This window comes from Scyliorhinus torazame, chromosome 29 (assembly GCF_047496885.1).
Source record: "Scyliorhinus torazame isolate Kashiwa2021f chromosome 29, sScyTor2.1, whole genome shotgun sequence".
In the NCBI taxonomy this organism is placed as follows: Eukaryota; Metazoa; Chordata; class Chondrichthyes; order Carcharhiniformes; family Scyliorhinidae; genus Scyliorhinus; species Scyliorhinus torazame.
In genome coordinates this window covers 32013730-32085053 of record NC_092735.1, presented here as the reverse complement: position 1 = coordinate 32085053, position 71324 = coordinate 32013730, and the positions used below count along the sequence as shown (strand labels likewise).

The following is a 71324-nucleotide window of genomic DNA, read 5'->3' as shown; positions in this document are numbered from 1 at the left end:
GACTCTCCCCCCCCAGACTACACCCCCCTAGACTCCCCCCCCCCCCCCCCCCGCAGACTCCACCCCGCCGACTCCCCCCCGACTCCTCTCCCCCCACGACTCCTCTCCCCCCACGACTCCTCTCCCCCCCACTCCTCTCCCCCCACTTGACTCCCCCCCTCGACTCCCCCCCTCACGACTCACCCCCCCGACTCCTCCCCCCCACGACACCCCCCCGACTCCCCCCCCCCACGACACCCCCCCGACTCCCCCCCCACGACTCCCCCCGCCGACTCCCCCCCCCACGACTCCCCCCCGCCGACTCCCCTCCCCCCCACAACTCCCCCCCCGACTCCTCCCCCCGTCACTCACCCCCCCCCCGACTCACCCCCCCGACTCACCGCCCCCCCGACTCACCGCCCACCCTCCCCCCCCCCGACTCCCGCCCGACTCTCCCCCCCCCAGACTACCCCCCCAGACTCCACTCCGCCGACTCCCCCCCCCAGACTCCACCCCGACGACTCCCCCCCCTCGACTCCCCCCCTCGACTCCCCCCCTCGACTCCCCCCCTCGACTCCCCCCCTCGACTCCCCCCCCCTCGACTCCCCCCCCCTCGACTCCCCCCCCTCGACTCCCCCCCCCTCGACTCCCCCCCCCTCGATTCCCCCCCCTCGACTCCCCCCCCCCCCTCGACTCCCCCCCCCCACGACGCTCCCCCCCCCTGACTCCCCTCCCACTGACTCCCCCCCCACAACTCCTCCCCCCCCTGTCCCTCACCCCCCCCCCCCCGGATCCTCCCCCCGACTCAACGCCCCCCCGACTCCACTCCCCCCGACTCCACTCCCCCCGACTCACCCCCCCCCCCCGACTCTCCCCCCCGACTCTCCCCCCCGACTCACCCCTCCCCGACTTAGCCCCCCGACTCACCCCTCCCCGACTCACCCCCCCGACTCACCCCCCCCCCCGGCTCACCCCCCCCCGACTCACCCCCCCCGACTCACCCCCCCGACTCACCCCCCCCGACTCTCCCCCCCCGACTTACCCCCCCCCAACTCACCCCCACGACTCACCCCCCCGTCTCACCCCCCCGTCTCACCCCCCCCCGACTCACCCCCCGACTCACCCGCCCCGACTCATCCCCACGACTCACCCCCCCGACTCACCCCCCCGACTCACCCCCCCCGACTCACCCCCCCGACTCACCCCCCGACTCACCCCCCCGACTCACCCCCCCGACTCACCCCCCCGACTCACCCCCCCCACTCACCCCCCCCGACTCTCACCCCCCCGACTCACCCCCCCGACTCACCCCCCCCGACTCACCCCCCCGACTCACCCCCCCGACTCACCCCCCAGACTCACCCCCCACCCGACTCACCCCCCCGACTCACCCCCCCGACTCACCCCCCGACTCACCCCCCCGACTCCCCCCTCCCCCGACTCCCCACCCCCCCGACTCCCCACCCCCCCGACTCTCCACCCCCCCGACTCACCCCCCCCGACTCACCCCCCCGACTCACCCCCCCCTGACTCACCCCCCCCCCCGACTCACCCCCCCCCGACTCACCCCCCCCGACTCACCCCCCCCGACTCACCCCCCCCGACTCACCCCCCCGACTCACCCCCCCGACACCCCCCCCCGACTCTCCCCCCGACTCTCCCCCCCCTCCCCCGACTCCCCCTCTCCCCGACTCCCCCTCCGCCCGACTCCCCCTCCGCCCGACTCCCCCTCCCCCCGACTCCCCCTCCCCCCCGACTCCCCTCCCCCCCGACTCCCCCTCCCCCCGACTCCCCCCTCCCCCCCCCGACTCCCCCTCCCCCCCGACTCCCCCTCCCCCCGACTCCCCCTCCCACCCGACTCCCCCTCCCCCCCGACTCCCAATACCCTCCCCCCCCAACTCCCCCACCCTCCCCCCCGACTCTCCCAACCCCCCGACTCCCCCCCGACTGTCCCCCCACCCCCGACTTCCCCCCGACTCGCCCCTCTCCGACTCGCCCCTCTCCGACTCGCCCCTCTCCGACTCGCCCCCCTCCGACTCTTTCCCCCCCCGACTCTCCCCCCCGACTCTTTTCCCCCCCGACTCTCCCCCCGACTGTCCCCCCACCCCCGACTTCCCCCCCCCCGACTTCCCCCCCCCGACTCTCCCCCCCCGACTCTCCCCCCCCGAACTCTTCCCCCCCGACTCTCCCCCCCGACCCCCCCCGAGACTCGACCCCCCCGAGACCCCCCCGAGACTCTCCCCCTCCCCCCGACCCTCCCCCCGACTCGCCCCCCCTTCCCTGCTCGCCCCCCCTTCCCCGCTCGCCCCCCCCTTCCCCGCTCGCCCCCCCTTCCCCGCTCGCCCCCCCTTCCCCGCTCGCCCCCCTTCCCCGCTCGCCCCCCCTTCCCCGCTCGCCCCCCCCTTCCCCGCTCGCCCCCCCTTCCCCGCTCGCCCCCCCTTCCCCGCTCGCCCCCCTCCCCACTCGCCCCCCCCTCCCCACTCGCTCCCCACTTGCCCCCCTCCCCACTTGCTCCCCACTCGCCCCCCCTCCCCACTCGCCCCCCCTCCCCACTCGCCCCCCCCCTCCTCACTCGCCCCCCTCCTCCTCCTCCCCACTCGCCCCCCCTCCTCCCCACTCGCCCCCCCTCCCCACTCGCCCCCCCTCCCCACTCGCCCCCCCTCCCCACTCGCCCCCCCCCTCCCCACTCGTTCCCCACTCGCCCCCCTCCCCACTCGCCCCCCTCCCCACTCGCCGCCCCTCCCCACTCGCCCCCCACTTGCCCCCCCTCCCCACTCGCCCCCCTCCCCACTTGCCCCCTCCCCTCCCCACTTGCCCCCTCTCCCCACTCGCCCCCCTCCCCACTTGCCCCCCCTCTCCCCACTCGCCCCCCTCCCCACTCGCTCCCCACTCGCCCCCCTCCCCTTTCGCTCCCCACTCGCCCCCCCTCTCCACTCGCCCCCCCTCTCCACTCGCCCCCCCTCTCCACTCGCCCCCCCTCTCCACTCGCCCCCCCCACTCGCCCCCCCCTCCCCACTCGCCCCCCCCTCCCCACTCGCTCCCCCCTCCCCACTCGCTCCCCACTCGCCCCCCTCCCCACTCGCTCCCCACTCGCCCCCCTCCCCACTCGCTCCCCTCCCCACTCGCTCCCCACTCGCCCCCCCTCCCCACTCGCTCCCCACTTGCCCCCCTTCCCCACTCGCTCCCCACTTGCCCCCCTCCCCACTCGCTCCCCACTCGCCCCCCCCTCCCCACTCGTCCCCCCTCCCCACTCGCCCCCCCCTCCCCGCTCGCCCGCCCCTCCCCACTCGCCCCCCCTCCCCACTCGCCACCCCCCTCCCCACTCGCCCCCCCCTCCCCACTCGCCCCCCCCTCTCCACTCGCCCCCACTCGCCCCCCCTCCCCACTTGCTCCCCTCCCCACTCGTCCCCTCCCCACTCGCCCCCCCTCCCCACTCGCCCCCCCCTCCCCACTCGTCCCCACTCGCCCCCCCTCCCCACTCGCCCCCCCTCCCCACTCGCCCCCCCCCTCCCCACTCGCCCCCCCCCTCCTCACTCGCCCCCCTCCTCCTCACTCGCCCCCCTCCTCCTCCTCCCCACTCGCCCCCCTCCTCCCCACTCACCCCCCTCCTCCCCACTCGCCCCCCCCTCCCCACTCGCCCCCCCTCCCCACTCGCCCCCCCTCCCCACTCGCCCCCCCTCCCCACTCGCCCCCCCTCCCCACTCGCCCCCCCTCCCCACTCGCCCCCCCTCCCCACTCGCTCCCCACTCGCTCCCCACTCGTTCCCCACTCGCCCCCTCCCCACTCGCTCCCCACTCGCCCCCCTCCCCACTCGCCCCCCTCCCCACTCGCCCCCCACTTGCCCCCCCTCCCCACTCGCTCCCCACTCGCCCCCCCTCCCCACTTGCCCCCCCTCCCCACTCGCTCCCCACTCGCCCCCCTCCCCACTCGCTCCCCACTCGCCCCCCTCCCCACTCGCTCCCCACTCGCCCCCCCCTCTCCACTCGCCCCCCCTCTCCACTCGCCCCCCCTCTCCACTCGCCCCCCCCCACTCGCCCCCACTCGCCCCCCCTCCCCACTCGCTCCCCACTCGCCCCCCTCCCCACTCGCTCCCCACTCGCCCCCCTCCCCACTCGCTCCCCACTCGCCCCCCTCCCCACTCGCTCCCCACTCGCCCCCCTCCCCACTCGCTCCCCACTTGCCCCCACTCGCTCCCCACTTGCCCCCCCTCCCCACTCGCTTCCCACTTGCCCCCCCTCCCCACTCGCTCCCCACTTGCCCCCCCCTCCCCACTCGTCCCCCCTCCCCACTCGTCCCCCCTCCCCACTCGCCCCCCCTCCCCACTCGCCCCCCTCCCCGCGCGCCCACCTCTCCCCGCTCGCCCCCCTTCCCCGCTCGCCCCCCTTCCCCGCTCGCCCCCCCTTCCCCGCTCGCCCCCCCTTCCCGCTCGCCCCCCTTCCCCGCTCGCCCCCCTTCCCCGCTCGCCCCCCCTTCCCCGCTCGCCCCCCCTTCCCCGCTCGCCCCCCCTTCCCCGCTCGCCCCCCCTTCCCGCTCGCCCCCCCTTCCCCGCTCGCCCCCCCTTCCCCGCTCGCCCCCCCTTCCCCGCTCGCCCTCGCCCCCCCTTCCCCGCTCGCCCCCCCTTCCCCGCTCGCCCCCCCTTCCCCGCTCGCCCCCCCTCCCCGCTCGCCCCCCCTTCCCCGCTCGCCCCCCCTTCCCCGCTCGCCCCCCCTTCCCCGCTCGCCCCCCCCTTCCCCGCTCGCCCCCCCTTCCCCGCTCGCCCCCCCTTCCCCGCTCGCCCCCCCTTCCCCGCTCGCCCCCCCTTCCCCGCTCGCCCCCCCTTCCCCGCTCGCCCCCCCTTCCCCGCTCGCCCCCCCCTTCCCCGCTCGCCCCCCCTTCCCCGCTCGCCCCCCGACTCACCCCCCCCACTCACCCCCCCCGACTCTCACCCCCCCGACTCACCCCCCCGACTCACCCCCCCCGACTCACCCCCCCCCGACTCACCCCCCCGACTCACCCCCCACCCGACTCACCCCCCCGACTCACCCCCCCGACTCACCCCCCGACTCACCCCCCGACTCCCCCTCCCCCGACTCCCCACCCCCCCGACTCCCCACCCCCCCGACTCCCCACCCCCCCGACTCACCCCCCCCCCGACTCACCCCCCCGACTCACCCCCCCCCTGACTCACCCCCCCCCCCCGACTCACCCCCCCCGACTCACCCCCCCCCGACTCACCCCCCCGACTCACCCCCCCCGACTCACCCCCCCGACTCACCCCCCCCGACACCCCCCCCCGACTCTCCCCCCGACTCTCCCCCCCCTCCCCCGACTCCCCCTCTCCCCGACTCCCCCCTCCGCCCGACTCCCCCTCCCCCCGACTCCCCCTCCCCCCCGACTCCCCCTCCCCCCCGACTCCCCCTCCCCCCCGACTCCCCCTCCCCCCGACTCCCCCTCCACCCGACTCCCCCTCCCCCCCGACTCCCAATACCCTCCCCCCCAACTCCCCCACCCTCCCCCCCGACTCCCCCAACCCCCCGACTCCCCCCCGACTGTCCCCCCACCCCCGACTTCCCCCCCGACTCGCCCCTCTCCGACTCGCCCCTCTCCGACTCGCCCCCCTCCGACTCTTTCCCCCCCGACTCTCCCCCCCGACTCTTTTCCCCCCCGACTCTCCCCCCGACTGTCCCCCCACCCCCGACTTCCCCCCCCCCGACTTCCCCCCCCCGACTCTCCCCCCCCGACTCTCCCCCCCCGAACTCTTCCCCCCCCGACTCTCCCCCCCGACCCCCCCCGAGACTCTCCCCCCCCCGAGACTCTCCCCCTCCCCCGACCCTCCCCCGACTCGCCCCCCCTTCCCTGCTCGCCCCCCCTTCCCCGCTCGCCCCCCCTTCCCCGCTCGCCCCCCCTTCCCCGCTCGCCCCCCCTTCCCCGCTCGCCCCCCTTCCCCGCTCGCCCCCCCTTCCCCGCTCGCGCCCCCTTCCCCGCTCGCCCCCCCTTCCCCGCTCGCCCCCCCTTCCCCGCTCGCCCCCCCTTCCCCGCTCGCCCCCCCTTCCCCGCTCGCCCCCCTCCCCACTCGCCCCCCCCTCCCCACTCGCTCCCCACTTGCCCCCCTCCCCACTTGCTCCCCACTCGCCCCCCCTCCCCACTCGCCCCCCCTCCCCACTCGCCCCCCCCTCCTCACTCGCCCCCCTCCTCCTCCTCCCCACTCGCCCCCCTCCTCCCCACTCGCCCCCCCTCCCCACTCGCCCCCCCTCCCCACTCGCCCCCCCTCCCCACTCGCCCCCCCCTCCCCACTCGTTCCCCACTCGCCCCCCTCCCCACTCGCCCCCCTCCCCACTCGCCGCCCTCCCCACTCGCCCCCCACTTGCCCCCCCTCCCCACTCACTCCCCACTCGCCCCCCCTCCCCACTTGCCCCCTCTCCCCACTCGCCCCCCTCCCCACTCGCTCCCCACTCGCCCCCCTCCCCTTTCGCTCCCCACTCGCCCCCCCTCTCCACTCGCCCCCCCTCTCCACTCGCCCCCCCTCTCCACTCGCCCCCCCCCTCTCCACTCGCCCCCCCTCTCCACTCGCCCCCCCTCTCCACTCGCCCCCCCCACTCGCCCCCCCTCCCCACTCGCCCCCCCCTCCCCACTCGCTCCCCCCTCCCCACTCGCTCCCCACTCGCCCCCCTCCCCACTCGCTCCCCACTCGCCCCCCTCCCCACTCGCTCCCCTCCCCACTCGCTCCCCACTCGCCCCCCCCTCCCCACTCGCTCCCCACTTGCCCCCCTTCCCCACTCGCTCCCCACTTGCCCCCCCTCCCCACTCGCTCCCCACTCGCCCCCCCCCTCCCCACTCGTCCCCCCTCGCCCCCCCCTCCCCACTCGTCCCCCCTCCCCACTCGCCCCCCCCTCCCCGCTCGCCCGCCCCTCCCCACTCGCCCCCCCTCCCCACTCGCCACCCCCCTCCCCACTCGCCCCCCCCCACTCGCCCCCCCTCCCCACTTGCTCCCCCCTCGCCCCACTCCCCACTCGCCCCCCTCCCCACTCGTCCCCTCCCCACTCGCCCCCCCTCCCCACTCGCCCCCCCTCCCCACTCGTCCCCACTCGCCCCCCCTCCCCACTCGCCCCCCCTCCCCACTCGCCCCCCCCCTCCCCACTCGCCCCCCCCTCCTCACTCGCCCCCCTCCTCCTCCTCCCCACTCGCCCCCCTCCTCCCCACTCACCCCCCTCCTCCCCACTCGCCCCCCCCTCCCCGCTCGCCCGCCCCTCCCCACTCGCCCCCCCTCCCCACTCGCCACCCCCTCCCCACTCGCCCCCCCCCACTCGCCCCCCCTCCCCACTTGCTCCCCCCTCGCCCCACTCCCCACTCGCCCCCCCCTCCCCACTCGTCCCCTCCCCACTCGCCCCCCCTCCCCACTCGCCCCCCCTCCCCACTCGTCCCCACTCGCCCCCCCTCCCCACTCGCCCCCCCTCCCCACTCGCCCCCCCCCTCCCCACTCGCCCCCCCCTCCTCACTCGCCCCCCTCCTCCTCCTCCCCACTCGCCCCCCTCCTCCCCACTCACCCCCCTCCTCCCCACTCGCCCCCCCCTCCCCACTCGCCCCCCCTCCCCACTCGCCCCCCCTCCCCACTCGCCCCCCCTCCCCACTCGCCCCCCCTCCCCACTCGCCCCCCCTCCCCACTCGCCCCCCCTCCCCACTCGCCCCCCCTCCCCACTCGCTCCCCACTCGCTCCCCACTCGTTCCCCACTCGCCCCCTCCCCACTCGCTCCCCACTCGCCCCCCTCCCCACTCGCCCCCCTCCCCACTCGCCCCCCACTTGCCCCCCCTCCCCACTCGCTCCCCACTCGCCCCCCCCTCCCCACTTGCCCCCCCTCCCCACTCGCTCCCCACTCGCCCCCCTCCCCACTCGCTCCCCACTCGCCCCCCTCCCCACTCGCTCCCCACTCGCCCCCCCCTCTCCACTCGCCCCCCTCTCCACTCGCCCCCCCTCTCCACTCGCCCCCCCTCTCCACTCGCCCCCCCCCACTCGCCCCCACTCGCCCCCCCTCCCCACTCGCCCCCTCCCCCACTCGCTCCCCACTCGCCCCCCTCCCCACTCGCTCCCCACTCGCCCCCCTCCCCACTCGCTCCCCACTCGCCCCCCTCCCCACTCGCTCCCCACTTGCCCCCACTCGCTCCCCACTTGCCCCCCCTCCCCACTCGCTTCCCACTTGCCCCCCCTCCCCACTCGCTCCCCACTTGCCCCCCCCTCCCCACTCGCTCCCCACTCGTCCCCCCTCCCCACTCGTCCCCCCTCCCCACTCGCCCCCCCTCCCCACTCGCCCCCCTCCCCGCGTGCCCACCTCTCCCCGCTCGCTCCCCTTCCCCGCTCGCCCCCCTTCCCCGCTCGCCCCCCCTTCCCCGCTCGCCCCCCTTCCCCGCTCGCCCCCCCTTCCCCGCTCGCCCCCCCTTCCCCGCTCGGCCCCCCTTCCCCGCTCGCCCCCCCTTCCCCGCTCGCCCCCCCTTCCCCGCTCGCCCCCCCTTCCCCGCTCGCCCCCCCTTCCCCGCTCGCCCCCCCTTCCCCGCTCGCCCCCCCTTCCCCGCTCGCCCCCCCTTCCCCGCTCGCCCCCCCTTCTCCGCTCGCCCCCCCTTCCCCGCTCGCCCCCCCTTCCCCGCTCGCCCCCCCTTCCCCGCTCGCCCCCCCTTCCCCGCTCGCCCCCCCTTCCCCGCTCGCCCCCCCCTTCCCCGCTCGCCCCCCCTTCCCCGCTCGCCCCCCCTTCCCCGCTCGCCCCCCCTTCCCCGCTCGCCCCCCCTTCCCCGCTCGCCCCCCCCTTCCCCGCTCGCCCCCCCTTCCCCGCTCGCCCCCCCTTCCCCGCTCGCCCCCCCTTCCCCGCTCGCCCCCCCTTCCCCGCTCGCCCCCCCTTCCCCGCTCGCCCCCCCTTCCCCGCTCGCCCCCCCTTCCCCGCTCGCCCCCCCTTCCCGCTCGCCCCCCCTTCCCCGCTCGCCCCCCCTTCCCCGCTCGCCCCCCCTTCCCCGCTCGCCCCCCCTTCCCCGCTCGCCCCCCCTTCCCCGCTCGCCCCCCCTTCCCGCTCGCCCCCCCTTCCCCGCTCGCCCCCCCTTCCCCGCTCGCCCCCCCTTCCCCGCTCGCCCCCCCTTCCCCGCCGCCCCCTCCGCCCCCCCCTTCCCCGCTCGCCCCCCCTTCCCCGCTCGCCCCCCCTTCCCCGCTCGCCCCCCCTTCCCCGCTCGCCCCCCCTTCCCCGCTCGCCCCCCTTCCCCGCTCGCCCCCCCTTCCCCGCTCGCCCCCCCTTCCCCGCTCGCCCCCCCCTTCCCCGCTCGCCCCCCCTTCCCCGCTCGCCCCCCCTTCCCCGCTCGCCCCCCCTTCCCCCGCTCGCCCCCCCTTCCCCGCTCGCCCCCCCTTCCCCGCTCGCCCCCCCTTCCCCGCTCGCCCCCCCTTCCCCGCTCGCCCCCCCTTCCCCGCTCGCCCCCCCCTTCCCCGCTCGCCCCCCCTTCCCCGCTCGCCCCCCCTTCCCCGCTCGCCCCCCCTTCCCCGCTCGCCCCCCCTTCCCAGCTCCCCGCTCCCCCCCCATGCCCGCTCCCCCCCTTCCCCGCTCCCCCCCCCCACTCGCTCCCCACTTGCCCCCCCTCCCCACTCGCTCCCCACTTGCCCCCCCTCCCCACTCGCTCCCCACTTGCCCCCCTCCCCACTCGCCCCCCCCTCCCCGCTCGCCCGCCCCTCCCCACTCGCCCCCCCTCCCCACTCGCCACCCCCTCCCCACTCGCCCCCCCCTCTCCACTCGCCCCCCACTCGCCCCCCCCCACTCGCCCCCCCTCCCCACTTGCTCCCCCCTCGCCCCCCTCCCCACTCGCCCCCCTCCCCACTCGTCCCCCTCCCCACTCGCCCCCCCCTCCCCACTCGCCCCCCCTCCCCACTCGTCCCCACTCGCCCCCCCTCCCCACTCGCCCCCCCTCCCCACTCGCCCCCCCCTCCCACTCGCCCCCCCCTCCTCACTCGCCCCCCTCCTCCTCCTCCCCACTCGCCCCCCTCCTCCCCACTCACCCCCCTCCTCCCCACTCGCCCCCCCCTCCCCACTCGCCCCCCCCTCCCCACTCGCCCCCCCCTCCCCACTCGCCCCCCCTCCCCACTCGCCCCCCCTCCCCACTCGCCCCCCCTCCCCACTCGCCCCCCCCTCCCCACTCGCCCCCCCTCCCCACTCGCTCCCCACTCGCTCCCCACTCGTTCCCCACTCGCCCCCTCCCCACTCGCTCCCCACTCGCCCCCCTCCCCACTCGCCCCCCTCCCCACTCGCCCCCCACTTGCCCCCCCTCCCCACTCGCTCCCCACTCGCCCCCCCTCCCCACTTGCCCCCCCTCCCCACTCGCTCCCCACTCGCCCCCCTCCCCACTCGCTCCCCACTCGCCCCCCTCCCCCACTCGCTCCCCACTCGCCCCCCCCCTCTCCACTCGCCCCCCTCTCCACTCGCCCCCCCTCTCCACTCGCCCCCCCTCTCCACTCGCCCCCCCCCACTCGCCCCCACTCGCCCCCCCCCCCCACTCGCCCCCACTCGCCCCCCCCTCCCCACTCGCCCCCCTCCCCACTCGCTCCCCACTCGCCCCCCTCCCCACTCGCTCCCCACTCGCCCCCCTCCCCACTCGCTCCCCACTCGCCCCCCTCCCCACTCGCTCCCCACTTGCCCCCACTCGCTCCCCACTTGCCCCCCCTCCCCACTCGCTTCCCACTTGCCCCCCCTCCCCACTCGCTCCCCACTTGCCCCCCCTCCCCACTCGCTCCCCACTCGTCCCCCCTCCCCACTCGTCCCCCCTCCCCACTCGCCCCCCCTCCCCACTCGCCCCCCTCCCCGCGTGCCCACCTCTCCCCGCTCGCCCCCCTTCCCCGCTCGCCCCCCCTTCCCCGCTCGCCCCCCCCTTCCCCGCTCGCCCCCCCTTCCCCGCTCGCCCCCCCTTCCCCGCTCGCCCCCCCTTCCCCGCTCGCCCCCCCTTCCCCGCTCGCCCCCCCTTCCCCGCTCGCCCCCCCTTCCCCGCTCGCCCCCCCTTCCCCGCTCGCCCCCCCTTCCCCGCTCGCCCCCCCTTCCCCGCTCGCCCCCCCTTCTCCGCTCGCCCCCCCTTCCCCGCTCGCCCCCCCTTCCCCGCTCGCCCCCCCTTCCCCGCTCGCCCCCCCCTTCCCCGCTCGCCCCCCCTTCCCCGCTCGCCCCCCCTTCCCCGCTCGCCCCCCCTTCCCCGCTCGCCCCCCCTTCCCCGCTCGCCCCCCCTTCCCCGCTCGCCCCCCTTCCCCGCTCGCCCCCCCTTCCCCGCTCGCCCCCCCTTCCCCGCTCGCCCCCCCTTCCCCGCTCGCCCCCCCTTCCCCGCTCGCCCCCCCTTCCCCGCTCGCCCCCCCTTCCCCGCTCGCCCCCCCTTCCCCGCTCGCCCCCCCTTCCCCGCTCGCCCCCCCTTCCCCGCTCGCCCCCCCTTCCCCGCTCGCCCCCCCTTCCCCGCTCGCCCCCCCCTTCCCCGCTCGCCCCCCCTCCCCGCTCGCCCCCCCTTCCCCGCTCGCCCCCCCTTCCCCGCTCGCCCCCCCTTCCCCGCTCGCCCCCCCTTCCCCGCTCTCGCCCCCCCTTCCCCGCTCGCCCCCCCTTCCCCGCTCGCCCCCCCCTTCCCCGCTCGCCCCCCCTTCCCCGCTCGCCCCCCTTCCCCGCTCGCCCCCCCTTCCCCGCTCGCCCCCCCTTCCCCGCTCGCCCCCCCTTCCCCGCTCGCCCCCCCTTCCCCGCTCGCCCCCCCCTTCCCCGCTCGCCCCCCCTTCCCCGCTCGCCCCCCCTTCCCCGCTCGCCCCCCCTTCCCCGCTCGCCCCCCCTTCCCCGCTCGCCCCCCCTTCCCCGCTCGCCCCCCCTTCCCCGCTCGCCCCCCCTTCCCCGCTCGCCCCCCCCTTCCCCGCTCGCCCCCCCCTTCCCCGCTCGCCCCCCCTTCCCCGCTCGCCCCCCCTTCCCCGCTCGCCCCCCCTTCCCAGCTCCCCGCTCCCCCCCCATGCCCGCTCCCCCCCTTCCCCGCTCCCCCCCCCACTCGCTCCCCACTTGCCCCCCCCTCCCCACTCGCTCCCCACTTGCCCCCCCTCCCCACTCGCTCCCCACTTGCCCCCCTTCCCACTTGCCCCCCACTCACCCCCCCTCCCCACTCGCCCCCCTCCCCACTCGCCCCCCTCCCCACTCGCCCCCCTCCCCACTCGCCCCCCTCCCCACTCGCCCCCCTCCCCACTCGCCCCCCTCCCCACTCGCCCCCCTCCCCACTCGCCCCCCTCCCCACTCTCCCCCCTCCCCACTCGCCCCCCTCCCCACTCGCCCCCCCTCCCCACTCGCCCCCCTCCCCACTCGCCCCCCTCCCCACTCGCCCCCCTCCTCACTCGCCCACCTCCCCACTCGCTCCCCCTCCCCACTCGCCCCCACTCGCCCCCCCTCCCCACTCGCCCCACTCGCCACCACCTCCCCACTCGCCACCCCCTCCCCACTCGCCCCCCTCTCCACTCGCCCCCCCCTCTCCACTCGCCCCCCTCCCCACTCGCCCCCCCTCCGCACTCGCCCCCCCTCCCCACTTGCTCCCCACCTCGCCCCCCTCCCCACTCGCCCCCCTCCCCCACTCGCCCCCCTCCCCACTCGCCCCCCTCCCCACTCGCCCCCCTCCCCACTCGCCCCCCTCCCCACTCGCCCCCCTCCCCACTCGCCCCCCTCCCCACTCACCCCCCCTCCCCACTCACCCCCCCCTCCCCACTCACCCCCCCTCCCCACTCGCCCCCCCTCCCCACTCGCCCCCCCTCCCCACTCGCCCCCCCTCCCCACTCGTCCCCCTCCCCACTCGTCCCCCTCCCCACTCGTCCCCCTCCCCACTCGTCCCCCTCCCCACTCGTCCCCCTCCCCACTCGCCCCCCCCCTCCCCACTCGCCCCCCCCCTCCCCACTCGCCCCCCCCCCTCCCCACTCGCCCCCCCTCCCCACTCGCCCCCCCCTCCCCACTCGCCCCCCTCCCCACTCGCCCCCCCCTCCCCACTCGCCCCCCCCTCCCCACTCGCCCCCCCCTCCCCACTCGCCCCCCCCCTCCCCACTCGCCCCCCCCTCCCCACTCGCCCCCCCCTCCTCACTCGCCCCCCTTCTTCCACCTCCCCACTCGCCCCCCTCCTCCCCACTCGCCCCCCCTCCCCACTCGCCCCCCCTCCCCACTCGCCCCCCCCTCCCCACTCGCCCCCCCTCCCCACTCGCCCCCCTCCCCACTCGCCCCCCCTCCCCACTCGCCCCCCCTCCCCACTCGCCCCCCCCCTCGCCCCCCCCTCCTCACTCGCCCCCCTCCTCCCCCTCCCCACTCGCCCCCCTCCTCCCCACTCGCCCCCCCTCCCCACTCGCCCCCCCCTCCCCACTCGCCCCCCCCCTCCCCACTCGGCCCCCCCTCCCCACTCGCTCCCCACTCGCCCCACTCGCTCCCCACTCGCCCCCCTCCCCACTCGCCCCCCACTTGCCCCCCCTCTCCACTCGCTCCCCACTCGCCCCCCCTCCCCACTTGCTCCCCACTCGCTCCCCACTCGCCCCCCTCCCCACTCGCCCCCCTCCCCACTCGCTCCCCACTCGCCCCCCTCTCCACTCGCCCCCCCTCCCCAATCGCCCCCCCTCCCCAATCGCCCCCCCTCCCCACTCGCTCCCCACTCGCCCCCCCTCCCCACTCGCTCCCCACTCGCCCCCCTCCCCGCTCGCCCCCCCTTCCCCGCTCGCCCCCCCTTCCCCGCTCGCCCCCCCTTCCCCGCTCGCCCCCCCTTCCCCGCTCGCCCCCCCTTCCCCGCTCGCCCCCCCTTCCCCGCTCGCCCCCCCTTCCCCGCTCGCCCCCCCCTCCCCACTCGGCCCCCCCTCCCCACTCGCTCCCCACTCGCCCCCCTCCCCACTCGCTCCCCACTCGCCCCCCTCCCCACTCGCTCCCCACTCGCCCCCCTCCCCACTCGCCCCCCACTTGCCCCCCCTCCCCACTCGCTCCCCACTCGCCCCCCCTCCCCACTTGCTCCCCACTCGCTCCCCACTCGCCCCCCTCCCCACTCGCTCCCCACTCGCCCCCCTCCCCACTCGCTACCCACTCGCCCCCCCTCTCCACTCGCCCCCCCTCCCCAATCGCCCCCCCTCCCCAATCGCCCCCCCTCCCCACTCGCCCCCCCCTCCCCACTCGCTCCCCACTCGCCCCCCTCCCCACTCGCTCCCCGCTCGCCCCCCCTTCCCCGCTCGCCCCCCCTTCCCCGCTCGCCCCCCCTTCCCCCGCTCGCCCCCCCTTCCCCGCTCGCCCCCCCCTTCCCCGCTCGCCCCCCTTCCCCGCTCGCCCCCCCCTTCCCCGCTCCGCCCCCCCTTCCCCCGCTCGCCCCCCTTCCCCGCTCGCCCCCCCTTCCCCGCTCGCCCCCCCTTCCCCGCTCGCCCCCCCTTCCCCGCTCGCCCCCCCCTTCCCCGCTCGCCCCCCTTCCCCGCTCGCCCCCCTTCCCCGCTCGCCCCCCCCTTCCCGCTCGCCCCCCCTTCCCCGCTCGCCCCCCCCTTCCCCGCTCGCCCCCCTTCCCCGCTCGCCCCCCCTTCCCCGCTCGCCCCCCCCTTCCCCGCTCGCCCCCCCTTCCCCGCTCGCCCCCCCCTTCCCCGCTCGCCCCCGCCCCCCTTCCCCGCTCGCCCCCCCTTCCCCGCTCGCCCCCCCTTCCCCGCTCGCCCCCCCTTCCCCGCTCGCCCCCCTTCCCCGCTCGCCCCCCCCTTCCCCGCTCGCCCCCCCTTCCCCGCTCGCCCCCCCTTCCCCGCTCGCCCCCCCTTCCCCGCTCGCCCCCCCCTTCCCCGCTCGCCCCCCCTTCCCCGCTCGCCCCCCCTTCCCCGCTCGCCCCCCTTCCCGCTCGCCCCCCCTTCCCGCTCGCCCCCCCTTCCCCGCTCGCCCCCCCTTCCCCGCTCGCCCCCCCTTCCCGCTCGCCCCCCCTTCCCCGCTCGCCCCCCTTCCCGCTCGCCCCCCCTTCCCGCTCGCCCCCCCTTCCCCGCTCGCCCCCCCTTCCCCGCTCGCCCCCCCTTCCCCGCTCGCCCCCCCTTCCCCGCTCGCCCCCCTTCCCGCTCGCCCCCCCTTCCCCGCTCGCCCCCCCCTTCCCAGCTCGCCCCCCCTTCCCCGCTCTCCCCCCCTTCCCCGCTCGCCCCCCCTTCCCCGCTCGCCCCCCTTCCCCGCTCGCCCCCCTTCCCGCTCGCCCCCTTCCCCGCTCGCCCCCCTTCCCCGCTCGCCCCCCCTTCCCCGCTCGCCCCCCCCTTCCCCGCTCGCCCCCCGTTCGCCCCCCTTCCCCGCTCGTTCCCCGTTCGTTCCCCTCTCCCCCCTTCCCCGCTCCCCCCTTCCCCGCTCGCCCCCCCTTCCCCGCTCGCCCCCCCTCCCCCGCTCGCCCCCCCTCCCCACTCGCCCCCCCTCCCCACTCGCCCCCCTCCCCACTCGCCCCCCTCCCCACTCGCCCCCCTCCCCACTCGCCCCCTCCCCACTCGCCCCCTCCCCACTCGCCCCCTCCCCACTCGCCCCCCTCCCCACTCGCCCCCCCTCCCCACTCGCCCCCCTCCCCACTCGCCCCCCCTCCCCACTCGCCCCCCTCCCCACTCGCCCCCCTCCCCACTCGCCCCCCTCCCCACTCGCCCCCCTCCCCACTCGCCCCCCTCCCCACTCGCCCCCCTCCCCACTCGCCCCCCTCCCCACTCGCCCCCCTCCCCACTCGCCCCCCTCCCCACTCGCCCCCCTCCCCACTCGCCCCCCTCCCCACTCGCCCCCCTCCCCACTCGCCCCCCTCCCCACTCGCCCCCCTCCCCACTCGCCCCCCTCCCCACTCGCCCCACTCGCCCCCCTCCCCACTCGCCCCCCTCCCCACTCGCCCCCCTCCCCACTCGCCCCCCTCCCCACTCGCCCCCCTCCCCACTCGCCCCCCTCCCCACTCGCCCCCCTCCCCACTCGCCCCCCTCCCCTCTCGCCCCCCTCCCCACTCGCCCCCCTCCCCACTCGCCCCACTCCCCACTCGCCCCACTCGCCCCCCTCCCCACTCGCCCCCCTCCCCACTCGCCCCCCTCCCCACTCGCCCCCCTCCCCACTCGCCCCCCTCCCCACTCGCCCCCCTCCCCACTCGCCCCACTCGCCCCCCTCCCCACTCGCCCCCCTCCCCACTCGCCCCCCTCCCCACTCGCCCCCCTCCCCACTCGCCCCCCTCCCCACTCGCCCCCCTCCCCACTCGCCCCCCTCCCCACTCGCCCCCCTCCCCACTCGCCCCCCTCCCCACTCGCCCTCCTCCCCACTCGCCCCCCTCCCCACTCGCCCCCCTCCCCACTCGCCCCCCTCCCCACTCGCCCCCCTCCCCACTCGCCCCCCTCCCCACTCGCCCCCCTCCCCACTCGCCCCCCTCCCCACTCGCCCCCCTCCCCACTCGCCCCCCTCCCCACTCGCCCCCCTCCCCACTCGCCCCCCTCCCCACTCGCCCCCCTCCCCACTCGCCCCCCTCCCCACTCGCCCCCCTCCCCACTCGCCCCCCTCCCCACTCGCCCCCCTCCCCACTCGCCCCCCTCCCCACTCGCCCCCCTCCCCACTCGCCCCCCTCCCCACTCGCCCCCCTCCCCACTCGCCCCCCCTCCCCACTCGCCCCCCTCCCCACTCGCCCCCCTCCCCACTCGCCCCCCTCCCCACTCGCCCCCCCTCCCCACTCGCCCCCCTCCCCCCCTCCCCACTCGCCCCCCTCCCCACTCGCCCCCCTCCCCACTCGCCCCCCTCCCCACTCGCCCCCCTCCCCACTCCACCCCCTCCCCCACACCACCCCCTCCCCACTCGCCCCCCCTCTCCACTCGCCCCCCTCCCACTCGCCCCCCTCCCCCCCTCCCCCTCCCCCCCCTCCCCCTCCCCCCCTCCCCACTCGCCCCCCCTCCCCACTCGCCCCCCCCTCCCCACTCGCCCCCCCCTCCCCACTCGCCCCCCTCCCCACTCGCCCCCCCTCCCCACTCGCCCCCCCTCCCCACTCGCCCCCCCCTCCCCACTCGCCCCCCTCCCCACTCCACCCCCTCCCCACTCGCCCCCCTCTCCACCCGCCCCCCCTCCCACTCGCCCCCCCTCCCCCCCTCCCCACTCGCCCCCCCTCCCCACTCGCCCCCCCTCCCCACTCGCCCCCCCTCCCCACTCGCCCCCCCTCCCCACTCGCCCCCCCCTCCACACTCGCCCCCCCCCTCCCCACTCGCCCCCCCCTCCCACTCGCCCCCCCCTCCCACTCGCCCCCCCCCTCCCCACTCGCCCCCCCCTCCCCACTCCCCCCACCCTCCCCACTCGCTCCCCACTCGCCCCCCCTCCCCACTTGCTCGCCCCCCCCTCACCCCTCGCCCCCCCCCACTCCCCACTCACCCCCCCCCTCCCCACTCGCCCCCCTCCCCACTCGCTCCCCACTCGCCCCCCTCCCCACTCGCCTCCCCCTCCCCACGCGCCTCCCCCTCCCCACGCGCCCCCCCTCCTCTCCCTCCCCACTCGTCCCCATTCGCCCCCCTCCCCACTTGACCCCCTTCTCCCCACTCGACCCCCTTCTCCCCACTCGACCCCCTTCTCCCCACTCGACCCCCTTCTCCCCACTCGACCCCCTTCTCCCCACTCGACCCCCTTCTCCCCACTCGACCCCCTTCTCCCCACTCGACCCCCTTCTCCCCACTCGACCCCCTTCTCCCCACTCGACCCCCTTCTCCCCACTCACCCCCCTTCCCCACTCGTCCCCCCCCCACCCCACTCGCTCCCCCCCACCCAACTCGCTCCCCACTCGCCCCCCTCCCCACTCACCCCCCCCCCCCAATTATGAAGGATGCAATGAAAAGCTTCCGTCATAACTGAGTCATGAGTATTTTTGCAATGTCAAGGGTCTCAGCATTGGAAGATTTGTCTTATCCACTGTTGGGAATTAACAAATCACTCAAACATCATGACAGCCGCAGAGAAGAGCGAGAAGCCACTGAGCAGTGTTCAGAGAGAAAGGGATGTTATTAACTAGGTGCAGGGGGGACCTGAGACAGCAAGAGATAAATGCAGGGGATGCAGTGGTCAGATATAGGGAAGGGAGAACACATCCTGTGCAAGGAGAACACTGGAAATGTTTCTGTATTTCATCAAAAATTGTTTTTCAGAATATTTTGTTGGTTTGGTGAAAGGTTTATAAAGCGAGTTATATGCGTCTATTGCTGATGTGCCATGGCTCAGAGAATCACTACAGTGTAGAAGGAGGCCATGCACGCCCCTCCGAAAGAGCACCCTACTTGGACCCATTTCCCCCACCGTAACTCCACCTAACCCTTTGGACACATAGGGGCAAGGACCAATCCCTGTGGGCGGCACAGTGGAGCAGCGGTTAGCACTGCGGTCTCACGGTGCCGAGGACCAGGGTTCAATCCAGGCTCTGGGTCACTGTCCGTGTGGAGTTTGCACATTCTCCCCATATCTGCGTGGGTCTCGCCCAACCCAAAGATGTGCGGGTAGGTGGATTGGTCGCGCTAATTGCCCCTTAGTTGGAAAAGAATGAATTGGTTACTCTAAATTTATTTGAAAAATGAAAGCATGGCCAATCCACCTAACCTGCACATCTTTGGACTGTGGGAGGAAAATTAAAAGTGGGTCATTGTACTCCAGTCTCGTTCCGCTTCCAAAAAATGGTCGACTCTCCCTCTCTGTCCGCCAGTCTGAGGATATCAGCCCTCCCAAAAGCAGATGTGTTGCTCATCGCTCCTCCCTGCCAACAGCTGCTCTGTGTTCCTGCCTTGTGCAGCTGTAAAGAACTGACAGTAAGGAATCTAATCGGAGCACGCTTGCTAACAGGATTGACGGTGTGTGTAGCGTGACCAGCTTGCCCAGAGCTGTACGAGTGCCCACCGTGATCGCGCCATGTCACCGTCACATGAGCGACCAGTGGCTGCCAGTGTCCAGCTCCGCTCCTGCCCCGGCCCCGGGTGTCGGCACCGGCTTGTTTTGCGCCCTGGAACCAATACGTTATTTCTCTGGTGCACTTGTTTCAACTCCTCAAATTCGCCTCCAGCAGACCCGTCGTAATTCGTCTCAGTGGTTTCAAACTCCTGAGTACCCATCCCAGAATCGAGAATCTAATTACCTCACCGATCAACTGGATGAAATGTGAAGCAGGTATGGAGATCCCGGTGACAAAAATCACCGGGTGAAGAGTTGACACTGGGTACAGTGACTCGGGCTGGTGGGCAAAACCAAAACGGCCTTTGGTTTGTGGCCAGTTCCATGTCTGTGACGAAGGTTAGCGGGCCAGTTGTGATTTTTCATGAAGCTTCGAGCCTGGGCCAGATTTTTCATATTCATTTTTTTGAACTGAATTCAAACTCTCAAAACACACTGTGGGATTTGAACTTGCGTTTCCTGGTTGCAGGCCTCTGGATTGATAGTCTCGTAACATAACCACTACACGGGAGAACCAACATTGCTATAGAAATGACGTGGTGGCACGTTGACAGGAAGTTGGCACAGTGCCCGCACATTAGTAAATTAAGTACTCTGTTAAATCAGGGGCTCTGCGGTGAGACAGCCCACCCCTCCCATTCTGAATTTCACTGTTTTTCTTTTTTAGGTGGGTGGGGGGGGGGGGGGCATGTAGATTGTTCTTGCTGCTGCACAATTATGAAATGAAATGAAAATCGCTTATTGTCACAAGTAGGTTTCAAATGAAGTTACTGTGAAAAGCCCCTAGTCGCCACGTTCCGGCGCCTGTTCGGGGTGGCTGGTACGGGAATCGAACCGTGCTGCTGGCCTGCCTTGGTACAGGCCTATCAGCCCTCGATGTTGCGCCGACCTGCGAAACCACTCTAAAGCCCTTATCGTCCATATATCTATCCAATGACCATTTGAATGCCCTTAGTGTTGGCGAGTCCACTACTGTTGCAGGCAGGGCATTCCACGCCCTTACTACTCTCTGAGTAAAGAACCTACCTCTGACATCTGTCTTATATCTATCTCCCCTCAATTTAAAGCTATGTCCCCTCGTGCTAGACATCACCATCCGAGGAAAAAGACTCTCACTGTCCACCCTATTCAATCCTCTGATCATCTTGTATGCCTCAATTAAGTCACCTCTGAACCTTCTCTCTAACGAAAACAGCCTCAAGTCCCTCAGCCTTTCCTCATAAGATCTCCCCTCCATACCAGGCACCATTCTGGTAAATCTCCTCTGCACCCTTTCCACATCCTTCCTATAATGCGGTGACCAGAATTGCATTCAATACTCCAAATGCGGCCGCACCAGAGTTTTGTACAGCTGCAACATGACCTCATGGCTCCGAAACTCAATCCCTCTACCAATTAAAGCTAACACACCGTACACCTTCTTAACAACCCTCTCAACCTAGGAGGCAACTTTCAGGGATCTTTGTACATGGACACCGAGATCTCTCTGCTCATCCACACTGCCAAGAATCTTACCATTAGCCCAAACTCTGTCCTCCTGTTATTCCTTCCAAAATGAATCACCTCACACTTTTCTGCATTAAACTCCATTTGCCACCTTTCAGCCCAGCGCTGCAGCTTATCAATGTCCCTCTGTAACTTGTAACATTCTTCCTCACTGTCCACAACTCCACCGACTTTAGTGTCATCTGCAAATTTACTCACCCATCCTTCTACGCCCTCCTCCAGGTCATTTATAAAAATGACAAACAGCAGTGGCCCCAAAACAGATCTTTGTGGTACACCACTAGTAACTGGACTCCAGTCTGAACATTTCCCATCAACCACCACCCTTTGTCTTCTTCCAGCTAGCCAATTTCTGATCCAAACTACTAAATCACCCTGAATCCCATGCCTCCGTATTTTCTGCAGTAGCCTACCGTGGGGAACCTTTTCAAACGCTTTACTGAAATCCATATACACCATGTCAACTTCTTTGCACTCATCCACCTGTTTGGTCACCTTCTCAAAGAACTCAATAAGGTTTGTGAGGCACAACCTACCCTTCACAAAACCATGTTGACTATCTCTAATCAAATTATTCCTTTCCAGGTGATTATACATCCTATCTCTTATAAAACTTTCCAAGATTTTGCCCACAACAGAAGTAAGGCTCACTGGTCTATAGTTACCGGGGTTATCTCTACTCCCCTTCTTCAACAAGGGGACAACATTTGCTATCCTCCAGTCGTCTGGCACTATTCCTGTAGACAAAGATGACTTAAAGATCAAAGCCAAAGGCTCAGCAATCTCCTCCCTAGCTTCCCAGAGAATCCTAGGATAAATCCCATCCGGCCCAGGGGACTTATCTATTTTCACACTTTCCAGAATTGCTAACACCTCCTCCTTATGAACCTCAAGCCCTTCTAGTCTAGTAGCCTGAATCTCAGTATTCTCCTCGACAACATTGTCTTTTTCCTGTGTGAATACTGACGAAAAATATTCATTTAGCATCTCTCCTATCTCCTCGGATTACAAGTGCAACTTCCCACTACTGTCCTTGACTGGCCCTACTCTTACCCTAGTCATTCGTTTATTCCTAACATATCTATAGAAAGCTTTAGGGTTATCCTTGATCCTACCTGCCAAAGACTTCTCATGTCCCCTCCTGGCTCTTCTTAGCTCTCTCTTTAGGTCCTTCCTAGCTAACTTGTAACTCTCGAGCGCCCTAACTGAATCTTCATGTCTCATCTTTACATAAGTCTCCTTCTTCCTCTTGACAAGTGTTTCGACTGCTTTAGTAAACCACGGTTCCCTCACTCAACCACTTCCTCCCTGCCTGACAGGTACATACTTCTCAAAGACATGCATAGCTGTTCCTTGAACAAGCTCCACATTTCCATTGTGCCCATCCCCTGCAGTTTACCTCTCCATCCGATGTATCCTAAGCCTCATCGCATCATAATTGCCTTTCCCCCAGATATAACTCTTGCCCTGCGGTATATACCTATCCCTTTCCATCACTAAAGTAAACGTAATCGAATTGTGGCCACTATCACCAAAGTGCTCACCTACCTCCAAATCTAACACCTGTCCTGGTTCATTACCCAGTACCAAATCCAATATGGCCTCGCCTCGCATTGGCCTATCTACATACTGTATCAGGAAACCCTCCTGCACACATTGGACAAAAACGGACCCATCTAAAGTACTCAAACTATCGAGTTTCCAGTCAATATTTGGAAAGTTAAAGTCCCCCATAACAACTACCCTGTTGCTTTCGCTCCTATCCAGAATCATCTTTGCAAACCTTTCCTCAACATCTCTGGAACTTTTCAGAGGCCTATAGAAAACCCCTAACAGGGTGACCTCTCCTTTCCTGTTTCTAACCTCAGCCCATACTCCCTCAGTAGACGGGTCCTCATCAAACGTCCTTTCTGCCACCGTCCTTGACTAACAATGCCACCCTCCCCCCTCTTCTACCATTTTCCCTGAGCTTACTGAAATATCTAAACCCCAGCACCTGCAACAACCATTCCTGTCCCTGCCCTATCCATGTCTCTGAAATGGCCACAACATCGAAGTCCCATGTCCCAACCCATGCCGCAAGTTCACCCACCTTCCGGATGCTCCTGGCATTGAAGAAGAGACACTTTAAACCACCTTCCTGCCTGCCGGTACACTCCTGCAACTTTGAAACCTTACTCATGTCCTCACTACTCTCAACCTCCTGTATACTGGAGCGACAATTCAGGTTCCCAAGCCCCTGCTGAACTAGTTTAAACCCTCCCGAAGAGCATTAGCAAATTTCCCCCCCAGGATATTGGTACCCCTCTGGTCCAGGTGTAGACCATCCCGTTTGTAGAGGTCTCACCGACCCCAGAATGAGCCCCAATTATCCAGAAATCCAGGGATCCTGCATCATCCCTGTAGCCACGTGTTCAACTTCTCTCTCCCTATTCCTTGTCTCGCTAGCACGTGGCACGGGTAACAACCCAGAGATAATAACTCTGTTTGTCCTAGCTCTAAGTTTCCACCCTAGCTCCCTGAATTCCTGCCTTACATCCCAATCCCTTTTCCTACCTATGTCGTTGGTACCTATGTGGACCACGACTTGGGGCTGCTCCCCCTCCCCCTTAAGGATCCCGAAAAAGTTCAGGTAGATCATCAGCAGTAGAGGAGGAAGCTGTACTGGTTTATGAGGGAGAAGGGAATTGAGGGTTACGGTGACAGATGGAGGAAAGATGGGAGGATGGGAGGTGGTTTGAGTGGAGCGTAAAGGCCAACGTGGGCTGGTTGGGCTTTCGCCGTTATGCAATCCTATGTAACTTTGGCTCAAAATTCCATCGCCAAGTACAAGGTTCTGAGGGTGCTTTGTGGCAAAATACTTGCTTGTAAAAGGTGGCCGTCATGACCATTTACCTGTGTAGGAGAATATTCCACAGGACTTGAAAGAACAACCAGTTTATTCCCATTCCTCTTCCTTTACACTCTAAAGACACCTATGTCAGACTCCTATTTATCGACTACAGCTCAGCCTTCAACACCACCATTCGTACGAAACTCATCTCCAAACTCCGTGGCCTTGGCCTCGGCTCCTCCCTCTGCGACTGGATCCTGAACTTTCTCACCCACAGGCCACAATCAGTAAAGATCGGCAACAACACCTCCTCCACGATCATCCTCAACACCGGTGCCCCACAAGGCTGTGTCCTCAGCCCCCTACAATACTCCTTATACACCTATGACTGTGGCCAAATTGCCCTCCAACTCGATTTTCAAATTTGCTGATGACACCACCGTAGTGGGTCGGATTTCGAATAATGACAAGACAGAGTACAGGAATGAGATAGAGAATCTGGTGAACTGGTGCGGTGACGATTTCTCCCTCAATGTCAACAAAACGAAGGAGATGGTCATCGACTTCAGGAAACGCAGTGGCGAACATGCCCCTGTCTACATCAATGGGAACGAAGTATGAAAGGGTCGAGAGCTTCAAGTTTTTAGGTGTACAGATCACCAACAGCCTGTCCTGGTCCCCCCATGTCAACACTATAGTTAAGAAAGCCCACCAATGACTACTTTCTCAGAAGACTAAGGAAATTTGGCATGTCAGCTGCGACCCTCACCAACTTCTACAGATGCACCATAGAAAGTCTTTCTGGTTGTATCACAACTTGGTACGGAGCCTGCTCTGCGCAAGACCGCAGGAAACTACAAAAGGTCGTGAATGTAGCCCAGTCCATCATGCAAACCAGCCTCCCATCCATTGACTCTATCTATAATCCCCGCTGCCTCAGAAAGGCAGCCAGCATAATTAAGGACCCCACGGTATGCATTGTTTGTACAGCATGAAAGAAACAATACTGTTCACTGTATACTAATGCATGTGATAATTCAAATCAAAAAATATTCCCCATGTCCCATCTGTGACACCACCTCACTGGCTCTGTGTTGGTGGGCAGGTGACGTTTTCACACAAGCTTCAGTTGTCTGATTTCACCTCTGGAGCATCTTCCACCACTAATCTCGACCATGATCAAAAATAAGAGAAAGGTACTTGCACACAGTATGGTATCACACCTTTGGGAGCACAGTCGATGACTAAAGTGCAGTGATGAAGGCAAATGCAGAATCCCGTAAATAGTAATCTGATTATAATCTTGTCACAAGTAGGCTTACATTGCAATGAAGTTACTCGGAAAAGCCCCTAGTCGCCACATTCCGTCGCCTGTTCGGATACACTGAGGGAGAATTCAGAATGTCCAATTCACCTAACAAGCACGTCTTTCGGGGCATAGAACATACAGTGCCGAAGGAGGCCATTCGGCCCATCGAGTCTGCACCGACCCACTTAAGCTCTCACTTCCACCCTATCCCCGTAACCCATTAACCCCTCCTAACCTTTTTGGTCACTAAGGGCAGTTTATCATGGCCAATCTAACCTGCACGTCTTTGGACTGGGAGGAAACCAGAGCCCCCGGAGGAAACCCACGCAGACACGGGGAGAACGTGCAGACTCCGCACAGTGACCCAAGCCGGGAACCGAACCTGGGACCCTGGCGCTGTGAAGCCACAGTGCTAACCACTGTGCTACCATGCTGCGGTATATGCCGGTATTTGAGCGGAGTGTTGGCTGAAATACTTGGAGGGCTCTCTGCTCCTTTTAAGTAACACAGTGGGATCTTTAGCATCATGTGAATCACAGTGGCAGGCAGGGCTTTGGTTTCAGAGAGAAGAATCTTCACTCTGGCTGTTCCTCCGAGGCCAAGTGGATGTGATGCAAGGTTCCACGCGCTCAGTTCTGGGCGTGAGTGTCAGGCTGTAAACTCAAATTCCCGAATGGGGATAAACCCACAATCCTCTGACTATTGAGATGCTAGAGGGCAGGAGCGCAGAGATCCCGGAGGGTGGTGGGGCTGGAGGAGATTAGAAGGGAGACGCCACTGAGGGGCTTGAATACGAGGGTGAGAATTTGTTTCACAGTTGTGGTGTCACTGGACTGGAAGCCACCGTCGCTCGGCGAATAGGATTTGGGTGACGCTGATGATAGTGTTTTGGATAAGCTCATGTTCACCGAGGTAACAAAGTCACAGATAAGAGTTTCACAAACGGGCTGAGATGGGCTGAAGTTGGGTGCAAAAATGAACAGAAATTCCCTTATATCCAGCGGGAGGCTGAAGAGCCCTGTTGACATGCTGTGTTGTTGCCCGAAATAAATAGAGATGCAATTTTAAAAGTAAAAGACCAGGTTAATGGGGCCTGTGCAGTGAAAGTTTAATTGGCGAGGTTTGATGTGCACCGGGAACGGAATTAACGTTTCAAGTTGATCATTCAACAGAAAAAATCTAAAGTTGTTTGTTTAATTATGCATTGAAGTCTCTGGCACTGCGCACTGGACTTGCAGAATGGGAGCAGGACTTTCTAACGGAATTCAGATAAAATGATGGGCTTTCTCTTGATGGCTTTATTAAATATGTTGCCGTGGCAGCAAACTTGCAACAGTGTGAGCTTCCTTTTTAAACCCAGGAACGCCGTGTGACTTTAGCGATTTCTATATGAGAAGTGTTGATCTCGTTATCCACACTACTTGGCCATTCACTTCAATCCGTGGTGAGATTTCAGTCGTAAAGCTACCTTGGGTTGTGTTGGTGTCATGGTTCCATTCGTAATAATTACTAATTACTGATCTAATAATCCAGGCAAAGCACAAATCATACCATTCGGCGAGTCGAGAATTCAAAGAACAAAGAAAAGTACAGCACAGGAACAGGCCCTTCGGCCCTCCAAGCCCGTGCCGACCATGCTGCCCGTCTAAACTAAAATCTTCTACACTTCCTGGGTCCGTATCCCTCTATTCCCATCCTATTCATGTATTTGTCAAGATGCCCCTTAAACATCACTATCGTCCCTACTTCCACCACCACCTCCTCGGCAGCGTGTTCCAGGCACCCACTACCCTCCCCTCGATTCAAATCAACTTTTAAAAAATTCAATGTTAAAAAAACTCCGTGGAAGTCACTGTGAAGCTGTCGGACTTTTGATTTTCTTTTCAAAAGATTTGTTTTTAAGAGTTGGTTCACTTGATGTTCTTTGTCGGAAGAAACCTGCCGTGAACATAGAACATTCAGTGCAGAAGGAGGCCATTCAGCCCAACGAGTCTGCTCCGGCCCTTTGAAAGAGCATCATACTTAAGCCCACACCTCCACCCTATCCCAGTACCCACACCTCCACCCTATCCCAGTAACCCCTCCTCACCTTTTTGGACACAAAGGGTAATTTAACACGGCCAATCCACCTAACCTGCACGTCTTTGGACCGTGGGAGGAAACCGGAGCACCCGGAGGAAACCCACGCAGACACGGGGAGAACGTGCAGACTCCGCACAGACAGTGACCCTGTCGGGAATCGAACCTGGGACCCTGGAGCTGTGAAGCCACAGTGCTAGTCACTGCTACCGTGCTGCCCTATATGCGCGACCGCAGTCCTACGATGACCTGGTTGGCTTTTGACTGTCCTCTGAAACGGCCCAGCTGATCAAAAACCGGCCATTAGGAATGGCCTTGCCCGCATCTTGAGAATTAGAGATTTATTTTTTAAGTGACATGTTTGTGATGTTTTGAAGAATGGAATATGTCTCACATCCTTCAGTCAGTCAAAGTGAAACGAGCTATTTGTTGCTTATGGCAACAACCTGCAGTTGAAAGCTTCTCTCGAATTGTCAATCCTTTCCCCCCTTCCCACCTCCCCCGCCCCAAAAGTTTCCTTTCCACTCTCCTAGTTCTCCTGAAGAGAGAGTTCTGAGAGAGCTGTTAGCCCGCTAATAACTCTCCAAAGTGGCGCACATCCCAGACGGTCCGTTCCACCAGACTATTTGACCGTCGCAGCTGAGCCCAGTCCTCTCCTCAACCTGACACCTGCACCCAGACAGGGTGACTGGACGACACCCGGCAGCGAGCGACCTGCTCTGCAGCACTGAGGCCACTCGCTCCCCCAGCCTGTCCTTGCTTCAACCTGGCCTGTTTCTGAGTTGCGTAAATTCTACATAAAACATTTCATTCCCTTTTCTCAGGGGGAGGGCAGGCCCTGAGCCCAGAAGTATGGGAGCTAGATAGCCACAAAGATGCTTGATAATATATTAAGGATTAAATTGCAAAATCATGTTGCCCCTGTGCTCCATTTGTGATGAGACTCTCCTGTGAAGTATCTTTGCGAGCGATTGATGGAAAATGTCTGTGTTGCCGCTAAATGTCTTGAGTCAGAATTAGCCATTTCTATCGTCTTAGAAAAGGCAAATTATTCTGGAGGCTGGAAAGCAGAAATAAGGACAGAAATACTCCGCGGATCAGGCAGGCTCTTCGGGAATCTGCCTGAATTGTTGTGTATTTCCATCTTGACTTGGAACTAAATCACCGTTTCTGCCCTGTCACTGTGTCAAAATCCTGCAATTCCGTCCCTAACAGCACCGTGGGTGTATCTACACGGGGGCATGCAGCTCGCCACCACCGTCACGAGGATAATTAGGGATGGGCAATGAATGCTGGTCTAGCCAGTGACATTTGCATCCTATGAACAAATTTTTAAATGAAAGTTGATATTCTGATTCTTTATTGTCTTCTCCTTTTTGATTTTTTTCTCCAGATATAAATGAGTTGAATTTACCTAAAACCTGTGAAATAGTTTTCCCAGACCCTGATGACCTCCTCAACTTCAAACTTATCATCTGTCCAGATGAAGTAAGTGATGAGTGGCTGTTTATTATCAGCCTGATTAAAAGTGTTGTGTCAGGATGTGAGTTCTGCATGTCTACACTCGGATGTATTGAATACTCTGTCAATTTTAAAAACTCTTCTCCACTGTTGGAAGCCAAGGTTCCCGGTTCTCGAGCTCGAGGGGTCAATCTCAATAGTCTCTTTCGCAGTGGAATCCTTTGTCAGGCAACCCTTCAGTGGGAGATCAGGTGAGGGAAGATCCGTGATTTGACGTATTGGTTTCCAAACCCCAGATCCTACTCCCAGCCCTATGATGAGGGGCTGGCGAGAGTATATTCTGTGGAGTTCAGAGAGATGAGAGGCGAACTTGTTGTAGCAAATCAATTCTGAAGGGGCTTTGGAAGGTAGATGCTGCAAGCTTGTTTAATAATAGTAATCTTTATCGTTACAAGTAGGCTTACGTTAACACTGCAATGAAGTTACTGTGAAAATCCCCTAGTCGCCACACACCAGTGCCTGTTCGGGTACACAGAGGGAGAATTTAGAATGTCCAATTCACCTAACAAGCACGTCTTTCGGGGCTTGTGGGGGGAAACCGGAGCAGCCGGAGGAAACCCACGCAGACACGGGGAGAATGTGCAGACTCCGCACAGACAGTGACCCAAGCCGGGAGTCGAATCTGGGACCCTGGAGCTGTGATGCAACAATGCTAACCACTGTGCTACTGTTTTTGCTGATTGGGGACAAAACATGGGCAGGGCTGGGGGCACAGTGGGTTGTAAATCTTTGGAATTCTTTATCCTGGAGGATTGTGGATGCTCCAGTTAATGCTGGGATGGACAGATGTTTGTGGCTGGGGAATAAAGGGATGTGGGGAAGAACATAGAACATTACAGCGCAGTACAGGCCCTTCGGCCCTCGATGTTGCGCCGACCTGTGAAACCACTCTAAAGCCCATTTACACTATTCCCTTATCGTCCATATGTCTATCCAATGACCATTTGAATACCCTTAGTGTTGGCGAGTCCACTACTGTTGCAGGCAGGGCATTCCACACCCTTACTACTCTCTGAGTAAAGAACCTACCTCTGACATCTGTCTTATATCTATCTCCCCTCAATTTAAAACTATGTCCCCTCATGCTAGACATCACCATCTGAGGAAAAAGGCTCTCACTGTCCACCCTATCCAATCCTCTGATCATCTTGTATGCCTCAATTAAGTCACCTCTTAACCTTCTCTCTAACGAAAACAGCCTCAAGTCCCTCAGCCTTTCCACATAAGATCTTCCCTCCATACCAGGCAACATTCTGGTAAATCTCCTCTGCACCCTTTCCAATGCTTCCACATCCTTCCTATAATGCGGTGACCAGAATTGCATGCAATACTCTAAATGCGGCCGCACCAGAGTTTTGTACAGCTGCAACATGACCTCATGGCTCCGAAACTCAATCCCTCTACCAATAAAAGCTAACACACCGTACGCCTTCTTAACAACCCTCTCAACCTGAGTGGCAACTTTCAGGGATCTATGTACATGGACACCGAGATCTCTCTGCTCATCCACACTGCCAAGAATCTCACCATTAGCCCAGTACTCTGTCTTCCTGTTATTCCTTCCAAAATGAATCACCTCACACTTTTCTGCATTAAACTCCATTTGCCACCTCTCAGCCCAGCGCTGCAACTTATCTATGTCCCTCTGTAACTTGTAACATCCTTCCGCACTGTCCACAACTCCACCGACTTTAGTGTCATCTACAAATTTACTCACCCATCCTTCTACGCCCTCCTCCAGGTCATTTATAAAAATGACAAACAGCAGTGGCCCCAAAACAGATCCTTGTGGTACACCACTAGTAACTGGACTCCAGTCTGAACATTTCCCATCAACCACCACCCTTTGTCTTCTTCCAGCTAGCCAATTTCTGATCCAAACTGCTAAATCACCCTGAATCCCATGCCTCCATATTTTCTGTCATGGCCTACCGTGGGGAACCTTATCAAACGCTTTACTGAAATCCATATACACCACATCAACTGCAGGAAAGTGGAGTTGAAGCCAAGATTGTCCGTGACCATGCAGGATCGATAGTGACATTGTCTACTCCTGCTCCTGTTTCTTGTGTTCCAAAAGAGACCAGCAAAGAGTCACAATTAGTGGGGATTTGGGGAGATGAGTCAAGGCTCCAGCTGAGTGCTCCAGTTACTCCCCCTGGGAAGTGTGGGCAAAGTGTAAGCTTGGGTGTGATCCCTTCCACTGTTGAATATCCGCGGAGAATGTTTATTTGGGTGCGGCACCAGAGGAGCCCACCGCCGCCTGTCCCTGTCAGGATGGCAGGGTTGGGTAGGGTGACCATTGGTGCAGACATCAATGAAGCAAGCTTCTGTCAACACCAGGAGGTTCACAGCGAGGCCATGGATAGACAGCAAGATTTCCCGTAGGTTCCACGTTCACCTTCTTGATTATTTGTCGAGAAAAGTTCCACATGGAATCCACCTTCCAAATGATGAACCGGCGCATCTGAAACCGGAAAATGCTTCATGCAAAGAGGCACCCCCACTGACGCACACACCCCTGTCGTCCTAACCTGAGGTAGTTGCTGAATGCACCTGGCAGTGTATTCTGAGAACTAGCTGAGAAGTTTGTGCTAATTGCTATTTGATGTGAGTGGGATTTGTCGGGATTCTACATATGGGGCGTGTGGGGCATTCTGAGCAGATAAAGCATTGGGAGACTGGAACGAGGGAATTGTGGCCTGAAAATTAGAATCCGGTGGACTCGGAAGTGAAATCGGGATACACGGAGGTGATAAAATTTGGACTCTCTTCCACAAGTTGCTGCTGGAGTCGATTAATTTCAACACTGGGATTGATAGATTTATTTTTTAAATATTAAGGGATATAGGACAGAAGCGCAGATGGATATGAAGTGAGGACACAGAACAACTTTGATCGTGCAGAGATTGTGGAGCAGACTTGTGGGACTAAGTGGCTGCCTCCTGTCCCGAGTGGAATGCCATATCCCGTAGCACTGAACCACTGAGAGTCTGCGTGTTATATATTATTATACATCACAGGAGGGAGGGCTCCTGGGCCCTTTGATCTGTGCCAGTTCTCTGAGCTGTCCAATTTGTACCACTTCCCCCTTCCTCAGAGCTCTGCATATTTGTCCTTTTTGTGCATGTATCTAATTTCCTTTTGAAGGGTATCGTCAAATCTGCTTCCACCAGCCTTTCAGTCAGTTCATTCCAGGTCGCAGCAACTCGGAGTGAATTCCTCATTTCCTCTCTCGCCTGAACCTCGAGCCCAGACTTTTCGGTCAATTGTTTCAAACCTGTGTCCTCTGGCACATTGGAAAAATTGAAGAATGTCTTTGGTCTGTTTGGCTTGCATCTCCTGAGAAGCTGTTTTGTTTCACTGGGATTCAGCACAATTGGAACACGTGTGAGTTGACATGCTGCAATAATATGAATGGGAAAAGGGTTTTGTATCTATTTTGGGTCTGATTAGATTTGGTCCGTTTACCTGACACGATACTCGCCAGAATGTTTTTTTCCCTTTAACTACAGTTGGAAAATGTTTCTTGTTCAAACCTTTTGTTCTTTCTGCTTTCAGGGGTTCTATAAAGGAGGGAAATTTGTGTTTAGCTTTAAGGTAAGTGAATGCTAACTGCGGACATATGAATTAGGAGAAGGCCACTCAGCCCCTCGAGCCTGCCCCCCCCCCCCATTCAATAAGATCATGGCTACTCTGATTTTAACCTCAGCATCACGCTCCCACCTACCCTCAGTAACCGTTCATCCCCTTATCAAGAATCGATCCAGCTCTGCCTTAAAAATATTCAAAGACTCTACTTCCACTGCCTTTTGAGGAAGAGAGTTCCAAAGACTAACGGCCCCCGGAGAGAAAGAAATTCTCCTCCTCTCTGTCCTAAATGAGTGACCTCTTATTTTTAAACAGGGACGCCCTATTTCTAGATCTCGCACAGGGGGAAACATCCTCTCCGCATCCGCCCTGTCAAGACCCCTCCGGATCTTAAAGGTTCCGATCAAGCCGTCTCCCACTCTTCTAAACTCCAGTAGATACACGCCCAGCCTGTCCGAATGTTCCTCACAAAACAGCCCTCCCATTTCAGGTATTAGTCTGGTAAACCTTCTCTAAACTGTTTCCAAAGCAGTTGCATCCTTCCTTCAATAAGGAAACCAGTATTGTACATAGTATTCCAGATGTGGTTTCACCAATGCCCTGTATGACTGAAGCATAACCTCCCTACTTTTGTATTTAATTTCCCTCGCAATAAACAAAAACATTTTATCAGCTCTCCTAATTACTTCCTGTACCTGCATTCTAACCTTTTGTGATTCATGCACTCGGACGCCCAGATCCCTCTGCATCTCGGAGCTCTGCAATCTCTCACCATTTAGATAATATGCTTCTTTTTGATTTTTCTACCAAAATGGACAATTCCACAACAATGACAAGTGATCTCGTTGAAGGATGTAAAATTATGAAGGGGTTTGACGGGGCAAATTCCGAGAAGGTGTTTCTGCTTGTGTGGGAGTCTCGAACTGGGGGCAGAGTTTCAAAGTAAGGGGTTATCCTCTTGGATGAGCCATGGAGTCAGTCATATACAACACAAGGAGTCCATTCAGCCCATCGAGTCGCCGCCGCCTCTCTATGGAGCAACCCAGTCAATCCCATTCCCCCTGTGACATGAGGAGGAATTTCATCTCTTCGCTTGGAGAATCTTTGGAATTCTCTACTACCCCGGAGACCTGTGGACGCTGAGCCATTGAATATACTCGAGGCTCAGGTGGGCAGATTGGTGAACTGTTGGGGGGGGGGGGGGATCGAGGGTTGGGGGGGGGGGGGGATCGAGGGTTATGGGGGCCGGGCAGGAAAATAGCGTTGAGGCCAAGGTTGGGTCCGCCATTGGCGAGCGGCCTCAAAGGGTCGACTCCTGTTCTTGTTCTCAGGTATCTGTGTGTTTTGCAGGTTGGACAAGGGTATCCGCACGACCCTCCGAAGGTGAAATGTGAAACTATGGTATATCACCCGAACATCGATTTAGAAGGCAATGTTTGTCTAAACATCCTCAGGTAGGCACAGATCAGACTTGCAGACAGCTTGCACATGTTCTATTGCATCTCCAGCTGCGAGCTCTTATTGTACATTTCAATTTGTAGGTCATATGCTGTGGTCAGCTTCTAGTATGCGTGTGCTTGTATGGTGCATGTACATGGCATGCTGCAATATGGTGCGTAGCTGGGCACAAGTAGATTAGGGTGACACAGTGGTTAGCACTGCTGCCTCACAGTGCCAGGGACCCAGTTTCGATTCTGGCCTTGGGTGACTGTGTGGAGTTTGCACATTCTGGACTTGAGTAGAGTCTCTTTTGGAGGGTCGGTACAGACTCGATAGGCTGAATGGCCTCCTTCTCCACTGTAGGGATTCTATGATTTCAGGCAGACCATTGTGTGGACTCAGACCGAGGAGGCGGCTGGATGTTGGACTCGTAACCATAGATTATCATAGAATTTACAGTGCAGAAGGAGGCCATTCGGCCCATCGTGTCTGCACCGGCTCTTGGAAAGAGAACGTTACGCAAGGTCAACACCTCCACCCTATCCCCATAACCCAGTAACCCCACCCAACACTAAGGGCAATTTTGGACACTAAGGGCAATTTATCATGGCCAATCCACCTAACCTGCACATCTTTGGACTGTGGGAGGAAACCGGAGCACCCGGAGGACACCCACGCACACACAGGGAGGATGTGCAGACTCCGCACAGACAGTGACCCAAGCCGGAATTGAACCTGGGACCCTGGAGCTGTGAAGCAATTGTGCTATCCACAATGCTATCGTGCTGCCCTTACGGTGCAGCCAGAGACCATTCGACCCATCGAGTCCTTACTGACTCTGTACCCGTGGCCCTTCAAATTTATTTCCTTTCAAACGGCCGTCTGATTTCCTTTTGAAATCATTTGTCATCCCCACTGCCTCGTTGACGGCAAGTTTCAGCTCATTATTATCTTCTGCATAATTATCATTATTATCTTCTGGGGGTGGGGTGGAGGGGCTGAGATCACACTGCAATTTGAATTAGAGTCCAGAATAGAAAAGGGAAAGATGTTAAATTAGGAAAAGGGTTCTAATGGTTAGAAACTTCTGTGTGTCAGGGAGGCAGAATTGAAGGATCTGAATTCTGTAACAAGGGCATTTGGCACAGTGATTTTTATAAGTTGAATCAGAAATGCAGCAAATTGTCAAGGTTTAAGAATGAGAATCAGAGAATTTACAGTGCAAAGGAAGCCATTCGGCTCATCGAGTCTTCATCGGCCCACGGAAAGATCACCCCACCTAAGCCCACATCTCCACCCTATCGCAGTAACCCTATCTAGCCTTTTTGGACATTAAGGGGCAATTCAGCATGGCCACCTAAGCTGCACATCTTTGGACTGTGGGAGGAAACCGGAGCACCCGGAGGAAACCCACGCAGACACGGGGAGAACGTGCAGACTCCTCACAGACAGTGACCCAAGCCGGGAATCGAACCTGGGACCCTGGAGCTGTGAAGCAACTGTGCTAACCACTGTGCTACCATGCCGCCCTCAGGGGAAGCAATCCAAGTTGGATAACGACTCAGTTTTAATGGGGACGCAGGAACAGAGACCCGTGGAAATGCGTAAACGGGGACTTTTGAAGAGATTTGATAGAGGTTACTTTCCCCCTTTATTCCTTCATGCGACGCGGGGGTCGCTGGCTGGGTCAGCCTTTGTTGTCCACCCTTAATTGCACTTGCATTGAGTGACTTGCCAGATCATTTCAGAGCGAGCAGTTACGGGTCGACCACTGTGGGTCTGGAGTCAGGCATAGGTTAGACCAGGTAAGGACGGCAGGTTTCCTTCCCCGAACCGACATTACTGAGCCAGACCCTTGTCTGTAACTACCAGTGATGGTTGTCACCGGCTTTATGATTCTAGCTTTGTTAATTGCATTGCGATTCCCCAGCTGCTGTACTGGGATTCGAACCCCCGTCCCCTGAGCATTAGCCTGAGCCTCGGGACTGCTAGTCCGGTGGCATTGGCACAACACCACTGTCTCCTCAAAATCATCAATTGTTTTGGGAAAATAAATCGGGTGAAACTGTTTCCCCTGGTGGAAGGGTGAGTGATCAGAGGGCGCAGATTTGAGGGAATTGGCCAAAGAACCGCGGGTGAATTATTTTGCACACCGAGTGAGTTGTTGTGAGAATGCGCTGCTTGAAAGGGCGGTGGAAGCAGATTCAATAGTGTCCAATGAGGGTAGTGTCCTTGGCCCAACCATCTTCATCTGCTTCATCAATCACCTCCCTTCCATCATAAGGTCAGAATTGGGGATGTTTGCGGATGACTGCACAATGTTCAGCACCATCCACGACGACTCATAATGAGGCAGTCCGTGTCCAAATGCAGCAAGACCTGGACAATATCCAGGCTTGGGCTGACAAGTGGCAAGTTACATGCACTCCGCACAGTGCCAGGCAGTGGCCATCTACAAGAGAGGATCTAACCATCGCCCCTTGACATTCAATGGCATTAACTTCACTGAATCCCCCACTATCAACATCCTGGGGGTTACCATTGATCAGAAACTGAAATGAACTAGCCACATTAATACTGTGGCGACCAGGTCAGATCAGAGGCTAGGAGTCGTCTCCCCCCCCCCCCCTCCAAAAGCCTGCCCACCATCTACAAAGCACAAGTCAGGAGTGTAATGGAACACACTCCACTTGCCTGGATGAGTGCAGCTCCAACAACACTCAACAAGCTCAACACCATCCAGGACAAAGCAGCCCTGCTTGATTGCTCCCCCTTCCACAAACATTCAAACCCTCCATCACTGACGAACAGTGGCAGCCGTGTGTACCTCTACTGTCGCTGGATCAAAATCCTGTAACTCCCTCCCTAACAGCACTGTGGTTGTACCTACATCTCAAGAATTGCAGCGGTTCAAGATTGGATTTGTTTATTGTCACATATACTGAGGTACAGTGAAAAGTATTTTTCTGCGAGCAGCTCAACAGATCATTAAGTACATGAAAAGAAAAGGAAATAAAAGAAAATACATCATAGGGCAACACAACATATACAATGTAACTACATAAACACCGGCATCGGGTGAAGCATACAGGAGTGCAGGATTAATCAGGTCAGCACACACATAACATCGCAGCCAATCACCAGTGAGAGCACACGCACTATAAAAACAGGGGACACCACAGTTCCTGCTCATTCTACCAGGAGATAGCTCAGAGCACAGAGCTCACAGCGCGCCACTCAGACATAGACCATGTGCTGAGTGCCTCACTAAGATAGTGATAGGGCTGGGTCCACAGGTTAGCTGGTGAAGCACGTACCCAAGCCAGTAGTTAGTTGTTACCGTTGATTAGACAATAAAACAGAGTTTTACAGACGTGTTGGATCATTTGTGCATCAGAACACCCAACACGACAGTAGGGGAGGGGAACAATGGCATGGGGTGATAGGATAGTTCCAGCAATGAGCTATCACAGGCTCAACGGACCGAATGCTGGCCTCCTGTGCTGTGACTGGCTGTGATTCTATTTATGACAAAGAGGCTCCTGTTTTATAGGATGAGCTGAAGGTTACGCTTGCTGCACATTTATACGATTGGAGACCTCTCTGCGTTGTGCAATATACGTACCTGAGTGACATTTCTGTTATTCCCATGGCGTTGGTGGATTGCTGACATTAAGTTTGCTTTTATTTATTCTGTCCTCGTTTCGGACTAGACCAAGGCCGCCTTACTTTCATTCTTGGCCCCGAGGCGCTGAACGGCTGTCAAATGAGCAGTAAAAATCTTGTATTTTCGACTGAACTATACCATGACTAAAAATCCATCATCCAAGGCGAGTCTGCTGGATAATTACCTCCACCGTCTCAGTGATGGTTGTCTTCACTTTGTTTTTCTCATCTTGGCCTTCTCATGTCTGCGATCTCCGAGGTTGCCAGGCTTCCACCCACCAGCACTGCTCCTGAATCCGCTCGTTTAGTGTCACTCTGCCCCAGTGACGTTTGAGAGGTCACCATGCAGGAGGCAACCAGGAAGTGATGCAGTGTGTTCGCACATTCAGATACAGCTCGCATCAATCAAAACAAACCGCAGGTGCATGTGCACACATGCAGACAAGCACGCTCACGCAGGTGTAGAGCCGCATGCACACGTGCATGTGCAGACAAACTTAAACATGGCTCATATATTTTCTCCAGCTCTTTAAATCCTGAGCGGTTAACCGCTCTATGCTTAGCATTACGGAATACAGTCCAAGAAGCCCTTTTTGAATAAAGGCAAAATATAGTGAATCCTGAAAGCAACTCAATGTTGTCGAGAGAAGCAAACATTGTCATTTCAGATCCAGACCCAATTAGAAGCAGTTAGTAACTTCAAAAGCTTATAAGCAAGTGTGGAGCTGGGGGAAGCAAAGAGGAAGGCTCACAACAGGGCAGGAGTGATTGAATGCTAAAAGGGATGATTGTGATTGGTCGCGTACATGGCATTGTGCATTGGTGCTGGTGATAGGTAAGGGTAACTCACTGAATTACTGCCATTCCATTGAAAAGTAAGGATCATGCATTGTTGTTTATTTATTAGAGTAAGGATCACTTGGGGTGTAATTGTGTAAACAACATCTTTAATCATCCCTCTGTTTTCTTTGCACAGAGAGGACTGGAAACCTGTATTAACAATAAATTCTATAATTTATGGGCTGCAGTACCTGTTTTTGGTAAGTGGACAAACCACAAGCTTGTTTCTAAGATTGGGGCAGCTTGTTATTGTTGGGAAGCGCATTAAACCTCTCCAAATCCCCTGATCCTATGAGCATCAAATAGCTAAACCAGCAATAAGATATATAAGCGCATATAGAACCAAGTTGGTTATAGGGATTGGGTTGCTGGAGCACAGGTTCAACACCCTTAAACTGCTGTTAAATCTGTGTGTGAGATCTATCCTATTAAATCTGTGTGTGATCTATCCTATTAAGTCTGTGTGTGATCTATCCTATTAAGTCTGTGTGTGATCTATCCTATTAAGTCTGTGTGTGATCTATCCTATTAAATCTGTGTGTGATCTATCCGATTAAATCTGTGTGTGATCTATCCGATTAAATCTGTGTGTGATCTATCCGATTAAATCTGTGTGTGATCTATCCGATTAAATCTGTGTGTGATCTATCCTATTAAATCTGTGTGATCTATCCTATTAAATCTGTGTGTGATCTATCCTATTAAATCTGTGTGTGATCTATCCGATTAAATCTGTGAGATCTATCCTATTAAATCTGTGTGTGTGATCTATCCTATTAAATCTGTGTGTGATCTATCCTATTAAATCCGGGTGTGTGATCTATCCTATTAAATCTGTGTGTGAGATCTATCCTATTAAATCTGTGTGTGATCTATCCTATTAAATCTGTGTGAGATCTATCCTATTAAATCTGTGTGTGTGATCTATCCTATTAAATCAGTGTGTGTGATCTATCCTATTAAATCTGTGTGATCTATCCTATTAAATCTGTGTGTGTGATCTATCCTATTAAATCTGTGTGTGATCTATCCTATTAAATCTGTGTGAGGTATATCCTATTAAATCTGTGTGTGTGATCTATCCTATTAAATCTGTGTGTGATCTATCCTATTAAATCTGTGTGATCTATCCTATTAAATCTGTGTGTGTGATCTATCCTATTAAATCTGTGTGATCTATCCTATTAAATCTGTGTGTGATCGATCCGATTAAATCTGCGTGTGTGATCTATCCTATTAAATCTGTGTGATCTATCCTATTAAATCTGCGTGTGTGATCTATCCTATTAAATCTGCGTGTGATCTATCCTATTAAATCTGCGTGTGTGATCTATTCTATTAAATCTGTGTGAGATCTATCCTATTAAATATGTGTGTGATCTATCCTATTAAATCTGTGTGTGATCTATCCTATTAAATCTGTGTGATCTATCCTATTAAATCTGTGTGTGATCTATCCTATTAAATCTGTGTGTGATCTATCCTATTAAATCTGTGTGTGTGATCTATCCTATTAAATCTGTGTGTGTGATCTATCCTATTAAATCTGTGATCTATCCTATTAAATCTGCGTGTGTGACCTATCCTATTAAATCTGTGTGTGATCTATCCTATTAAATCTGTGTGTGTGATCTATCCTATTAAATCTGTTTGTGTGATCTATCCTATTAAATCTGTGTGATCTATCCTAGTAAATCTGCGTGTGATCTATCCTATTATATCTGTGTGATCTATCCTATTAAATCTGTGTGTGATCTATCCTATTATATCTGTGTGTGATCTATCCTATTAAATCTGCGTGTGTGATCTATTCTATTAAAACTGTGTGTGTGATCTATCATATTAAATTTGCGTGTGTGACCTATCCTATTAAATCTGTGTGTGATCTATCCTATTAAATCTGTGTGTGAGATCTATCCTATTAAATCTGTGTGAGATCTATCCTATTAAATCTGTGTGTGATCTATCCTATTAAATCTGTGTGTGTGATCTATCCTATTAAATCTGTGTGATCTATCCTATTAAATCTGCGTGTGTTATCTATCCTATTAAATCTGTGTGATCTATCCTATTAAATCTGTGTGTGATCTATCCTATTATATCTGTGTGTGATCTATCCTATTAAATCTGTGTGAGATCTATCCTATTAAATCTGTGTGATCTATCCTATTAAATCTGGGTGTGATCTATCCTTTAAATCTGTGTGTGATCTATCCTATTAAATCTGTGTGTGATCTATCCTATTAAATCTGTATGGGATCTATCCTATTAAATCTGTGTGTGTGATCTAACCTATTAAATCTGTGTGTGAGATCTATCCTATGAAATCTGTGTGATCTATCCTATGAAATCTGTGTGTGTGATCTATCCTATTAAATCTGTGTGATCTATCCTATTAAATCTGTGTGTGATCTATCCTATTAAATCTGTGTGTGTGATCTATCCTATTAAATCTGTGTGTGATCTATCCTATTAAATCTGTGTGTGTGATCTATCCTATTAAATCTGTGTGTGTGATCTATCCTATTAAATCTGTGATCTATCCTATTAAATCTGTGATCTATCCTATTAAATCTGTGTGATCTATCCTATTAAATCTGTGATCTATCCTATTAATTCTGTGTGATCTATCCTATTAAATCTGCGTGTGTGACCTATCCTATTAAATCTGTGTGTGATCTATCCTATTAAATCTGTGTGTGTGATCTATCCTATTAAATCTGTGTGTGTGATCTATCCTATTAAATCTGTGATCTATCCTATTAAATCTGTGTGTGATCTATCCTATTAAATCTGCGTGTGTGATCTATCCTATTAAAACTGTGTGTGATCTATCATATTACATTTGTGTGTGTGACCTATCCTATTAAATCTGCGTGTGATCTATCCTATTAAATCTGTGTGATCTATCCTATTAAATCTGTGTGTGATCTATCCTATTAAATCTGTGTGTGTGATCTATCCTATTAAATCTGTGTGATCTATCCTATTAAATCTGCGTGTGTTATCTATCCTATTAAATCTATGTGTGATCTATCCTATTAAATCTGTGTGTGAGATCTATCCTATTATATCTGTGTGTGATCTATCCTACTAAATCTGTGTGTGTGATCTATCCTATTAAATCTGTGTGAGATCTATCCTATTAAATCTGTGTGTGATCTATCCTATTAAATCTGTGTGATCTATCCTATTAAATCTGTGTGATCTATCCTAGTAAATCTGTGTGTGATCTATCCTATTAAATCTGTGTGAGATCGCTCCTATTAAATCTGTGTGAGATCTATCCTATTAAATCTGTGTGTGAGATCTATCCTATTAAGTCTGTGTGAGATCTATCCTATTAAATCTGTGTGTGATCTATCCTATTAAATCTGTGTGTGATCTATCCTATTAAATCTGTGTGATCTATCCTATTAAATCTGTGTGTGTTATCTATCCTATTAAATCTATGTGTGATCTATCCTATTAAATCTGTGTGTGAGATCTATCCTATTATATCTGTGTGTGATCTATCCTATTAAATCTGTGTGTGTGATCTATCCTATTAAATCTGTGTGTGTGATCTATCCTATTAAATCTGTGTGTGAGATCTATCCAATTAAATCTGTGTGAGATCTATCCTATTAAATCTGTGTGAGAGCTATCCTATTAAATCTGTGTGAGATCTATCCTATTAAATCTGTGTGTGATCTATCCTATTAAATCTGTGTGATCTATCCTAGTAAATCTGCGTGTGATCTATCCTATTAAATCTGTGTGAGATCTCTCCTATTAAATCTGTGTGTGAGATCTATCCTATTAAATCTGTGTGTGAGATCTCTCCTATTAAATCTGTGTGAGATCTATCCTATTAAATCTGTGTGTGATCTACCCTATTAAATCTGTGTGTGATCTATCCTATTAAATCTGTGTGTGATCTATCCTATTACATCTGTGTGAGATCTCTCCTATTAAATCTGTGTGTGAGATCTATCCTATTAAATCTGTGTGAGATCTATCCTATTAAATCTGTGTGTGATCTATCCTATTAAATCTGTGTGTGATCTATCCTATTAAATCTGTGTGTGAGATCTCTCCTATTAAATCTGTGTGAGATCTATCCTATTAAATCTGTGTGTGATCTATCCTATTAAATCTGTGTGTGATCTATCCTATTAAATCTGTGTGTGATCTATCCTATTAAATCTGTGTGAGATCTCTCCTATTAAATCTGTGTGTGAGATCTATCCTATTAAATCTGCGTGTGTGATCTATCCTATTAAAACTGTGTGTGATCTATCATATTACATTTGTGTGTGTGACCTATCCTATTAAATCTGCGTGTGATCTATCCTATTAAATCTGTGTGTGATCTATCCTATTAAATCTGTGTGTGTGATCTATCCTATTAAATCTGTGTGATCTATCCTATTAAATCTGCGTGTGTTATCTATCCTATTAAATCTATGTGTGATCTATCCTATTAAATCTGTGTGTGAGATCTATCCTATTATATCTGTGTGTGATCTATCCTATTAAATCTGTGTGTGTGATCTATCCTATTAAATCTGTGTGAGATCTATCCTATTAAATCTGTGTGTGATCTATCCTATTAAATCTGTGTGATCTATCCTATTAAATCTGTGTGATCTATCCTAGTAAATCTGTGTGTGATCTATCCTATTAAATCTGTGTGAGATCGCTCCTATTAAATCTGTGTGAGATCTATCCTATTAAATCTGTGTGTGAGATCTATCCTATTAAGTCTGTGTGAGATCTATCCTATTAAATCTGTGTGTGATCTATCCTATTAAATCTGTGTGTGATCTATCCTATTAAATCTGTGTGATCTATCCTATTAAATCTGCGTGTGTTATCTATCCTATTAAATCTATGTGTGATCTATCCTATTAAATCTGTGTGTGAGATCTATCCTATTATATCTGTGTGTGATCTATCCTATTAAATCTGTGTGTGTGATCTATCCTATTAAATCTGTGTGTGAGATCTATCCAATTAAATCTGTGTGAGATCTATCCTATTAAATCTGTGTGAGAGCTATCCTATTAAATCTGTGTGAGATCTATCCTATTAAATCTGTGTGTGATCTATCCTATTAAATCTGTGTGATCTATCCTAGTAAATCTGCGTGTGATCTATCCTATTACATCTGTGTGAGATCTCTCCTATTAAATCTGTGTGTGAGATCTATCCTATTAAATCTGTGTGAGATCTATCCTATTAAATCTGTGTGTGATCTATCCTATTAAATCTGTGTGTGATCTATCCTATTAAATCTGTGTGTGAGGTCTCTCCTATTAAATCTGTGTGAGATCTATCCTATTAAATCTGTGTGTGATCTATCCTATTAAATCTGTGTGATCTATCCTATTAAATCTGCGTGTGTTATCTATCCTATTAAATCTATGTGTGATCTATCCTATTAAATCTGTGTGTGAGATCTATCCTATTATATCTGTGTGTGATCTATCCTATTAAATCAGTGTGTGTGATCTATCCTATTAAATCTGTGTGAGATCTCTCCTATTAAATCTGTGTGTGAGATCTATCCTATTAAATCTGTGTGTGAGATCTCTCCTATTAAATCTGTGTGAGATCTATCCTATTAAATCTGTGTGTGATCTACCCTATTAAATCTGTGTGTGATCTATCCTATTAAATCTGTGTGTGATCTATCCTATTACATCTGTGTGAGATCTCTCCTATTAAATCTGTGTGTGAGATCTATCCTATTAAATCTGTGTGAGATCTATCCTATTAAATCTGTGTGTGATCTATCCTATTAAATCTGTGTGTGATCTATCCTATTAAATCTGTGTGTGAGATCTCTCCTATTAAATCTGTGTGAGATCTATCCTATTAAATCTGTGTGTGATCTATCCTATTAAATCTGTGTGTGATCTATCCTATTAAATCTGTGTGTGATCTATCCTATTAAATCTGTGTGAGATCTCTCCTATTAAATCTGTGTGTGAGATCTATCCTATTAAATCTGTGTGTGAGATCTATCCTATTAAATCTGTGTGTGATCTATCCTATTAAATCTGTGTGTGATCTATCCTATTAAATCGGTGTGAGATCTCTCCTATTAAATCTGTGTGTGAGATCTCTCCTGTTAAATCTGTGTGTGAGATCTCTCCTATTAAATCTGTGTGTGTGTTCTATCCTATTAAATCTGTGTGTGTGATCTATCCTATTAAATCTGTGTGTGTTACAAAGAACAAAGAACAAAGAAATGTACAGCACAGGAACAGGCCCTTCGGCCCTCCAAGCCCGTGCCGACCATACTGCCCGACTAAACTACAATCTTCTACACTTCCTGGGTCCGTATCCTTCTATTCCCATCCTATTCATATATTTGTCAAGATGCCTCTTAAATGTCCCTATCGTCCCTGCCTCCACTACCTCCTCCGGTAGTGAGTTCCAGGCACCCACTACCCTCTGCGTAAAAAACTTGCCTCGTACATCTACTCTAAACTTTGCCCCTCTCACCTTAAACCTATGCCCCCTAGTAATTGACCCCTCTACCCTGGGGAAAAGCCTCTGACTATCCACTCTGTCTATGCCCCTCATAATTTTGTATACCTCTATCAGGTCGCCCCTCAACCTCCTTCGTTCCAGTGAGAACAAACCGAGTTTATTCAATCGCTCCTCATAGCTTATGCCCTCCATACCAGGCAACATTCTGGTAAATCTCTTCTGCACCCTCTCTAAAGCCTCCACATCCTTCTGGTAGTGTGGCGACCAGAATTGAACACTATACTCCAAGTGTGGCCTAACTAAGGTTCTATACAGCTGCAACATGACTTGCCAATTCTTATACTCAATGCCCCGGCCAATGAAGGCAAGCATGCCGTATGCCTTCTTGACTACCTTCTCCACCTGTGTGGCCCCTTTCAGTGATCTGTGGACCTGTACTCCTAGATCTCTTTGACTTTCAATACTCTTGAGGGTTCTACCATTCACTGTATATTCCCTACCTGCATTAGCCCTTCCAAAATGCATTACCTCACATTTGTCCAGGTTAAACTCCATCTGCCATCTCTCCGCCCAAGTCTCCAGACAATCTAAATCCTGCTGTATCCTCAGGCAGTCCTCATCGCTATCCGCAATTCCACCAACCTTTGTGTCGTCTGCAAACTTACTAATCAGACCAGTTACATTTTCCTCCAAATCATTTATATATACTACAAAGAGCAAAGGTCCCAGCACTGATCCCTGTGGAACACCACTGGTCACAGCCCTCCAATTAGAAAAGCATCCCTCCATTGCTACCCTCTGCCTTCTATGGCCTAGCCAGTTCTGTATCCACCTTGCCAGTTCACCCCTGATCCCGTGTGACTTCACCTTTTGTACTAGTCTACCATGAGGGACCTTGTCAAAGGCCTTACTGAAGTCCATATAGACAACATCTACTGCCCTACCTGCATCAATCATCTTAGTGACCTCCTCGAAAAACTCTATCAAGTTAGTGTTCTATCCTATTAAATCTATGTGAGATCTATCCTATTAAATCTGTGTGTGAGATCTATCCTATTAAATCTGTGTGTGTGATCTATCCTATTAAATCTGTGTGTGAGATCTATCCTATTAAATCTGTGTGAGATCTATCCTATTAAATCTGTGTGTGATCTATCCTATTAAATCTTTGTGTGTGATCTATCCCATTAAATCTGTGTGATCTATCCAATTAAATCTGTGTGTGATCTATCCTATTAAATCTGTGTGTGATCTATCCTATTAAATCTGTGTGAGAGATCTATCCTCTTAAACCTGTGTGAGATCTATCCTATTAAATCTGCGTGTGTGATCTCTCCTATTAAATCTGTGTGTGAGATCTATCCTATTAAAACTGTGTGAGATCTATCCTATCAAACCTGTGTGTGTGATCTATCCTATTAAATCTGTGTGTGATCTATCCTATTAAACCTGTGTGTGATCTATCCTATTAAATCTGTGTGTGATCTATCCTATTAAATCTGTGTGTGATCTATCCTATTAAATCTGTTTGCGATCTATCCTATTAAATCTGCGTGTGTGATCTATCCTATTAAATCTGCGTGTGTGATCTATCCTATTAAATCTGTGCTATCTATCCTATTAAATCTGTGTGTGATCTATCCTATTAAATCTGTGTGATCTATCCTATTAAATCAGTGTGTGTGATCTATCCTATTAAATCTGTGTGATCTATCCTATTAAATCTGTGCGATCTATCCTATTAAATCAGTGTGTGTGATCTATCCTATTAAATCTGTGTGATCTATCCTATTAAATCTGTGTGATCTATCCTATTAAATCTGTGTGTGATCTATCCTATTAAATCAGTGTGTGTGATCTATCCTATTAAATCTGTGTGATCTATCCTATTAAATCTGTGTGATCTATCCTATTAAATCTGTGTGATCTATCCTATTAAATCTGTGCTATCTATCCTATTAAATCTGTGTGTGATCTATCCTATTAAATCTGTGTGATCTATCCTATTAAATCAGTGTGTGTGATCTATCCTATTAAATCTGTGTGATCTATCCTATTAAATCTGTGTGATCTATCCTATTAAATCAGTGTGTGTGATCTATCCTATTAAATCTGTGTGATCTATCCTATTAAATCTGTGCGATCTATCCTATTAAATCTGCGTGTGTGATCTATACTATTAAATCTGCGTGTGTGATCTATCCTATTAAATCTGTGTGCGATCTATCCTATTAAATCTGCGTGTGATCTATCCTATTAAATCTGTGCGATCTATCCTATTAAATCTGCGTGTGTGATCTATCCTATTAAATCTGTGTGCGATCTATCCTATTAAATCTGCGTGTGATCTATCCTATTAAATCTGTGCGATCTATCCTATTAAATCTGCGTGTGATCTATCCTATTAAATCTGTGCGATCTATCCTATTACATCTGTGTGATCTATCCTATTAAATCTGTGCGATCTATCCTATTAAATCTGCGTGTGTGATCTATACTATTAAATCTGCGTGTGTGATCTATCCTATTAAATCTGTGTGCGATCTATCCTATTAAATCTGCGTGTGTGATCTATCCTATTAAACCTGTGCAATCTATCCTATTAAATCTGTGTGTGATCTATCCTATTAAATCTGTGCGTGTGATCTATCCTATTAAATCTGTGCGTGTGATCTATCCTATTAAATCTGTGTGTGTGATCTATCCTATTAAATCTGTGCGTGTGATCTATCCTATTAAATCTGTGTGTGTGATCTATCCTATTAAATCTGTGCGTGATCTATCCTATTAAATCTGTGCGATCTATCCTATTAAATCTGCGTGTGTGATCTATCCTATTAAATCTGTGCGATCTATCCTATTAAATCTGTGTGTGATCTATCCTATTAAATCCGAGCGATCTATCCTATTAAATCTGCTTGTGTGATCTATCCTATTAAATCTGTGTGTGTGATCTATCCTATTATATCTCTGTGTGTGATCTATCCTATTAAATCTGTGTGTGATCTATCCTATTAAATCTGTGTGTGATCTATCCTATTAAATCTGTGTGTGATCTATCCTATTAAATCAGTGTGTGATCTATCCTATTAAATCAGTGTGTGATCTATCCTATTAAATCAGTGTGTGATCTATCCTATTAAATCTGTGATCTATCCTATTAAATCTGTGTGTGATCTATACTATTAAATCTGTGTGATCTATCCTATTAAATCAGTGTGTGTGATCTATCCTATTAAATCTGTGCGATCTATCCTATTAAATCTGTGTGTGATCTATCCTATTAAATCTGTGTGTGTGATCTATCCTATTAAATCTGTGTGTGATCTATCCTATTAAATCTGCATGTGATCTATCCTATTAAATCAGTGTGATCTATTCTATTAAATCTGTGTGATCTATCTTATTAAATCTGTGTGTGTGATCTATCCTATTAAATCTGTGTGTGATCTATCCTATTAAATCTGTGTGTGATCTATCCTATTAAATCTGTGTGTGATCTATCCTATTAAATCAGTGTGTGTGATCTATCCTATTAAACCTGTGTGTGATCTATCCTATTAAACCTGTGTGTGATCTATCCTATTAAATCTGTGTGTGATCTATCCTATTAAATCAGTGTGTGTGATCTATCCTATTAAATCTGTGTGATCTATCCTATTAAATCTGTGTGTGATCTATCCTATTAAATCTGTGTGTGATCTATCCTATTAAATCTGTGTGATCTATCCTATTAAATCTGTGTGATCTGTCCTATTAAATCTGTGTGTGATCTATCCTATTAAATCTGTGTGATCTATCCTATTAAATCTGTGTGTGTGTTCTATCCTATTAAATCTGTGTGTGATCTATCCTAGTAAATCCGTGTGTGATCTATCCTATTAAATCTGTGTGTGTGATCTATCCTATTAAATCTGTGTGTGATCTATCCTATTAAATCTGTGTGATCTATCCTATTAAATCTGTGTGATCTATCCTATTAAATCTGTGTTTGATCTATCCTATTAAATCTGTGTGATCTATCCTATTAAATCTGTGTGTGTGTTCTATCCTATTAAATCTGTGTGTGATCTATCCTAGTAAATCCGTGTGTGATCTATCCTATTAAATCTGTGTGTGTGATCTATCCTATTAAATCTGTGTGTGATCTATCCTATTAAACCTGTGTGATCTATCCTATTAAATCTGTGTTTGATCTATCCTATTAAATCTGTGTGATCTATCCTATTAAATCTGTGTGTGATCTATCCTATTAAATCTGTGTGTGATCTATCCTATTAAATCTGTGTGATCTATCCTATTAAATCTGTGTGAGATCTATCCTATTAAATCTGTGTGTGTGTTCTATCCTATTAAATCTGTGTGTGTTCTATCCTATTAAATCTGTGTGTGATCTATCCTATTAAATCTGTGTGTGATCTATCCTATTAAATCTGTGTGTGTGTTCTATCCTATTAAATCTCTGTGATCTATCCTATTAAATCTGTGTGTGATCTATCCTATTAAATCTGTGTGTGATCTATCCTATTAAATCTGTGTGTGTGTTCTATCCTATTAAATCTGTGTGATCTATCCTATTAAATCGGTGTGATCTATCCTATTAAATCTGTGTGTGATCTATCCTATTAAATCTGTGTGTGATCTATCCTATTAGATCTGTGTGTGTGTTCTATCCTATTAAATCTGTGTGTGTTCTATCCTATTAAATCTGTGTGTGATCTATCCTATTACATCTCTGTGTGTGATCTATCCTATTAAATCTTGTTATGGCCCTCAGCTCTGTTATGTGTTGATCATTATTCTGTCATGGTCATGCCTGCAGTTGGTTACCCCGCCACTGGGTGGAGCTAGCCACAATCCAGGAGCCACGCAGTTTCTAAACTACAGAGTATAGTGCCCGCGCACCCCTTCAGACAGTCACTGAACAGTCAGCAAATACGACTCTGTGAATGTCAGTTCCAGAGTTGCCAGTTATTGTGCAGCTCTGATTTTACACATTGCCAGCTTTTGGCTCCCAACAAATATTGTTCCGTGTCTCAGTAATTAAATGACAGCGGTGGCTCAGTTGGAAACATATTTTTCCTCGTGAGTCACAATGTTCTGGCTCCAACCCCAGGACTCGAGTGCACAAATCCATGCTGGAACCCGTCCAGAGGCGTACCGAGGGAGCCCTACAGTGTCTGAGGTGCCGTATTGCAGATGAGGCGTTAAACGCAGGCCTGCTCAGGAGGATTTAGAAGATCCCACGGCCACTGTTGCGAAGAAGCGCAGGGTGCTTCTACCCGGTGCCCTGGACGATAATTATCCCTCAGTGGGTATCATTAAAAACGCATCATCTGGTCATTATCACGTTGCTGTTTGCAAATCCTGTTGTGTGCAAATTGGCTGCCTCATTTTCTCCAGTAAAACAGTGACCACGGTTCATAGAACATAGAACATACAGTGCAGAAGGAGGCCATTCGGCCCATCGAGTCTGCACCGACCCACTTAAGACCTCACTTCCATCCTATCCCCATAACCCCCTACTAACCTTTTTTCGGACACTAAGGGCAATTTATCATGGCCAATCCACGTAACCTGCACGTCTTTGGACTGTGGGCAGAAACCGGAGCACCCGGAGGAAACCCACGCAGACACGGGGAGAACGTGCAGACTCCGCACAGACAGTGACCCAGCGGGGAATCGAACCTGAGACCCTGGTGCTGTGTAGCCACAGCACTATCCACTTGTGCTACCGTGCTGCTTAATTGTACTTTTAAGATGACATGACGAAAAGGGTGACGTGAACACAAGTCTGCCTTTTCATTCTGTCGACCGGATGTCCATGTTTCTGAGCTTTTGTTTAATGACATCCCTGTGAACAGCTTGGGATGTATTTTTCCACGTTAAACGTGCTGTAGAAATACAGGCTGGTGTTTAGCATCCTAAATCAGAAATAACTGTCAGGGGACGTATTTCCAGGGAGGGGTCGAGAACCCACTGCCGTAACTCTGAAAAGACACTCAGCCGATGTGCACCCTTTCTGCCAGGCATGGCTCCGAAAGCTGAGATGCTCCTGGCTAAGATCACCCTCTTGCTTAGCAGACAGGTGTACAGCAGCTTTAGACGCTCTTTGAACCCCAGATATTAAGGAGGTTTCACTGGCCTTCGAGTGGAGTGGTTCGCACCTGCAGTAGGTGTCCGCAAAGCACCGGCGCCACACTCGAGAAGGAAACGAAAGGCTTGTATTTATGGCGCCTTTCATAACCTCAAACTGCCTCAACGCAGTTGACAGCAGAAGGTGTCTTTGCGGTGTCGCCACTGTTGTAACGAAGGAAGTGCAGAAACCAATTTGCGCACAGCAAGACCCCAGAAACAGCAATGACCGGAGAATGAGTTTTGCTGATGCTGATAGAGGGATGGGTATTGGCCAGGACAGGATGAACAACCCGCCTGCACTTTGAAATAGCGCCCATGGGATTTTCGGTTGCGTGTAGCCGAGTGGGCAGGTACTGCCACGTTTCAGCATCCCAGTTGAAAGCTGAGTCCTCTTGACGGTTCAGCGCCCCCTTGGTACTGCCCTACAGCACAAGCTTTACATCCCAATTTCTAGAATGAGGCCTGAACTCGGCGACGGGAGAGCTCCCCGCTGAGCCACGGCTGGTGAGAAGAATGGGTCCGGCCCTGAACTTCGGAGCGCAAAACCCCGGGGATGTGAATTAAGGCCTGTATCTTTTTTTTAAACGTTTCTTTCTTTGCCCACCCCCTCCCCCCTCACTCTCAGGAGCCGAACCCCGAGGACCCCTTGAACAAGGAAGCAGCTGAAGTTCTTCAAAACAACAGACGTCTCTTTGAACAGAACGTGCAGCGATCCATGCGAGGTGGCTACATCGGTTCCACTTACTTTGAGCGATGCCTTAAGTAGGGGCTCAGAACACACAAACTGAAGCCACACAGAGAGAGAGAGAGAGAGAGAAATCTGACATACTTAAATATATAAAACATTAAAAATACTCTCCCGAAAGCAGGAGGGCCATAGAGAGGATGAAGAGGCGGTTCCCACTTACACCCCTCAGCCTATTGGCACAGGAAGGAAATCGAATTGGAATTTTAAAAATAAAAAGAGGACTGCTTGATTGTTGTAATAGCTTTAGAGCATGCTAGAAAGTTTGAAATAATTTTGGTTCTCTTCTTTGCCGCTCCCCCCCCCCCCCCCCAAACCCACCCACCCCACCCCAATTAAATTTATTGTAAGTGTTTCACTTGAGGAGTGCTGCCATCTTTATGTTAATAAAAGTTTTTTTAAATGTCTCTGGAATATTTTTACCCCCGCCCCGCCCCCCCCCCCCCCCCCCCCCCCCCCCAACTTTCCTCCCCGCCCTCCCAGTCCCAGTGCCTCTGCTGCCTACCGACTCTGCTGTGGGTGGAAACATGCAGGATGTTCCAGAGGAGGAGGAAGTTACCAGTTGGATGTGGAGAGAGATAGAGAGAGACGTTACTGTACTGCTGCGTCTAATCTGTTTTGAATGTTTTGCCTGTTCATTAAGTTGTATAGATTTTTTTTTTTTTTAAATGAAGAGTTCCCTCCCATTTTGTTTCTGTAGTAGGTTATTTTTCTCGACCATGTAATGGAATGTTATACGTGTAGTTTCCACTCCGCACATCGACCGCAGTAGGAGACCTGCTCCCTCCGTTCTTCCCTCCGGATGCGGGAGTGTTGGTTGGATCACCATTGTAGTCCTTGTCAGACCCGAGCTGTCGCATTCTGCCTAGCTGCAAGTTTAAACAATCCGTTTTGCGAACTCCCCGATGAGTGAGGGAGGGGGTGCATGTTTACGCAACATAACTGCAAAGCAGAGCGGCCTCTTCAGAAATGACTGCTTATATATCTGCACATCCTAGCCACAGCTCGTGCTGGTCATGATCGCGCCTGTTTTTCTTTTCATATTGCCAGGTTATTCCGATGTTGGTGTACTCATGTGATTGTTTAAAAAAAAAAAAACAACTCTTGGTTCAGTTTTAATTTAAGAGATTTCACACGACCTGTGATGTTTAATTTTTACTGACCACACTTTATTTCAAAAATAATAAAAACAAACTCGGTTACATTTAACTATCCCTTAAATTGTAACCTGCTCCTGCTTTTTATTCTGCTTGGTAATTTAGATAGTGTGCCCGAAATAAACACTCTTCCCCGTTCCCCTCCAACCTTTGGTCTGGTGTTGTGCTGTGAACAGGAAGGTCGTGCATTTAGTTCTGGTGCCCGTGCTGTCAGGGGGCACCAGCTCTGGTGGGTGGATGGGGGTGCAGTGTTGGTCTTGCAACCGCGAGGTTTACTTTTGGCTAGTGGTGGGCGAGGAATCGGACAGGTGTCTCCGCTGCTATGGGAAAGTGGACTTGAGGATGGCATCCTGGTCAAACATCCCAGTGTCCTCGACAGAACTGCACCGTGACAGGCGGTGCCGTACATTGTTGGAGGTACAGCTCATGAGTTTCTTCAGTTTTTATCTTCAGTTCAGGCAGAGGCTGGGTACGGGAACTTTTTAGATATGCAGAATTGCCAGTGTGCCTGGCAAGGAGCATCCTTCAAGCAACATGTGCTACCCTGGCAATTTTAAGTGCACCATGCACCCACTGCTAACTTGCATGTGGTGGACTTGTTCCAAATACTTGTCCATCTTCCTGTTCCCCCTGCTGGTGTTTTTCCTTTAGTGTGGAAGTCACTGATTGTAACATATGGGTCTGCTGTTTTTTTTTTTGTTGATGCAGTTTTTCTATCATTGGCTTAACAGTGACCCATGCAGCAATGCAACTCCCCACTTGGCACTAAGCTACTTTGCGCTCTTACAATTCAACCTGTCACATAAAATGCTTTCAGTCTTCCAACTCAATAAAATAACAGCTGCTCGCTTTGTGAGCAGTACATCTGAGCGGGCTGAGGAAGATTTTGGTGTTTGTTGCCAGACTTGCATATGGGTGACCTCGCCCTGTTTGCTGGTAAGGATCTAACTCGGCTGAGCAAAGAGACCTCGTCGCTTTTCCTGAACGGTGAACATCTCTGAATGATGTAAACACTAATCCTGGTATTGATGCACCAGCAGCAAAGGATCTATCCTACCGTCTGTTCACCTGGAGGAACCTGATTCTTTGGCTTAATTCTCGGATGAATCTAATAAATTGAAGCATTTTATGATCTTGAGTGAGTCAACCTTCCAAATGTGTGGAAATGCATGTTTTTAAAGAGAGATCCGGGGTTGCAAAAGTAGAATTTGTGACGCAAGGTCTCTAACCTGAGGTTTTGAGTATTGTTTTTCTCTCCACAGATGCTGCCAGCCCTGCTGAGTATGTCCAGCCTTTTCTGTGGGTTTCTTTTAACTTAAGGCTGTTGCTTTGGCTGCGATCAGTTAACTCGGTATAGATTTGAGAGACTGCGACTGGAATTATTGAAAGGGTAAAGTCTACCCTGCCAAAGGTGTACAGTGCTGTTAGATTTAATTCTGGTCACCCAAGCACAAAGGGAATATTTCAATTCCGGAAGTACGGTGTTAGAATGAAAGCAGAGAACAACTCAGATCCTTCAGCTTCAGGAGGAGAGATTTGTGGAGCTATGTCTAATGCGATGAAAGGACAATTTAGAAACTGAAGCTAAAGTACAAGTATAGGACAAGGTGACATGCATAAATTGGTTAAAAGAGCTGTAGAGGCTGGGTAGTAAGTATGTTCAAGGCTGAGATAGATTTTTTTTTTAATAAGCATTTTATTGAGGTATTTCTTTGGCATTGAGACAGCAACAAAATCAACAATGTACATAACAAGGAAAATATAAACACAGTGCAAATAACGCCTCCCTCTCCCACAGTTCCTGCCATTGCCTAACCCCCCCCTTCTGCTGATGGTTAATTCTCTGTGAGGAAGTCGACAAATGGTTGCCACCTCCGGGCGAACCCTAACAGAGACCCTCTCATAGCGAACTTAATTTTCTCCAGGCAGAGGAAGCCAGCCATGTCAGAAAGCCAGGTCTCTGATTTCAGGGGCTTTTGAGTCCCTCCATGCTAGTAATATGTGCCTTCGGGCTACCAGGGAAGCAAAGGCCAGAACTCTCACTGGAACGAAGGAGGTTGAGGGGCGACCTGATAGAGGTATACAAAATTATGAGGGGCATAGACAGAGTGGATAGAGGCTTTTCCCCAGGGTAGAGGGGTCAATTACAAGGGGGCATAGGTTTAAGGTGAGAGGGGCAAAGTTTAGAGTAGATGTACGAGGCAAGTTTTTTACGCAGAGGGTAGTGGGTGCCTGGAACTCACTACCGGAGGAGGTAGTGGAAGCAGGGACGATAGGGACATTTAAGGGGCATCTTGACAAATATATGAATAGGATGGGAATAGAAGGATACGGACCCAGGAAGTGTAGAAGATTGTAGTTTAGTCGGGCAGTATGGTCGGCACGGGCTTGGAGGGCCGAAGGGCCTGTTCCTGTGCTGTACATTTCTTTGTCTGCCTCTTTCACCTCAGGACACCCGGATCCTGCAACACCCCAAAGATCGCCACCTCTGGACTCATTACCACCCTCCTGTTTAATACCGTGCACATGGCGTCGGCAAACCCCTGCCAAAACCCCCTCAGTTTTGGACATGCCCAAAACATGGACATGGTTCGCTGGCCCCCCCGCACACCTATCCTCCACCCCAAAGAATCTGCTCATCCGGGCCATTGTCATGTGAGCCCGGTGAATGACCTTAAATTGGATCAGGCTGAGCCTGGCACATGTCGTGGTCGTGTTGACTCTTCCTAACGCGTCCGCCAGAGGCCCTCTATCTCTTCCCCCAGCTCCTCCCACTTTCGCTCTTTATATATGGCCAAGACGCTCCCCTCTCCTATCCATCCTCTAGAAACCACCCTATCCTGCTCAGCGGCAGGAGTGGGAAGGTTGGTATCTGCTTCCGCAAAAAGTCCCGTACCTGTAAATATCAAAATTCATGTCCCTTCACCAATGCAAACTTCTCCTGTGCCCTCGTACTCGGGAAGCTTCCTTCTATGAACAAGTCCCCCATCCTCTCAATCCCCGCTCTCCGCCAAATTCGAAACCCCCCCCCCCCCCCCCCCCCATCCATCCTCCCCGGGGCAAACTGATGGTTATCGCAGATTGGGGACCACACCGACACCCTCTGCTCTCACATGTCTCCTCCACTGCCCCCAGACTCTCAGGGCCGCCACCATCACTGGATTGGTGGAGTACCGCGCCGGCGTGAACGGCAGAGGTGCCGTTACCAACGCCCCCAGCCTTGTGCCCTGACAAGAAGCGGCCTCCATGCGCACCCACGCCGGCTCTGAGATAGATTTTTAATCAGTAAGGGAATCAAGAGTTATGGGGATAAGGCGGGAAAGTGGAGTTGAGGATTATCACATCAGATCAGTCTGGATCTCTTCGAATGGCCTACTTCTATGTTTTATGGTCTCAGCACAGTCAGGGAGAATGTAAAGTGTTCCAGGCAGTGGAAAATGTAGCTGCCTAACAGTGCGGGACGTGTTGACAACTGGAGATGAGGAAAGATTGGATAAGCTTGAGTTGCTTTCTTTGAAAGCTGCGGGAGTGTATCAAATTGAGGGGCCTAGATGGAGCGGGAGGAGGTTTGTGACACAGTGGTAGTATCCCTACCTCTGGGCCAGAAGTCTGGATTATAAATCCCACCTTGATGGCCACAGAATAATGTGACCAAACACATTATTGTGTTGATTAACAGTTTGTAAATCCTTCCAATATGCGTGATGACTGGCAGCAAAAACAGGAGAGTTTTCTGGTCAGCCAATACTGCAGATGGCAATGGCAAGCCATTTGATTTGATTTGATTTATTATTGTCACATGTATTAGTTAGTATACAGTGAAAAGTATTGTTTCTTGCATGCTGTACAAACAATGCATACTGTACATAGGGAAGGAAGGAGGGTCTGCAGAATATAATGTTACAGTTATAACAGGCTGTAGAGAAAATATCAACTTAATACGAGGTAGGTCCATTCAAAAGTCTGATGGCAGTAGGGAAGAATCTGTTCTTGAGTCGGTTGGTACGTGACCTCAAACTTTGGTATATTTTTCCTGACGGAAGAAGGTGGAAGAGAGTATGTCCAGGGTGCGTGGGGTCCTTAATTATGCTGGCTGCCTTTCTGAGGCAGTGGGAATTATAGATAGAGTCAATGGATGGGAGGCTGGTTTGCATGATGAACTGGGCTACATTCACAACCTTTTGTAGTTTCCTGCGGTCTTGGGCAGAGCAGGCTTCATACCAAGAGTGATACAACCAGAAAGAATGCTTTCTATGGTGCATCTGTAGAAGTTGGTGAGGTTCGTAGCTGACATGCCAAATTTCCTTAGTTCCTCCATGCTGACACTATAGTTAAGAAAGCCCACCAACGACTACTTTCTCAGAAGACTAAGGAAATTTGGCATGTCAGCTACGAACCTCACCAGCATAATTATGACCCCACGCACCCTGGACATACTCTCATTCCTGTACTCTGTCTCGTCATTGTTTGAAATCCGACCCACCACGGTGGTGTCATCAGCAAATTTGAAAATCGAATTGGAGGGGAATTTGGCCACAGTCATAGGTGTATAAGGAGTATAGTAGGGGGCTGAGTCACAGCCTTGTGCGGCACCGGTGTTCAGTATGATCATGGAGGAGGTTTTGCCTATCTTTACTGATTGTGGCCTGTGGGTTAGAAAGTTCAGGATCCAGTTGCAGAGGGAGGAGAGATGAGTTTTGTAGGAATGATGGTGTTGAAGGCTGAGCTGTCGTCGATAAATAGGAGTCTGACATAGGTGTCTTTGTTATCTAGGTGTTCCAGGGTAGAGTGTGGGGCCATGGATATGGTGCCCGCTGTGGATCTGTTGCAGCGGTAGGCAAATTGTAGTGGATCAAGGCAATCCGGGAGGCTGGAGTTGATTCGTGCCATGACTAACCTTTCGAAGCACTTCATGGTGATGGATGTCAGAGCCACTGGACGATAGTCATTAAGGCACGCTGCTTGACTTTTTTTTGGTACAGGGATGATGGTCGTCTTCTTGAAGCAGATAGGGACCTCAGATTGTTGTAAAGAGAGGTTGAAGATGTCTGCAAATACCCCCGCCAGCTGATCCACGCAAGACCCGAGTGCCCGTCCGGGTACCCCATCCAGGCCAGTGGCTTTCCGTGGGTTGACCTTCGAGAAGGCTGCTCTGACGTCTGCAGTGGTGATCTCAGATACAAGTTCACCCGCGGCTTCTGGGGTGGAGGGCTCTCTCTCGCTGACCTCTTGCGCAAAGCGGGCATAGAATGCGTTGAGCTCATCAGGGTGGGGTGCGTTGGAGCTGACGATTTTACATGCCTTCATCTTGTAGCCCGTTTTGTCTTGGAGACCTTGCCATAGACGGCAGGGATCTGTGTGGCTAGCCTGGGACTCGAGCTTGGTCCGGGACTGTCTTTTGGCATCTGATGGATTTCTTTAGATCATATCTGGCTTTCTTGTAGAGGTCAGGGTCGCCTGACTTGAACGCCTCAGATCTAGACTTCAGCAAGCAGTGGATATCCCTGTTCATCCAGGGTTTCTGGTTGGGAAACACGCGGATTTGCTTCTTTGGCACACAGTCTCCGACACACTTACTAATGAAGTCAGTTACTGTGATGGCACACTCGTTCAGGCTGGTCGCATTGCAGTACTTTGCCAAGCACAATCTTGGACCAATCCAGTAGACGTCCATGATTGCCAATGCTCACTCAGGACAGAGTATCGGGATAAAATGGTGATAGAGGTTAGGAAGCATTTTTTCTGTTGGTTGAGGAGCCCTGGGCCAAGGTGGGAGGTTTAGAGTGGATTTGTGGGGAGCTGTTCATCCTGGGGGTGGCTGGGGATGTGGAGGTCACTGCCTGAAAAGATGGGAGAGGAAGAAACCCTCATTTGAAGTGCTCGGATCGGCGCAGGAATAGCTGGAACCAGCAAGGAAAGTGGAATTAGTCTGGATGATTACTTGGACACCATGAACTTAATGGCCTCCTTCAATCTGCTGTAATTTCTATCATAGATCCTGTCATGATATTCAAACACACACATCATGATGGACACACTAACAGGCAAATCAGAGTACACAACACCACAACCAATCACAGACAAGAACACCAACCACATAAAAAGCACGAGCACGACACCTGGAGGTCAGTAGGTCTGGGGAGAAGGAAGCATGAAAGAGCTGTTGAAACACCACAAGCAGGGAGCCCCCCTCGTGCAGAGTGCAAAGACCAAGTTGTAAATAGCAAGTTTAAATAAACAAGTGTTGTACCATATGCAACTGTGTTGGCTCTTCTGTGTGTTAGAACACCCAACACCACATGGTACCAGGAGTGGGGTCGATACCTGCCTACCAACCTGCCATTCTGGACATGGACCACACCGGCAAACCGCAGCCGATGCAAGTCACGGGGAACCTAGGCACCAACTGGAAGCTCTACAGGCAGCGATTTGACCTGTACATCCGTGCCACCGAAAAACAGAATGTCTCGGATGATTCGAAGATTGCAATGCTCCTCTTCTACGCAGGCCCCCACCCAAATGATGTCTTTAATTCACTGGTGTTCGAGGAAGGCGAAAACCAGGCCAAATATGACACGGTCATCCTCAAAATGGACCAGCACTTTCAAACTGAAGTAAACGAAACTTTCGAAAGATACATCTTTCAGCAACGCCTGCAAGGTAAGGAGGAGCTTTTTCAACCCTTTTTGACGCACCTCCGGATTCTAGCGCAGTCCTGCGGTTACGGCACCACCACAGAGTCCATGATCAGGGACCAGATTGTTTTTGGCGTTGCCTCCAGTGGCCTACGCCAGCAGCTTCTTAAAATAAAGAGCCTCACCTTAGCGTCTGCTGTGGAAGCCTGTGTCCTCCATGAAAATGCGACCTGCCGTTTTGCCCGATTTCAGGCGTCCGAGTTGGCACGGAGGGGGTCCCCAGCCGTCGAATCGGCAAGCCAGGCCGCCCACGACGTTGAACGCATCCAGGCCGTCGATTTCTTCCCGCCCCACGGCCCGGACGACAGCGGCCGCTTCCCGCGCTTTTCGCGGTCTCCCGCGCAGGTGCGCGCCAAGAATAACGGCCACAACGAGGGACGCACTGCGCAGGCGCGCCCACCGCAAGATCGCACTGCGCATGCGCAGTGGCGCAACGAACGCCGTGACGTCATGACGTGCAGCAAGTGTGGAGGTCTACACTTAAAAGGGCAATGTCCTGCAAAATACCAACAGTGCAACAGATGTGCCATGATAGGCCACTACGCAGCCCGCTGTCGTGCGGCTCAACCCATGGATCCGGCGCATCCTCGACAACCTCGCACACGAGTCAGGACCGTCCAGCCCACGCATCAAGACTTCCAGTTAAGTGATGCAGATGACCAGGATGACTTCAGAGTTGCCGTCATTGATGTCAATAAGGTCAATGCCATCAATCCAGACGATGAGTGGTGTGCCACCCTGACGGTCAACCGATCGCGCGTCGCCTTCCGTCTGGACACCGGCGCATCCGCCAACCTGATTGCTTACTCGGCAGTCCAGGCCATGAAGGTCAAACCACTCATCACACCATCCCGGCTTAAGATGGTTGACTATAACGGGAACGTTATCCCGTCCGTAGGATCTTGCCAGCTACAGGTGACTCACAAGAGGTACACGGCCACACTCCCCTTCGAAGTTGTGGGCTCATCAAAGGACTCGTTACTGGGCGCACAAGCGTGTAAGGTCCTTCACCTGGTACAGCGCATCATGTCTCTCTCTCCAGATGAGATATCCGACTTCCCGGATGCTGAGTTCCACGCGAATCTCCATTCCCTCCTCGCTCACAACCAGGAGGTTTTTGAAGGCATGGGGACATTGCCACACACGTACAAGATTCGACTCAGACCGGACGCCATCCCTGTCGTTCACGCACCTCGCAGGGTTCCTGCGCCTCTCAAAGACCGCCTCAAGGCACAACTGCAGATTCTTCAGGACCAAGGGGTCCTATCCAAGGTCACGGAGCCCACGCCATGGGTCAGCTCCATGGTCTGTGTAAAGAAGCCCTCTGGCGAGCTCCGTATATGTATAGATCCAAAAGATCTGAACAACAACATCATGCGGGAACACTATCCCATCCCAAAACGAGAAGACCTCACCAGCGAGATGGCGCGAGCCAACATATTCACTAAATTGGATGCGTCCAAAGGATTCTGGCAGATCCAACTGGACCCGGCCAGCCGAAGACTATGCACATTCAACACCCCTTTTGGCAGATTCTGCTACAACCGGATGCCATTCGGCATCATTTCGGCATCTGAAGTATTCCACCGCATTATGGAGCAGATGATGGAAGGCATCGAAGGGGTACGTGTATATGTGGACGATATCATCATTTGGTCCACCACTCCGCAGGAACACATGCATCGTCTTCGACGTGTCTTCACCCGCATACGGCAAAATGGCCTGCGTCTCAACCGTGCGAAGTGTGCTTTCGGCCAGACGGAGCTGAAATTCCTCGGGGACCACATCTCAAGGTCCGGGGTCCGTCCCGATGCAGACAAGGTTAGCGCCATCACAGCCATGCCACGACCGGCTGACAAGAAGGCTGTCTTAAGATTCCTGGGCATGGTCAACTTCCTTGGGAAGTTCATTCCCAACCTGGCTTCTCATACAACAAACATGCGCCATCTCGTAAAAAAATCGACGGAATTCAACTGGCACCAGTCGCATCAGCAGGAATGGGAGGAGCTCAAGCACAAACTGGTCACGGCACCAGTGCTGGCCTTCTTTGACGCGACTCGCCCTACAAAGATCTCAACAGACGCCAGCCAATCTGGTATTGGAGCGGTACTCCTGCAAAAAGACAGCACGTCATCATGGGCCCCGGTTGCGTATGCCTCACGAGCCATGACCCCTACCGAACAGCGCTACGCGCAAATCGAAAAAGAATGCCTGGGCTTGTTAACTGGACTGGACAAGTTCCACGACTATGTGTATGGCCTGCCACGATTCACGGTCGAAACTGACCACCGCCCCCTGGTCAACATCATTAACAAAGACCTGAACGACATGACTCCTCGCCTCCAGCGCATCTTACTCAAACTCAGGAGGTACGATTTTGAACTGATCTACACTCCGGGGAAGGAACTCATAGTGGCGGACACTCTTTCCCGAGCAGTGAGCACACCACCAGATGCGGAGGGGTTCGTGCGTCAAATTGAGGCACACGTGACTCTGACAGCAGCAAATATGCCAGCTGATGATCCTTGTCTGGCCCACATACGCGCAGAGACGGCGACTGACCCTCTGCTGCAGCGAGTGATGCGCCACATGACGGAAGGGTGGCTAAAAGGGCAGTGCCCCCAGTTTTACAATGTGCGAGATGATCTCACCAATATAGACGGGGTCCTTATGAAATCGCATAGGATCGTCATTCCACACAGTGTGCGCCAGATGATTCTTCGTCAACTACACGAAGGCCACTTGGGTGTCGAAAAATGCAGACGAAGGGCCCGGGCGGCGGTATATTGGCCGGGTATTAATGAAGACATAGCCAACATGGTGCTCAACTGCACAACCTGTCAGAGGTTTCAGCCGGCGCAACCTCCGGAAACACTTCTACCACACGAGATGGTGACGTCCCCCTGGGCGAAGGTGGGTGTTGACCTATTTCACGCGCTCGGCAGAGATTACATTGTTATTATAGACTACTTCTCAAACTACCCGGAAGTCATGCCTCTCCATGATCTGACGTCGTCCGCAGTCATTGGGGCCTGCAAGGAAACGTTTGCTCGCCATGGCATTCCAAGGACTGTCATGTCAGACAATGGACCTTGTTTTGCCAGCCGTGAATGGTCGTCCTTTGCCGCAGCATATGGTTTCACTCATGTGACATCCAGCCCTCTGCATCCACAATCGAACGGGAAGGCTGAAAAGGGTGTCCACATCGCAAAGCGGCTCCTGTGCAAGGCGGCTGATGCCGGATCGGACTTTAACCTTGCCTTGCTGGCCTATCGATCGGCCCCGTTATCCACGGGCCTCTCGCCAGCGCAGCTACTAATGGGTCGCTCCCTCAGGACGACGGTACCTTCCGTCCTGGCACCGACAACAGACCATGAGGCGGTTCTTCGGGACATGCAACTGCAGCGTGATCGCCAGAAAGGTCGGTACGACACACGAGCGACGGACCTGCCCCCCCTGTCCTCCGGAGACAAAGTACGCGTCCATCAACCGTATGGTGGCTGGTCAGCACCGGCCGAAGTCCTCCGACAAGTGGCTCCCCGCTCGTTCCTGGTTCGCATGCCGGATGGTTCCGTGCGTCGCCGCAATCGGCGCGCCCTTCGCCGACTTCCACGTTCACAGCCACACAACACGCCAGATCCTCAACAGGCTTCCGAGGATGACTTTGTGGAGCTGCCGCACATCACGCCCTTTCCATCGCCACCCATGGCCATGCCTGCACAGCAGCCGGTGGTTCTTGATCCACCCTTAAGGCGGTCAACCCGAATTCGTCGCAAACCCATTAGAATGGACTTATAATACAGTTCATATGTTTAATAAGTTGGACAATTTTACATGATAACCTGTTGTTGTTTATCGTTCCAGATGTCGTCTGACTGGACAACTGTTCAAAATTTTTTTTCTTCTTCTCTCGTTCGCATTTCTGTTATGTTATGGTACAACTGGATTCATGTGACGCACTCGACATCGCCCCTTGTACATAGTTCCGTCATAGACACATGCTGCACACGACACACACACACTCTTAGATGCACTCACGTCACGATCATATTTATTACCACGTAGGCACATATCTTTGTAAAAAGGGGGGATGTCATGATATTCAAACACACACATCATGATGGACACACTAACAGGCAAATCAGAGTACACAACACCACAACCAATCACAGACAAGAACACCAACCACATAAAAAGCACGAGCACGACACCTGGAGGTCAGTAGGTCTGGGGAGAAGGAAGCATGAAAGAGCTGTTGAAACACCACAAGCAGGGAGCCCCCCTCGTGCAGAGTGCAAAGACCAAGTTGTAAATAGCAAGTTTAAATAAACAAGTGTTGTACCATATGCAACTGTGTTGGCTCTTCTGTGTGTTAGAACACCCAACACCACAGATCCTAATAATAATAATTGTTTATTGTCACAAGTAGGCTTCAATAAAGTTACTTGTGACAATAAAGATTATTATTATTATTAGTTGCAGACACAGTCGCTGCCCAATGCTACTGCCAGACTGGCCCAGATTGAGGCACTGCGCATGCGCACTGCTGGCCGGTCCGGCTGCCGGCACTGTGCCTGCGCGCTCTGCTGGCCGGGCATGCTACCGGGATCTGCGCCTGCGCGGGGTGGAGAGATTACGTCGGTGACGCGTGATGTCATCCGCCGGCAGTACGTCACTGCGGCCGACCTTTCCCATTGGCCGGAGGCGCCGGTGAAGTCATCGACAACAACAGGAAGCAGAGGCCCCGAGCCCACCGGAGTCCCAGGAGTGTGAGAGACAGGTCCGCCCGGGGGGAGGGGGAGGTCAGCTCGGGCAGAGGGGTCAGCTTAAACCCCGCCCCCCCTCACCACCGCCCCCCCCTCACCACCGCCCCCCCGCCTCACCACCGCCCCCCCGCCTCACCACCGCCCCCCCCACCGCCACTCCCCCCCCCCCCTCACCGTCCCTTCCCCCCTCACCGTGTCCCCCCCTCACCGCCCCTTCCCCCCCTCACCGCCCCTTCCCCCCCCCTCCTCACTGTCCCCCCCCCCCTCCACCATCCCCATCCTGCCCCCTCATCCTCCCGTCCCCCTCACCATCCCCATCCCCTCCTCACCATTCCCCCCTGCTCCCCCTCACCACCCCCCCTGCTCCCCCTCACCACCGCCCCCCCTCACCACCGCCCCCCCGCCTCACCACCGCCCCCCCCCCATCCCGCCTTTCCCCCCCCCCCCCCCCCACCGCCACTCCCCCCCCCCTCACCGTCCCTTCCCCCCTCACCGTGTCCCCCCCCCTCACCGCCCCTTCCCCCCCCCCCTCCTCACTGTCCCCCCCATCCTGCCCCCTCATCCTCCCGTCCCCCTCACCATCCCCATCCTCCCCCTCACCATCCCCTCCTCATCATCCCCTCCCCCCCTCACCATCCCCTCCTCACCATTCCCCCCTGCTCCCCCTCACCACCCCCCTGCTCCCCCTCACCACCCCCCCGCTCCCCCTCACCACCCCCGCTCCCCCTCACCACCCCCTGCTCCCCCTCACCACCCCCCTGCTCCCCCTCACCACCCCCCTGCTCCCCCTCACCACCCCCCTGCTCCCCCTCACCACCCCCCTGCTCCCCCTCACCACCCCCCTGCTCCCCCTCACCACCCCCCCTGCTCCCCCTCACCACCCCCCTGCTCCCCCTCACCACCCCCCTGCTCCCCCTCACCACCCCCCTGCTCCCCCTCACCACCCCCCTGCTCCCCCTCACCACCCCCCTGCTCCCCCTCACCACCCCCCTGCTCCCCCTCACCACCCCCCTGCTCCCCCTCACCACCCCCCTGCTCCCCCTCACCACCCCCCTGCTCCCCCTCACCACCCCCCTGCTCCCCCTCACCACCCCTGCTCCCCCTCACCACCCCCCTGCTCCCCCTCACCACCCCCCTGCTCCCCCTCACCACCCCCCTGCTCCCCCTCACCACCCCCCTGCTCCCCCTCACCACCCCCCTGCTCCCCCTCACCACCCCCCTGCTCCCCCTCACCACCCCCCTGCTCCCCCTCACCACCCCCCTGCTCCCCCTCACCACCCCCCTGCTCCCCTCACCACCCCCCTGCTCCCCCTCACCACCCCCCTGCTCCCCCCTCACCACCCCCCTGCTCCCCCTCACCACCCCCCTGCTCCCCCTCACCACCCCCCTGCTCCCCCTCACCACCCCCCTGCTCCCCCTCACCACCCCCCTGCTCCCCCTCACCACCCCCCTGCTCCCCCTCACCACCCCCCTGCTCCCCCTCACCACCCCCCTGCTCCCCCTCACCACCCCCCTGCTCCCCCTCACCACCCCCCTGCTCCCCCTCACCACCCCCCTGCTCCCCCTCACCACCCCCCTGCTCCCCCTCACCACCCCCCTGCTCCCCCTCACCACCCCCCTGCTCCCCCTCACCACCCCCCTGCTCCCCCTCACCACCCCCCTGCTCCCCCTCACCACCCCCCTGCTCCCCCTCACCACCCCCCTGCTCCCCCTCACCACCCCCCTGCTCCCCCTCACCACCCCTCTGCTCCCCCTCACCACCCCCCTGCTCCCCCTCACCACCCCCCTGCTCCCCCTCACCACCCCCCTGCTCCCCCTCACCACCCCCCTGCTCCCCCTCACCACCCCCCTGCTCCCCCTCACCACCCCCCTGCTCCCCCTCACCACCCCCCCTGCTCCCCCTCACCACCCCCCTGCTCCCCCTCACCACCCCCCTGCTCCCCCTCACCACCCCCCTGCTCCCCCTCACCACCCCCTGCTCCCCCTCACCACCCCCCTGCTCCCCCTCACCACCCCCCTGCTCCCCCTCACCACCCCCCTGCTCCCCTCACCACCCCCCTGCTCCCCCTCACCACCCCCCTGCTCCCCCTCACCACCCCCCTGCTCCCCCTCACCACCCCCCTGCTCCCCCTCACCACCCCCCTGCTCCCCCTCACCACCCCCCTGCTCCCCCTCACCACCCCCCTGCTCCCCCTCACCACCCCCCTGCTCCCCCTCACCACCCCCCTGCTCCCCCTCACCACCCCCCTGCTCCCCCTCACCACCCCCCTGCTCCCCCTCACCACCCCCCTGCTCCCCCTCACCACCCCCCTGCTCCCCCTCACCACCCCCCTGCTCCCCCTCACCACCCCCTGCTCCCCCTCACCACCCCCCTGCTCCCCCTCACCACCCCCCTGCTCCCCCTCACCACCCCCCTGCTCCCCTCACCACCCCCTGCTCCCCCTCACCACCCCCCTGCTCCCCCTCACCACCCCCTGCTCCCCCTCACCACCCCCCTGCTCCCCTCACCTCACCTCCCTCTCACCATCCACCTCACCATCCCCTCCTCACCCTCTTCCCCCTCCCCCCTCCTCCCCCTCCCCCTCCTCCCCCTCCCCCTCCTCACCATCCGCCCCCTCACCATCCGCCCCCTCACCATCCTGCCCCCTCACCATCCTGCCCCCTCACCATCCTGCCCCCTCACCATCCTGCCCCCTCACCATCCTGCCCCCTCACCATCCTGCCCCCTCACCATCCTGCCCCCTCACCATCCTGCCCCCTCACCATCCTGCCCCCTCACCATCCTGCCCCCTCACCATCCTGCCCCCTCACCATCCTGCCCCCTCACCATCCTGCCCCCTCACCATCCTGCCCCCTCACCATCCTGCCCCCTCACCATCCTGCCCCCTCACCATCCTGCCCCCTCACCATCCTGCCCCCTCACCATCCTGCCCCCTCACCATCCTGCCCCCTCACCATCCTGCCCCCTCACCATCCTGCCCCCTCACCATCCTGCCCCCTCACCATCCTGCCCCCTCACCATCCTGCCCCCTCACCATCCTGCCCCCTCACCATCCCCCTGCTTCTCCCCCCCCCCCCCCCCCCCGCCCCCCCCTCCTCTCACCATCCCGCCCCCTCACCACTATCTCTCCCTTCAGCCCTCTTCCCCCTCCCCAGGACGCTAACCTGCAGGGTTGAATGCCCCTCTTCTGGTAGAAGTGGGGGGGTGTTTGTTTTCGGTGGTTTTTCAGGATCCATCACGGTTCTGTGGGTTGCATCCTATTCCAGGAAGCCTCCACTCTCTCGGCCTGAGTACCCAATCCGTGCCGCCTCTCCCAGTGCAGAGCTGATGGAGTGCTGCACTCCCAGAGGTGCTGCCTTTTGGGGAACAAGTCAAACTGAGCTGCTTGTAAAAGATCCCATGGCACTAAGAGCTGGGGAGTTCTCCCCAGTGGCCTGGCCAATATTTATCCCTCAACTCACATTTAAAATATATATATATATATACATATATATAATCTGGTCATTGTCACGTTGATGTTTGTGGGAGCTTGCTGTGTGCAAATTGGTTGATGTCTCCGACAATAAGGATACACCACTGGCTCAAGTGTTTTGGGACATTGAGAAAGGCTCTGTAAATTCAAGTGATTCCTTCCTTTGTGGAAACCGGAAAGCCTGCGTGAGAATTGTAATTTTTCTCTGTTGAAAGGACAGCGCTGCCTGGTAAACTGTGCTGACCCCCTCTTGCTGCTTTCCCTCCCTCCCTCCTGCAGCTCACTGAAGCACCATGAATGCCATATTCGGTAGGAGAAAGACCCCGGAGGAGATGCTACGGCAGAACCAGCGGGCCCTGAATCGGGCCATGCGGGAACTGGACCGGAGCGGCAGAAACTGGAGCAGCAGGAGAAGAAAATCATAGCTGACATTAAGAAAATGGCGAAACAAGGGCAGATGGTACGAGTGAGAGAGGATGTTGAGGAATTCTTTCGTGGCAGGTAGCTTCTTGCCACTTTCGAGTACGGGAATTCAAGATGACGATATGCGTCACAGTTGCATTGTAATGAGTTGAACATGCCTTGGGTAATCTGGAATGGTGGTTCCAGGTCTAATCGTCGTAATTCTTTTGATTCCTATTTTAAGCCACCAAGACAGAAATTTCAGCAATGGGCGGCACGGTAGCACAGTGGTTAGCACCGTTGCTTCATAACGCCTGGGGTCCCGGATGCGATTCCCGTCTTGGGTCACTGTCTGTGCGGAGTCTGCACGTTCTCCCCGTGTCTGCGTGGGTTTCCTCTGGGTGCTCCGGTTTCCTCCCACAAGTCCTGAAAGACGTGCTGTCAGGTGAATTGGACATTCTGAATTCTCCCTCAGTGTACCCGAACAGACGCCGGAATGTGGCGACTAGGGGATTTTCACAGTAACTTCATTGCAGTGTTAATGTAAGCCTAATTGTGACAATCAAGATTATTATTATTATGCATTGGAGGCAGTTCAGAGGAGGTTTACCAAATTAATACCTGGAATGAACGGGTCGTCTTGTGAGGAAAGGGTGGACGTATTGGTTTTGCTTCCACTGGAGTTTAGAAGAGTAAAGGATGACTTGATTGAAGTGCATATTATCCTGAACAACCTTGACAAGGTGGACTTGGAAATGATGTTTCCTCTTGTGGGTGAGTCCAGAAACAGAGGGCACTGTTTTAAAATCAGGGGTCACCCTTTCAGGACTGAGATGAGGAGAAATTATTTCTCGGAGGGTTGTGTGACTTTGGACCTCTGTTTCAGAAGGCGGTGGAGGCCGGGATCGTTGGATATGTTTAAGGCAGAGATAGATTCTTATTAGGCAAGGGGATCGGGGGTAGATGTGAATGTAGAACTCGACACCACGTAAGCCATGAACATACTGAATGGCAGGTGGAGCAGGCTCACCGAGCGAAATGGCCTATTTCTGCCCCTATTTTGTATGTTCAAAGAGAAACCAGAGAGGTACAGGAGGGAGAAAGGAATAGGAAGATAGGTTGATAGGGAGGGAGGAGGCTCGTGTGGAGTAAAAATAACAGCATGGACCATTTGGGCTGAATGGCCTGTTTCTACGTCTGTAAATCTGGTGATTATCTGAGCAGTTCCAAACTTCGCTTATGATCCTCTCTGTTTTTTCCCAAATCCTAGGACGCAGTTAAGATAATGGCGAAAGACTTGGTGCGGACACGGCGCTACGTGAAGAAATTTATCATGATGAAGGCGAACATCCAGGCGGTGTCCCTGAAGATCCAGACGCTGAAATCCAACAACACCATGGCCCAGGCAATGAAGGGCGTCACTAAGGCCATGGCCACCATGAACCAGCAGGTAAGATAGGACCCGCCCATACCTTTGTTACTGCTGGAGTGAGCAAGTGTCGGTTGTGAGGGGAGTGAGAGAGTGTGTGTTGCAGGAGAGGAATTAGAGAGCTGGAACTTTCTCCCAGGGATTTGGTTGCTGCCATGTACAAGGCATCAGAGCAATGGGTCATTCAGAGTTGTGAGACTCATGGTGGCTGCAGAGATGCTGAGGGATTTAAGGTACCTCCTGGAGTGAATTTTGAAAAATGCTGGGAATGGGCAATTCATTTACCAACATTTACATAGAAACATAGAAGACAAGCAGGAGGAGGCCATTCCGCCCTTCAAGCCTGCTCCACTATTCATCATGATCACAGCTGATCATCAAGTTCAATACCCTTCTCCTGCCTTCCTCCCATATCCCTTGATCCCTTTAGCTCCAAGAGCTATATTTATTTCCTTCTTGAAATTCGACAACATTTTGGCCTCAGCTACTTTCTGTGGGAGTGAATTCCACAGATTCACCGCTCTCTGGGTGAAGACATTTCTCCTCGCCTCAGTCCCAAAAGGTTTACCCCTTATCCTCAAACTAGGACCCCTGGCTCTGGGCTCCCCCACTCAGGAACATTCTTTCTGAATCTACCCTGTCTGATCCTGTTAGAATTTTATAAGTTTCTATGAGATCCCCTCTCACTCTTCTAAACTCCAATGAATATAATCCTAACCGACTTAGTCTCTCCTCATTAGACAGTCCCGCCATCCCAGGATTCAGCCTGGTAAACCCTCGCTACACTCCCTCCATAGCAAGAACATCCTTCCTCAAATAAGGACACCAAAACTGCACACAATACTCCAGCTATGGCCACAGCAACACCCTGTATAATTGCAGTAAAATATCTCTATTCCTATATTCACATCCTCTCGCTATGAAGGCCAACATACCATTTGCCTTCTTTACAGCCTGCTGTACCAGCACGCTTCCTTTCAGCGTCTGATGCACGAGGACACCAAGGTCTCGCTGAGTATCCACCTCTCTCAATTTACACCAATTCAAATAATCTGCCTTCCAATTTTTGCTACCAAAGTGGATAACCTCACATTTATCCACATTATACTGCATCTGCCATGCATATGCCCACTCACTCAGCCTGTCCAAATCCCGCTGAAGTATCTTTGCATCCTCCTCACAGCTCACCCTCCACCCAGCTTTGTATCATCTGCAAATTTGGAGATAACACATTTAGTTCCCTCGCCCAAATCATTAATATATAATGTGAACAGTTGGGGACCTAGCACAGATGAACAGTTGCGGACCTAGCACAGATCCATGCGGTACCCCACTAGTCACTGCCTGGCAATCCGAAAAAGACCTATTTGTTCCAAATTTTTGCTTCCTTTCTGCTAACCAGCTTTCCATCCATCTAGAAAGGGATAAGATGAGATAACTTAACTGCCTTTTCTCTTCCGATGCTGTGATTGGTAATATTGTTTATTCCAGTAACCAGGGTTCATTGGGGCTTTTTAGCCTTCATTTCAGAATGCGCGATTTGCACTATTTATTTTTGACAAGGGGCTTAGTTATCCTGCAGTTGTGACCGAAGCTTAAGATCGCTGCTTTTGCTTTTGGGAGGAACTGTAGGGATGGCACATGGTTTCGACCACATATTTAGACCAAACGCAGTGTGGGTAATCGCTACTTAGGTACCCGGATTTCCTGCCGCACAAGAGCTACTGACCTTAATTCCCTCCCCAATCCTGTTCTCCCATGTTGCAGTTGAAACTGCCTCAGATTCAGAAGATCATGATGGAGTTTGAGAAGCAGTCGGAGATCATGGATATGAAGGAGGAAATGATGAATGACGCCATTGATGATGCCATGGGCGACGAAGATGACGAGGAAGAGAGGTCAGTGAAGGATATACCACAGTGGGTGTTAGGGAAATGGAATCCGGAGCAACACAATGAGAATTGAATCCCACACAGTGTGTTGAAGTATAAAACCAGACGCCCGTCCTTTTTGTGGTAGTTCCTTTATTACAGAATGCAACCTTGCGTAACGTCTGGCTCCTCCCAACCCGCCCAGTGTCCCAGCAGTCCTGATCAGGATTAAAAGAAAACTTAAACTAAAACGAAGTGTTGTTTTGGGAGCCAATGATGCGCTCTAGCCGCTGCATTGCCCACATGGAAGGCGTAGTCTCTCTCTATTCTTTTGTAAGAAGTCTTACAACACCAGGTTAAAGTCCAACAGGTTTGTTTCGATGTCACTAGCTTTCGGAGCACTGCTCCTTCCTCAGGTGAATGAAGAGGTCTGTTCCAGAAACATATATATAGACAAAGTCAAAGATGCAAAACGATGCTTTGAATGCGAGCATTTGCAGGTAATTAAGCCTTTACTGAGCCAGAGATGGGGGTA

At 55.3% G+C, this 71324-nt stretch overlaps 1 protein-coding gene and 1 pseudogene across 2 annotated transcripts; both read left to right on the top strand.

Moving 5' to 3' along the window:
• The first annotated feature begins 19030 nt into the window (after nucleotides 1-19030).
• LOC140404003 (NEDD8-conjugating enzyme Ubc12) lies at nucleotides 19031-52217 on the top strand. 2 transcript variants are annotated; one of them, XM_072492343.1, is made up of 6 exons: nucleotides 19031-19061; nucleotides 27966-28060; nucleotides 31655-31693; nucleotides 33035-33138; nucleotides 37767-37830; nucleotides 50877-52217. In XM_072492343.1, the coding sequence occupies exons 1-6, from the start codon at nucleotides 19046-19048 to the stop codon at nucleotides 51015-51017; spliced, it is 459 nt and encodes a 152-aa protein (XP_072348444.1). In that variant the 5' UTR covers nucleotides 19031-19045; the 3' UTR covers nucleotides 51018-52217. The 2 variants fall into 2 exon arrangements, with proteins under 2 accessions (XP_072348444.1, XP_072348443.1); XM_072492342.1 differs by lacking the exon at nucleotides 19031-19061 and adding an exon at nucleotides 25858-25937.
• A 15152-nt stretch (nucleotides 52218-67369) lies between these two features.
• LOC140404139 (charged multivesicular body protein 2a-like) lies at nucleotides 67370-70883 on the top strand (annotated as a pseudogene).
• Nucleotides 70884-71324: the final 441 nt, after the last annotated feature.

Coding starts and splice junctions, on each gene's coding strand:
- LOC140404003 (XM_072492342.1), top strand. CDS start 25,883: ATGAGAAGTGTTGATCTCGTTATCCACACTACTTGGCCATTCACTTCA. Junction 31,694..33,034: donor AATTTGTGTTTAGCTTTAAG/GTAAGTGAATGC, acceptor TGTGTTTTGCAG/GTTGGACAAGGGTATCCGCA. Junction 33,139..37,766: donor GTTTGTCTAAACATCCTCAG/GTAGGCACAGAT, acceptor TTCTTTGCACAG/AGAGGACTGGAAACCTGTAT.